The 70,924-nt window shown below is 31.8% G+C and overlaps 2 protein-coding genes across 2 annotated transcripts; one reads left to right on the top strand and one right to left on the bottom strand.

The window, feature by feature from the left end:
* The first annotated feature begins 17,340 nt into the window (after positions 1-17,340).
* LOC101493076 (chaperone protein dnaJ GFA2, mitochondrial) lies at positions 17,341-33,393 on the top strand. The gene is made up of 18 exons (XM_004514881.4): positions 17,341-17,535; positions 17,673-17,763; positions 17,964-18,050; positions 18,298-18,380; positions 18,962-19,045; positions 19,173-19,211; positions 21,560-21,649; positions 22,076-22,126; positions 22,207-22,294; positions 22,420-22,484; positions 22,591-22,665; positions 24,713-24,785; positions 25,418-25,509; positions 25,617-25,688; positions 31,511-31,567; positions 31,652-31,700; positions 31,868-31,934; positions 32,900-33,393. The coding sequence occupies exons 1-18, from the start codon at positions 17,464-17,466 to the stop codon at positions 32,997-32,999; spliced, it is 1,335 nt and encodes a 444-aa protein (XP_004514938.1). The 5' UTR covers positions 17,341-17,463; the 3' UTR covers positions 33,000-33,393.
* An 8,418-nt stretch (positions 33,394-41,811) lies between these two features.
* LOC101492746 (uncharacterized) lies at positions 41,812-43,111 on the bottom strand. The gene is made up of 2 exons (XM_004514878.3): positions 42,718-43,111; positions 41,812-41,978 (listed from the first exon to the last, which is right to left on the bottom strand). Exons 1-2 carry the CDS (start codon positions 43,025-43,027, stop codon positions 41,965-41,967), a joined length of 324 nt encoding a protein of 107 aa, XP_004514935.1. The 5' UTR covers positions 43,028-43,111; the 3' UTR covers positions 41,812-41,964.
* Positions 43,112-70,924: the final 27,813 nt, after the last annotated feature.

Genomic DNA, 70,924 nt, shown 5'->3' with positions numbered 1-70,924 from the left:
AAATAAACTTACATTATACATTGCATTCACATAAACTCATTTATCAAACATATGCACTAAATTCATTTGAAATCAAATATCACAATGATATCAAATATCACAATAACATCAAATATCACAATAATTTTAAATATCACAATAATATCAAATATCATAATAATGTTAAATATCACAATAATATCAAATATCACAATAATGTTAAATATCACAATAATATAAAATATCACACATTTAACGAAATTAAATCAATCAACACCTTATAAATATTTCTATTTCACATTTTAATCTCACAATTTTATTATTTGCAGATTAATTAATTTATCACTCAAATGGCTAGTGCCGTACGTAGCGAGCCCCAGATGAATCGTTGGGAAATACTGTTTTTCCGTTCATCTCACAATATATTATACTCATGAATTCAAACGCTCTCTCACCCCTTACCTTATTTCGACGCTTTCACCTATGAATATGATTCGACGCCCAAACAGTCTTTGCTCTTTGACTCTTTGTCCTTCAATCGATCTAACTCGACAGTTTATGGGTAAACGTCAAAAATAAATTATGAGGAGATATTCTAAAAACTAAATTTGAAAATCGGCCAAATAAAATTAACATAAATCAGAAAACCAATCACTGGATAATATAGCCACTTTTCACATGGTCGTTTTGGCGTTGGTTTCACTCAAATCGGACTTACGGTGAAGGAGAAAAATGCAAAATAACGAATTCTACAAACGGAGAAGTCGAGTATTTTAGAGAGAAATTAGGGTTGTTAAAAATCTGAAAAATTATGTTTAATTGATGAGTTAAATGAATGAAATAACATACTCAAATAGCGAAAATGAAGAAAGTTTTCTGGAACATCACCGGTGTCAAACGATAGGGTTATTGTTGTTTTTCCTCTTTGGCTTTACGGCTGCCCTTCAAACTCCCTTCCCTTCTTTTGTTTGTTTTATTTTATTAACAATTAGGGTTTATAGAGTCAAACCCATTGGTCTCTTTATTTATATTTTACTATTATTATTTTTATGTGCATACTTAATATCAGTCAAATGCACACAAAAATATTACATTAATTGGGTACACGTATATACACGTAAAATCGCATAAATTTTTTTTCTTTAAACTATATATTACACTAAAATACTATTATTTTTCAAAACAATAGATCAAAGAGTAAAATATAATATTTATTATTTATATCGCTCATGTAATCTAATATTTATAAAAATAGCACATCACAGAAATCATGCCTATAAGGAAAATTAATCATAAAACTAATCAACATATATTATAAAATAATTTTAACACCAAATTAATTATCTAAATTCCTTTTTAATTAATAAAATAGTTTATTATAAAATTTGGGGTGTTACATCTATCATGCTATGTTAGTTGGTTTTTACATGATGTGCTTAATTGGAGATTGAATTTCTTAAATATGTTTATCGACTAAGTTTGAATCTTGAGGGTGGCAAGTTAGATATTAGTTTACTCAACGTAAATTTCGAGGACGAAATTCTTTAACAAGGGGAGAATTGTAACACCCTAAATTTTATAATAAACTATTTTATTAGTTAAGTACCATTTTAAATAATAAATTTAATATTAAAATTATTTTAGTATATATGATGATAAATTTTCTAACAAATTTTTCTTATATAGGTGATTTCTATAATGTGCTAGTTTTATAAATATTAGATTACATGAGCGATATAAATAATAAATATTATATTTTATTATTTGATATATTTAAAAAAATAGTATTTTAGTGTAATACATATATTTTAAAGAAAAAGATTTTATGCGATTTTACGTGTATATACGCGTACCCAATTAATGTAATAATTTTATGTGCGCTTGACTAATGTTAAGTATGCATGTAGTTATATTTCAATTATTTATAACTATTTTCTATTTTTACATATGTTTTTTATAAATAATTATCTTGAGATAGTAGTGATATTGTGTTTGATTTCCTTTATTTTTATATATTTGTTATGATATTGTGATTTTATATTAATTTATTAAGATTTAGTAATTAATATAAAGTGTTGATGTTATATTTATTTATTTTAGAATTTCGATTATTCTCTAATGATGGTAATATCTTAATTTGAGTATTTGGAAAAGTAAGTATTATTATAGGGATTATTTTGAATATGAGAGTTTTGGTTACTAATGTATTTTAAAAGATTAATTATTTATATTTATAAATTATTAGTTTTAAAATATTAATAATGTTTTATTAATGAAATTGTGTTTTAAAAAAAATAAATAAAATAAAACTAGTAAAATTTAAAAGGAGACCAATGGGTTTGACCCATGTGTGAACCCTAATTGTTAATAAAATAAAACAAACATGAAAAAGGAAGGGAGTTGGACGGCGGCCGTAAAACCAAAGAGAAACACAACAACAGCCTATAGTTTGACACCGACGATCGATAATTGTTCTGGAAAAGTTTCTCTGTTCTCGTCCAAATGTTAGTATGTTGTTTTATTCATTTAGGTAGTCAAATAAACATACTTCCTCAGATTTTTAACCATCCAAATTTCTCTCTAAAATACTCGACTTCTTCATTTATAAAATTCCTTAGTTTGAACCGTTCTTCTTCACCGTAAGACCAATTTGAGTGAAACGAATGCCAAAATGATCGTGTTAAAAATGACTATTTTATTCACTGATTTGTTTTCTGATATATGGTAAGTTTCCTTGACCGAATTTCGAAATTAATTTTTAGAGTGTCTTTTCAAATTCTATTTTTGACGTTTACCCATAAACTGTCGAGTTAGATCGATTGAAGGACAAAGAGTCAAAAAGCAATGGTTGTTTGCTTGTGGAATCATATTCGTGTGTGAAAGCGTCGAAATAAGGTAAGGGGTAAGAGAGCGTTTGAATTCATGAGTATAATATAATGTGAGATGAACGGGAAAACTGTATTTCCCAACTATTCATCTGGGGCTCGCTACGAACAACAGTAGTCTTTTGAGTGATAAATTGATTAATGTGTAAATATGGAAATTGCAAGATTAAAATATGGAATAGAAATATTTATAAGGTGTTGATTGATTTAATTTTGTTAAATGCGTGGTATTTGATATTATTATGATATTTGATTTCAAATGAATTTGATGCATATGTTTGATTAGACAAATTTATGTGATGTGATAATAAAATATGGATTCATGGTATGATATATGTATGCGAGATGATAATGCTGATTTTTTATCGATGATAGTGATGTTATAAAATTGTGATGACTTAATATGATTATTACGATTATGTATAATTAGTGATGTTATAAAATTGTGGTGAGTTTATACGATGATTATGATTATGTATGATTAATGATGTTATAAAATTGTGATGAGAATATTGAAGTACCTCATATATGATGAAATAGTGATGATTTATAAAGATGATGCTCTTAATAGAGTAGTCTAAGCTAACGAGGGGAGAAAATAAATATTGAGAATTTGTGAAATGAAGATTATTTTGTCATCATATAGGTAGGGCCTGACAAGCCTAGTGATTCTAGGGAAGTACAACTGAATGAGCCTGATCGTGGCGGTCTGCTGTCGGGCCTTAAGGTAAGATTGTTAAACCTTGGAGGTATACGGGTGGGGAATTTCTAGGTGACTTGGAGGTAACACTCCAAATGTCGGGAGCTACCACGCAACACACGTTTACCTCGACTGTCACGTATATGTGTCTCGGCTTGAGTTGAGGGGATCTATGAAGACAAGGCCAATTTGAATTATCCGTCCACCGAGATGGTGGCGTAGTATCAAGCCTCCTAACCAAGTACTTCAGAGTTAGAATGGTATCACATTGTGAAGTAGAGTCTAAGCTCATGCATAGCATTGCATTTTATTGTGATTGTTTTGTTGTGATTAATATGTATCGTGTTTGGTGATAATTTCTTTTAGATAATTTGATGTTATAGTGAAATTTATTGATTTTCCTTTAGTGATTTTGACTTTTAATGTGATATTTTCTTGAGATGATACAGTTCTATTATGATTGTTTGTGTGTTCTTCTTATTTATATTATACTATTAACACGATTTCAACACTCACCTCCTTTGTTGTTTGTGTTTGACTGGCTTGGCCCTGCGTTTGCAAAATCGCAGTTGTTACAGGTTAATGAGTCTTGAAGTTCAAGTTTGGGAGGAACCCCGCTCTGATAGGTGATACCAGGAATAAGGGTTGTAATTTGTATCTTCTTATTTAATTTGAAACGAATTTTTGTATGAAAACCTTAGAAGTACTAGTTAGCTTTTAGAATTAAACCAAATAATTATACTTAAATCAAGCTCACCAAGATTGCACTATTTTAATGAAAAAATTAAGTTTAAAGTGTTTTATTTTATTTTTGAGAAAAGTGATATCATAAATTAAAAATAAAAGTTTTTACTTTCTTCGAAATAGATTTTTATTTATCCGTTGTAAATTTTATAGAAATATGATATAAATTATTATATATTATTTTGGAGTTTAGGGTGTCACATTAGTGGTATCAGAGCAGGTCTGTCCAATTAGGCCGAGTGGGTTGAGTGTCGGTTCAATGTGAGTCAAATGTCAGTTGTGTCAATTGGGTTTTCTTGTGTGTTAATTATTTTCACTATCATGTTTTTTGTCTGTTATACTATTGTGTATGTGATGTATGCTTTTGTATTATTGTACATATTTTTGAAATTACTAATTAACTATTTATTATTTTTTTTACTCTAATTATGTTGAGTTGTGGATTCTAAGTTCCTATTTAAGTGATTAAATATAATAGGAAATTATTTCTTAAAATTTAAGTTAATTTGAATTGTTGACATGATTGAGTTAATTACCTTTTGATTGGACTTGTGTTTATAACTTTGATTTTTTTTTTTGCTCTTTTGTTACAGTGGATAGCAGTGGATAGTTAGAAGAAAAAAAACTCTTTTGGTTGGCTACTATATGTTTGAAATTATGAATTTAATCGATGTGATACTAGTTATCGATTGATAGACTTTGTCTTTAGGGTCATTACATGATTATTAAAATTTTGAATTTGCTAATGAAGTCAATTTATAAAGTTAGCAGTAATTTTGAAATATTAGAAAACTCATATTAATAATAATTATTATTATTATTCTTGAATATTAGAGGTGGTAGAACTTAGAAGTTAAAAAAAAATATTATGTGAGTTAGAGTTGACTTATTTTGTAAAATGAAAAAAATAACTTTTGTTTGAATTACTCTTGATTGTTTAAAAAAAATTAAATCGAGTTGAATTTTTATTGTTTATAAAGTAACAATAATTTTATACTACTGATTTTATTTACTACCTAAAATAGCTGAAAATTTACACCATATTTTACTATGTGTTGTTTTTAAGAAAATCATAAAGTGTTGTTATTACGTTGGTTTAGAGGGGATGTGAATATTGAATCGTAATGGTGTTAGGATATTTGTTTGAAATTATTTATTTAGATAATATTAACTCATTAGAGTTTAACTTGATATTAGAGTCTTAGATTTTAAGAACTCGGTAGTGGTTTATAATGGTACAAAAAAGGTCACATGATAAAATGTCTACTATTTGAGAACGTGAAGGAAAACCAAAAAAACAAATTAATATTATTATTATTATTTTATTGAAACACAATTTAGAAAGAAAAAAAAAAGGATGTTTCTTTCTAAACTTTGAGTTGAATAGAAAATATATCTCTTATGTTTAAAGTTTTAATTTTGACTAGAAAATCCTTATTTTTGATTTTAAATTGACATATGTGAACAAAAGAACTTGTGATTGTCTTCATTACTATTGTTATTGGTTTTAAGATAATGTTGTAGATATTATTGTCAATTAAAAATCTTGTCTTGAAAAATAGTTATGAGATTTAAAAATTCAGTCTTTATATGGGCACTAAACTTGAAAAAATAGTTATGAAATTTAAAAATTTGGTCTTTATATGGGCACTAGACTTGATTTTATCAAAAGTGAAAATCACTTGAAAATGTGGATGGTTGTATCTAAATGATTAATATTTTGATATTGTTTTTGAAATCAATTTAGGACATTCATCATGATTTTACAATAGTATAAAATTCATATTATTAGCTATAGTAATTCTTGAATACTCAAGGTTGGTTGAAATTTTATAGTTAGACTTTTAGAAACAAAAATTGTGAAGGGATTAAATTTGATTTATTTATAAAAGGAAATATTTTATGAGTGAATTATTGTTGCCTTATTTTAGAGAATTAGACTGTGTTGGAGTTGTGTTGATTCTTAAAATAATAATAAAAATATATATTTATGATGACTTTATTTAAAATTTAGATTAGTCACACAAGAGAAAAATAATTTACGCCAATTTTACTATGTGCTATTTTTAAAAAATAATAATAATAATAATCTAGAAGATTTGTTGTAAAAAAGTTTTTAGAAATCAGGGAAAAAAAATATAACTAATTTAGAAGTCTTGATGAATTAGAAAATTTTGTATCTAATTTTATATACATGATTTTATTTGATTTCAAAATATAGCTTAAAAAAAATTATTTTAAGAGTGCTTAAATATCTTGAGAGGTACTTTGGTGAGAAAGATATTAGTGAAATTTTAGCAATCTTATTAATTTTAAAAATATTTTAAAAAAAATCGTAAGATTTACAAAGAAGTAATCCAAGGAAAAGTTTGAAATTATGAAGAAAAATTATTTTATGGTATTAAAAGATTAGTGATCCTTTTAAAATAATTTAAGTGTTTGAAATCAAATTTTAGAGTATTGATTAACCACTAAAATAATTTATGTACTACGAGATTTATTTTAATTTTATGATTGTTATATTAACTTGGAGTAAAAATAGTTGCATACTTTATCTACTAATTGAAAAATCTTTGTTTCAATCTTTGTTAAATGATAAAGATTGATTAAAAGAAAGGTTAATTAATAATTTATTTGTGATCAATTTGTAAATATTGGATTGGTATGAGCATATTCTACATCATGATGTCAATTGTTGAATTAGTTATATGCATGTATATGATTATGTAAATATGAAATTGTTTGTGTTTCAAGTGTTCTAATTTTTTAGAATTAGTGTATAGAGTTAGAGTAGTCGAGAGCATTTAAACGTGGAACAGTTCTATATTTCTTCAATCGAATTATTGATTATATATTGATGTTAGTGTCATTTCTTTTGTGGTTGTAACTAGTTGTAAATTACAAATAAATTATTGTGAATGTGTAATTAAATGAGTTTTTAACTTGAAGTAAGGAGTAGGAGTTGTGGCGCCGCTTTCGCACTCCTGAACCACGTTAAATATACTTTTAATTATCCATGTTTGAATTTGAATGACCCCAGTTATAGTTCCTTAAGTAGTTGACTACATGAGTAGGAGGGACTAGCTACCCCGATGACTCATCGTCAATAAAAGAGACAATGATAACTCATTATTTTTTTAGAAGAACCTTTTAATTTTATTTTTAAATAGTTAAAAAAATATGTTAATTGCTTATATCAATTGAATGAATTTAATTATTAAATATATGTTATTGGGAAATAGTATCTCTATCATTAGTTTTTTTTTCTTTCTCCTTGATTATATATAGAGTATGTTTTTATAGAGTAATTGACTGTAAATCTATTATAATATTATTAAGTTGTTAGATGTGTTTAATATTTTAAAAAGTTACACTCTTTGTTTGTGATTGACTGACTTGGCCTTGCGTTTGTGAAATCGCAGTTGTTACAGGTTAATGAGTCTTGAAGTTCATCTTTGGGAGGAACCCCGCTCTAATTGGTGATACCGGGAATAAGGGTTGTAATTTGTATTTTCTTATTTAATTTGGAACGAATTTTTGTATGAAAACCTTAGAAGTACTAGTTGGTTTTTAGAATTAAACAAAATAATTATACTTAAACCAAGCTCATCAAGATTGCACTATTTTAATGAAAAAATTAAGTTTAAAGTGTTTTATTTTATTTTTGAGAAACGTGATATCCAACAATCATGAATAGTTTTGTTATCACAAACAAGGCAAACAAGAGGACAAGTTAACTAAAGAATGCATCATAAGTGATAGAGTCCTCCCGGGATATAAAATTATCTCAAAGTGTTTGGGATACTGTTTACACTCAAAACACATCATGAAAGCTAGTACTACCATAGGCTTGACAAGCCTCTATAATCTATATTTGATACACATGCACATAATGATCAAAAGGTCTTTATTTAGGTTGTAACGCAAACAAGGTAAGGGTGAGAAAATCATAAGGAGACTAGGGCTGAAAATCAAACAAACAAGTTGAGCACCCCTATACTTATTTAAGGAAAGACTCCTTTATCCCTCAAGATTGGGTCAATTCATTGTTTTTCACTTTTAGGCTTGTAATGAGCTATATAACAAAGAATGAGGTATTTAGACTCAAAGGGGCTTAAACAAATGGATAATTGTAGGGTAGGTGATCATAGTATTTCGGCACATGTTTCTAGCTTTTTAGTTTGGTATTTTAAAAGCTCTTTATAGCTTAGATTAATATTTTTAGCTTGTTTCTAAACTTTAGGTCGAATTTGAATTATAATTTTATTATTTGCATTTTAATTTTTTGTATTTTGACTCTTTCTTGCTCTGTAGGTCATAACTTGAGCTCTGGATACCGGATTGCCGCATATGAGCAGGAGTTGGAAAGATAAAAATTCGAGCTACAACTTTTGTGTTGGAAGAAAAGACCAATTCCAAACTTTACTGGGCTTAAATAGCAGATTTCGTAATCTGGACTTTTGTAATAATTTTAATTAGCGGGTCACTTGTTTTTAAACTCTAAACCCTAAAGCCCAATATCAAGTACTATATATTGGCAGTTTTGTTTGTTTTCTAGAAACAGAAACATTAGGATTCAAATTGCTACAAGAAATAAATAGTTTTTATTTTAATTTCATGGAAGACTAATTTTATAAGATTAATCCACGAGTTCAGAGTTTCATCAACACATTGAGATTCAGGTTACATTGTCAATTTCGATTCATGATTTTATTCTTGTTTATTTGATTATATTGATATTTTGATTTCTTAAATTGATTTCAATAGGATTGATTAAATTTATTTGACAAAATTTGGTTTCGGTTTCTAATTTAATTGAATTATAATTTTGCGACGCTTGATCGTTAATTGTAATATTTTGATGATTGTGATGCTTAATCGAATCAAAGAAACCAAATTCACATAGGACTGGTTACGCTTGTTTGATCAATTCTATAGTCAAATAAGAATAGAGTCACACATTAGAAATTAAACTCATTGATAGAATCTGTGATAGGTCTGAAACTCGAATAAGTGGATTAATCGTTTTGCTCATTTGTTAAATAAAAAAAATCTAAAAAAACCCCTTTTTCATTTCAATTTTCAATTCGGTTATTATTATTATTATTATTATTATTATTTTTATTATTATTATTATTATTATTATTATTTTTATTATTATTATTATATCAGAAGTCATTGCGAAACGATTGAAGTTATTACCTCCATTTACATTTTATCAAATGTATTTGACCCGTGTGCGACAGTGAACAGTAGGCTTATTTGACTAGTAGCTTAATCAGAAACAAATGCCTAGATCATTTCAGTATATGCACACGGACAAGAGTTAAGTCAAGTTCTGACGTAACTAGCAATCATGAGTGAGATAAAACACAAGAAAGAAAAAAAGATGGAAAAATGTATTCCAATCATAATAAGGCTCAAAAATCTCACAAAGGTTAATAACTTATCACAAACGATACATAATTTATCATTTTAATCCAATTTATTTTACCAAGAAAGCAAAATTACTATCCAATCTTGTCAGTCCAAACAAACTTTCAACATTTACAACCATAAAATCTGATGAAAAAGCATGCAGTGCAATGTTCATTTTTATTTATTTATTTATTTATTTTTTATTTTTTTGAAATATAACAAATAAAATCCTAAATAATACCCCCGCACTTAAATTACACATTGTCCTCAATGAAAGTAACAAGTATAAAATAAGAGTAAAGAAAGGGAGCTCCCTATTTAAACTTCAGTGTAGGTGGGCTTTTCCAAGGAGAGTTCTTCAATGGTAACATCTTCATGCACAGAGCTCTCATGGAATAGCTTGAGGCGTTGTCCATTTACTTTGAACATTTTCTCGGTGTTTTCACTTTTTATTTCCACTGCACTATGAGAAAAAAATGTTAGTAACAACAAAAGGGTCAATCCACTTCAATCGAAGTTTCCCAGCCATAATTTTCAAACGAGAGTTGAACAATAAAAAATTTTGGCCAATGGAAAATTTCTTCCTATAAATCATCTTATCATGAAAGTACTTAGTTTTCTCCTTATAGATGCGAGAGTTCTCGTAAGCTTCAAGTCTAAGCTCTTCAAGTTGTTGCAATTGAAGCTTTCTCTCCAAACCTGCTTTCTCCATCTCAAGGTTACAACTCTTGAACCCCCAATAAGCACGGTGCTCTATTTCCACTGGGAGGTGGCATGCCTTACCAAACACAAGTCGATAAGGGGACATCCCCATTGGTGTTTTGTAGGCTGTTCTATGAGCCCAAAGAGCTTCTTCAAGTTGGTGGCTCCAGTTTTTCCTATTTGGTTGCACCATCTTTTCTAAGGTCTATTTGATTTCCCTATTTGAGACTTCAACTTGCCTATTAGTCTGGGGATGATAAGGTATAGAAACTCTATGAACAACCCCATACTTCCGAAGCAAAGCATCCATGGTGCGGTTGCAAAAATGAGTTCCTTGATCACTTATGATGGTCGGGGTATTCCAAACATGCAAAAAAATATTTGATCTGATAAAACCTGCAACAACTTTAGAATCATTAGTCCTAGTGGGTATTGCTTCCACCCACTTCGAAACATAATCAACAGCTAGTAAAATATAGACATAACCAAAAGATACAAGAAAAGGGCCCGTAAAGTCAATGCCCCACACATCAAATACTTCACATAAAAGCATAGGTTGTTGAGGTATCTCACTCATACGAGTGATTGTTGTTCCTGTTATTTGGCATTGTTCACAAGTTGTTTAGTCTCAAAAGCATCTTTAAACAAAGTGAGCCAAAAGAAACCCGAGTCTAAGACTTTTCTTGTTGTCTGTTGAGGACCAAAATGTCCTCCAGTTTGAGAGGCATGAAAAAAATGAAGAATGGATTGAGCCTCATGGTGGGAAACACTTCGTCTAATCATCTGGTCATTACAGAATTTCCATAGATTTGGATCATCCCACACATAGTATTTGGAATCACTTTTAAGTTTATGTATTTGTGTCTAGGATGCATCTGCAGGAAAGACTCCAACAACAAGATAATTAACTAAATCAGCAAACCAAGGAGTTACCTCACGCAACTGTAGTAGTTGCTCGTCAAGGAAGTCATCTTGAATGGGGATGGGGTCCTCATCCATTTCTATTCTGCTCAAATGATCTGCCACCAAATTTTCAGCTCCACTCTTATCTTTAATCTCTAAATCAAATTCTTGGAGTAACAACATCCACCAGATCAATCTCAGTTTTGCTTCTGGTTTCTTTAGCAAAAACTTCAAAGTTGCATGGTCCGTAAAAACAACTACCTTATAACCTATCAAATATGATCTAAACTTATCAAGTGCGAAAACAATAGCTAAAAGTTCTTTTTCAGTTGTAGTATAATTAGCCTGTGTAGAATCTAAAGTCCTAGAAGCATAATAAATAACATGGGCAACCGTACCAACCCTTTGTGCAAGGACTGCTCCCACTGCATAGTTGGATGCATCACACATAATTTCAAAAGGGAGGGTCCAATTGGGTGGCTGAATTATGGGAGTAGACGTCAGTGCCGCCTTTAAGAAATCAAACGCCTTCTTGCATTTGTCATCGAAGGCGAAACCGACATCTTTTTGTAGGAAATTTGACAACACGACCATCCAAACGCTATCACTCTTGTAAATAATTTTCACATAGTATTGATTATGGATAGCACATACAAGACATGTAGGTATCAAATACCATTACTTGAGATTGTTGATGTTACATCAACTAAAATGGCTGCACTGGTAAATTGTGTTTGTCTGTGAGAGACTGCACTGGTGTTTGTCCGTGAGAGACTACACCCTAGTAAATTGTGTTTGTCCGTGAGAGACTGCACTAGTGTTTGTCCGTGAGAGACTACACCCTAGTAAATTGTGTTTGTCTGTAAGAAACTGCACTGGTGTTTGTCCGTGAGAGACTACACCCTAGAAAATCGTGTTTGTTCGTGAGGAACTGTACGTTTAGGATTCACGCCTCTCATGGTGGGTTTTTGTTTGGAATTAAGGTGTAAGACATGTGATAGGCTACACTTTAATAAATCGTGCGGGCCTGTGATAGCTGGCTCCTTGGTAATTAGTATTGGTCTGTGAGAGATTGTACAATTACAATTTTTGACTCTCGGTGAGAGTTTCGATTTGAATTCGAAATTCATGCATTTTGGCATGTACGCATTGCATTAGGGTGCTTGGCACGCGAGTCATGTTTGATATATTGTAATGATTGTATATGTATGCTCAGTTGTGGTTGTGATTGTGCCCTAATTTGTAAGTGTGATTGTTTGGATTTGTGTGTAAGTGTTGATTGATTGCGAAACCATTTAAAAAATGATTTCTGCATTTTTCTAATGTGTATTCGAATACAAGAAGGTTGTATTCGAATACATATGTCCTAATTTGGCTACTAACTTTAGAAACAACACTGTATTCGACTACAAGAATGATGTATTCGAATACAGTGGTGCTATTTTTGCTATTGACATCCGGTCTCGTATTCGACTACATCTTGTCTCATAGTCGACTACAGATGTGCTGTTTTTGCTACTGACTTATGAAATAGCACTGTATTCGAATACGAGGATGCTGTATTCGAATACAACAGTGCAGTTTTGTTAAAAACTTCATTTTTCAACTTTGATTATGCATGTTTGGCATATGAAAACCCTTTCAAAGAGTATGCTAACTTGAAAGGTTATTTTGTGCATTTAAAATTTAAATGCTATGTGATATTTGTTAATTTCGGTTGGTGACCTTTACAATTATTGTGGAAATCAGGGATTTGCCCTCATATGAGAATTAGGATCATCCGACCGGTTAGTACCCTGGAGATGGGAAGGTAGTTAGGCATACTTGACCGATGTTGTGTCAGAAGGATCTTGCGGGGCGCGTGGAGATCACTCGGGTTTTATAGTTTTTGTAGCATGATCATATTAGAGGGTTGTATAAGGTTTAGTTGTCTTTCTTTTGTGGATGTATTTATTTCAATTTGGAAGACTATACCTATACATCATATTGTCAACTTGATTTTTATTTTGATGGGTCCTTGTACCACTTTTTGATGCGACATGGGGAAGTTTAAATTTTTGGGGTAGTACTTTCGCGCAGGTGTCTCCCGAGAATACCCCAGGAGTATGAACTATGTCTGATAGGTTTCATAGCCCCGATGTATTTTGTTGTTTAAATACTTTGGGTTTTTATTTCAAAAACTATTTTCGCTGCTTGTAAATAATTATTGGCTTTTGTCGTAATGTTACGACTTAAATATTTTATCCAAAAGTATTTCTTTCTTTGTTTATTTTCGAAATTCGATTTTTGTTTTGAAAAGAAAAATCGGGTTGTTACAATTGTGGTATCAGAGCTTTTGGTTATAGATTGTAGGTCAACCTGTAGGTTGGGAGTCGTTATCTGATCATGCGTCTGGGTAATTCGTCTGAGTTGTCGGGTTCGATGTAGTTTCATTGTGTTGATGTAGTTAGAAGTTATTTTTGGAATTATTTTAAGGGGTGTTGAGATTTCTTCTTGATGTTGGTTTTGAGGAAACAATGCATCCAAGAAGGGATGACGCTGCAAGAGTCAACGTCAATGGGGATGATTAAATGGCTGAAGCTATGAATAACATGGTTGCTTCTGTTGCTGCACAAACTGTTGCCAATACTCTGCGGGATCAAAGAGAGATTCGTGTTGTTGAGTCAAGAGGATTGGAAGAGTTTCGCCGTTACAATCCTCTCAAGTTTAAGGGCGATGAGAATTCAGAGAAAGCTGATCAGTGGATTAAAGAAGTGGAAAAGATCTTTGAAATGATTGATTGTCAAGAAGGGTTGAAGTGAATCATGACGGCATGTGATTTATGAAGTGGTTCCAAGGACATAGAGGCTATGTTGTTGGTGGTAACTCGAAGATGATGAGTATGGATGAATTAATGTTAGACGGATATGCGATTCCATGTAAGGATCTAAGTGGAAAGCTTTTTAAGAAGAGTATTAGATGTTCGCCTGGTAGATTTCGGGATGAGACTGGATGAATTTTGATAACTGTCAAAGAGGTGTGAACACCATGGAATTATTGAGAAGACAGAGATTCCATTTGGAATGGCATTTGATGCTTAGGTGTAACGAAAGATGCTTGTATTGAAGTTAAGGGGCGCTGCACATTAGGGGTAAATACTCCATTGGTTAGATAAAATATGCTTTGAGGAATAGTCGATACCTTGAGGGGTAAAGTCAAGCATTCAAGTTAAACTAGATTCGCAACTCAAATTATTAAGTATGAATCTCATGACGAGTATAGGAGTGAGAATAAATATTTTGTTGATAAGTGACAAATCTCTTTGTGGTTTAGGAGATAGTAAGTATGGATAGTGATTTTGAAGATTTACTATTTTCGCTGCTTGTAATAACCGGTGTATTTTGCTGTTTAAATAATTTGGGTTTGTATTTCAAAAACTATTTCCGCTGCTTGTAAATAATTGTTGGCTTTTGTCGTTATGTTATGACTTAAATATTTTATCCAAAGGTATTTATTTCTTTCTTTCTTTATTTCCGAAATTCGATTTTTGTTTTGGAAAAAAAAATCGGGCTGTTACAGAGACCTTGCTTTGATGAACGTAGTTCAATATGTTTTTCCAAAAGCAGTCAATTTATTATGCTTGTTTCATGTATGCAAAAATTTTAAAGCGAAGTGCAAGATGGTTGTGTTTCCAAAAAAGAAGTAGATGCAAATAATGGAGGCATGGGAAATTCTTGTTTACAGTTATGATGAGACTTAGTGCTACATGAAGTTGGAAAAAAAAATCGGGCTGTTACAGAGACCTTGCTTTGATGAACGTAGTTCAATATGTTTTTCCAAAAACAGTCAATTTATTATGCTTGTTTCATGTATGCAAAAATTTTAAAGCGAAGTGCAAGATGGTTGTGTTTCCAAAAAAGAAGCAGATGCAAATAATGGAGGCATGGGAAATTCTTGTTTACAGTTATGATGAGGCTTAGTGCTACATGAAGTTGGCTATTTTTGAAGGAATTTGTAGTAGCTGTTCTATTTTCCAAAAGCAGTCAATTTATTATGTTTGTTTCATGTATGCAAAAATGCAAAGCAAAGTGCAAGATGATTGTGTTTCCAAAAAAGAAGCAGGTGCACATAATGGAGGCATGAGAGACTCTTGTTTACAATTATGATGAGGCTTAATACTACATGAAGTTGACTATCTTTGAAGGAATTTGTAGTAGTTGTTCTATTTTTAATGATTATGTACATAATCAATGGTTAATTCCTCACAAGGAAAAATTTGTTGAGGCATGCACAAATAGAGTTATGCACTTTGGGAACACCACAACACAGAGGGTTGAGTCGGCGCATTGGAGTTTGAAAATGATATTACAAGACAATACTGGTGATATATGTAGTGTTAAGAAAACCATCAATAACATGATTGTATTACAACACAGTGAGATAATAACATCATTTAAAAAGAGCATAATTCAAAAGATCCATCAACATAGTAACAGATTGTACGCCAATTTGTGTGTTGTATCCAAAAATGCAATAGATCACATTGCGGCAGAGTTTGATTGCATGAAGTATGTAGGTATAGATAAGTTTGAATGTAATTGCACGATTAGGACAACACATGGTCTACCTTGTGCATGTGAAATAGTCAGGTGTAATATGATCTCACGTTCCATTACGTTAGACGTTATTCATGTTTGGTGTAGTAAATTAACTTTTCATGATGATGGATCGGGTAAACCTTCAGAATCATCTGTGAAACATGAAATAGATGTGATAGTGAAAAAGTTTGATGAACTTGATGTACTTGGAAAAATTTAACTTAAAGGTAAATTACGAGAGATTGCGTATCCATCTTCTACGCTGATGGTCCACCTTTGGACAAGGTTAAAACAAATGGTGCACCAAAAAAATGCAAAAGTAAAGTATTAAAAAGAGATAAATCAAGTGTGATCCATCTTACTAACACAAATGCATGTAGCCTAAGTCCCTTTATTTTTCCTACGATATAGTACTACGTTTGTCCAATCTCTACCACCACTCCTCTGAATCAAACAGTCGCTTCACTCAATGCTCCTCATATGGTGTCCAACATACCCGATCAACGTCAATCTCGTCAAGACTTTCCTAAATAGAAAAACCAAATCCTTATCCCTTTTTGACTTCCATCTAAGTGCTCTAGAGTAGTCCTCAACATAACTAGGAGATAGTCTACATCAATCTAAACACAATGTTGGGAAATGCTCATAAACCCACACTTGCCCATATATAATAACATTTCATTAGTTTATGATTGAAAATTTTCAAATTCTTACCTATACGCGAACTGAGTTCACGTATGTGTATGTGAATTCAATTCACATGTTTGCTACGTGAATTGAGTTCACGTACACCTACGTTATCTCAGTTCACGTAGCTCATATGAAATTTTAAAACTCCATTGATGTACGCAATCTTAATTCACGTACGTTTACGTAAATTTAATTCACGTAGAATCTGACTTTTCTTAATTTTATCAGATACGTGAATTCATTTCACGTAAACATACGTGAACTTAGTTCACGTACGAAACCCATATTTTGAAAAAAAATTTAAGCTACAAAACCCAACAAAATACATATCTAGTTGATTTGAGTCATTATAATGATAAAAATGATGAAAATGATGAAGATGTTAAAAATAATCAAAGATTATTGAAGATGAAATGTATCAAAATGATTGAAGAATATTGAAGAAGATTGAAAATGTTAGGTTAATGAAAATGAAGATGATTAAGATAGAAATGAGGGGTTAAGTGAATAAAGAGGGAATGATATTTTAAGTATTTTGGATTTAAAAAAAATTGAGGGATATGAGAAGCAAAATGAGGAGTGTGTGAAGCAAAAGTGTAAAATAAAAGGTGTGAGTAACAAAATTGTTAGATTTTTTATTTAAAATCCACGTAAGACACTAAAAATAAAGGACTCGGAGAGATTTGTTCCAGTAAAAAATAAAAAGTAATAATATTACTAAACTTTCTGCATCATCTCGTCACTGTTGAATTCAAGTCAAAACTAGAACCTTCCACTCGTTTGTTCACAATATTAGGGTTTTGCGAAAGGGGTTTTAGACCCATTGCTCGCGCAACCACAACAGACCCCTAATCATCATTCCCAAATGGTTCGCTCCAATGGCGTCAAGCTTCTTCGTTCCCTTTCCCCTAAACTCCTCCGTAACGCCGATAAATCCGTACACAATCTCTCTCTCTCTCTCTTACGCTTATTGATTTGGCACAACTTTTTGTGTGTAATGCAATTGAACAATTATGATGAATGTATTTGTTTTATTTTTTGATTGAGTTTTTTTTTTTTGTTGGTGAATTTCAGACATATGAAGGAGTGTTGCAAAGGGGGTACAGGACATTGAATTCCGGATTTCGCGATCCTTCCAAAGTTTTTGGAAATTATTTTTCCAATGGTATGTGTTTAAGAGGGCATGAAAATCTGTTGCGAATAATGTTAGTTTTATTTTTCTGCTGCTAAAATTGACTAGATTGTATTTTTGTAATTATAGTTTGCATTTGAATGTTGATTTGAGATTTTTCTTTCACTTTATAAAAAATTTTACATTGAGGTTGTGCTTTTTTGCTACTATTTTAACAACTTATACAATTGCAGTTGGAGATGGTGTTAATTTGAAGAACTGCGTGCTATTGGGAGCAATAAATACTTATTTTGGGGCATCTAGATCCATTCACGGCTCAGGTTTAAATTCATATAAACTATGTGTTCTGTTTTGTTATTCCTTGAGTCGCATGGAAAAGCTTTTTTAAATTTGGTTTTGTTATGCAGGGCTTGCATTTTATCTGTTATTATTATTTTTGCTTTGGTGACAAAATAGACGGCTTCATTTTTCATTCTTGGTCTTTATAATCTATGAATATATATGCATATTTGTTTATTGTCTGTTACATGTGAATAACTATTTTTTATCCCCTTAACTCTTTTTCAGCATCATTGGCAAGAGACTATTATGAAGTTCTTGGTGTCAGTAAGAATGCAAGTTCTTCTGAAATAAAGAAAGCATACTATGGGGTAGGTTTTACTTAACCAGTGTCAATATACATGTAATTTTATGTCGAACATTTTTTCAGGGTAAACAACAGACTTATTTCCTGGTAAAACTATGCAATTTCTTATTTTTCATACATTTCCTTGTTAAAATCAATCACGTTGCATATTTATTTTTTAATTTAATTCTTTTCCATATGCTATATTCTAGAGAAACTGTTAGTTTTTCGTTTTAGTTTGTGATACTTTTATCATTTCACAAGTGGATGCTTACAAATAATAGTTTGAATTTCCTGAGGAAGAGTTTCTATATCATGTTCCTGTCATAATATTGAAACATGTTTTTAATTTGCATTCAAATTCTGCACGTGATACCATTTGTACGATTCTCTTAGTCAGAATATATGTCCTCTTGTATTATTTTAACGTGTGCAGTTTGTTCCTATATTATATGCCTGATAATTGTGAATATACTTCGGTTACCCTATTTTTCCTTCTTTATTTATTTACATATGGTCTTCAATCATAATTGACAAGCATATGACTTATTTGCACGAAATGATTCTGTATTTTTTATTTTTCTAAGTATCATTTTTTATGTTCAGCTTGCAAAAAAGCTCCATCCTGACACAAACAAAGATGATCCTGAAGCTGAAAAGAAATTTCAAGAAGTTTCAATGGCTTATGAGGTGACCAATATTGCTGTTGTTGTTCTTGATACTATTTAGTGGTTTACTTTAAATCGTTGTATGATTTGCAAACCAACTTTTGATCTCTTGACCTTTCTTCCCCATGCTTTCTGTAATTGCATTGTAGACTTTGAAGGATGAGGAAAAGCGTCAACAGTATGATCAGGTCTCATATCTTTCCAGATATTTTCTATTTGGTTCCTTTTATGAACATTTTATTTGTTACTATATTGAGTGAGTATGCATACGAGACTGTAAATTGTAATTAATAGTATTGAAGCAGAATATAGTTACATAATAGTGAAATATAACATACATAGTGGACAATTGTTTCATAGAGATTGGCTATGCTGTCGATCCTGGAATCCCAGTGCGGCGGACTGCTTTACTATGTGACGCCTCTAGGCGTGGAAAGCCCGTCAACGGGTGTGGCGCTCACGGCTGCGAATCGCGCATCACTGTCATGGCCCGACTCGCAGTTGGACCCGCGTTTTTGTTTTCCAAAAAACACAGGTTTTTTTTGAATTTTTTTATTTCATTAAGGGTATTTGGATCTTTTTGCACCCAGTGAAGACCTAATTATTTTATTAATATAAACCCACTAACTCTTTTTCACACCTCAGCCTGCATCGTACATATCAGTTTTTCAGAAAAAAAACCGTTTGCCTTCTTCTTCCTCTGTTTCGCAGACGAAACTGTTTCTTCCTCAGTCAGCAACAGTTTCGTTTCTTGTTCATCTGTTTTGTTTTCCTCCATCGTTTTCTTCCTCTGTTACATTTTTCATTTTCTGTTACATTTGTCGTTTTCTTCCTCTGTTCCAGTAGAACTTGATTACTTTTATAACTTGATTACTATTACAATTACTTTTAGAACTTATTGATTACTACTATGTAGTCAGAAGCGGCTGACACGGCTGCAATTGCTATGGTGCATCGCATTGCGGTGGTCCGTCGCTTATTATGATTGCGGCTGTCCTGACCTTGTTTGTGGCTGATTTGCGGAGAAGACAAAGTGCCTTTTTTGAGAAAAACATGCAACAGTAAATGCAAAGGAAAATGTCTTAAATGCCCTCAACCATGGTTGTTAGGGGCACACGACAGATTGTGAGATCACACGATTTCACACGACATCCGTCGTTCACTGCGGAGGCGTGGTGCTAAAATCATTGGAAGAGGCGGCGCGACCAGAGCGACGAGGAAGATTGTGAAGTCGTAGTAGCAGCGCTCTTCTCATGCCGCCACCGGCTGGTTATTTTCATTAATTCATGGTGTTAGTTCTCTTATAACTAAATATTATAAGAGGAGGGTCAAGAGTTAAAATTTTAAGTGGGAATTGAATTTGTATGACAATTATCATTTTATGTAAGCAGTTTATTGTGTCAATTTAGGTTGTAAGTAGAGCTGTCAATTTCACAAGCCTACTAATTATTGGCCCCAAACCATATGTTGGAGGGGCAAAACAATTTCATAGTTTAAACGGCCCAAAAAAGAGAGCCCCAAAGCTAGAAAGCCCCTAAAATTTTGTGGGCTTAGTGGGGCCTATGGACCCACTTTTTAAAAAAAATCGATATTCTTTTGAAAAAATATTTCGAAAATTTTTCCTATAAAAAAGATTTACGAATTTTTTTTTGAGTCGAAATCAATTTTTTCACGAAAAATAATTTTTTGATTTTGCTCACAATTTTTGAGAAAAAAATGATTTAAAAATTTTTCTGAAAAAATATATTTTAGAGAATTTTTCGAGAAAAATGAATTTAGAAAATTTTTCAAAAAAAAAAATTTTCAATTAACAAAACATTGTGCCTTCAAGCCCCCTCACTTAAGCCTACAAAAAATAATGAAATAACGGGCCGAGGCTTTAAAAACTTTATTTCAATAGGGGGCCTAATATTAAGGGCTTAGTATGAGATTTTTGAGAGGGGGCTTTAGACTTTGAGGCTTTTTTTGACAGCTCTAGTTGTAAGTCAGTGTAGTAACTGCTTTAGAGCAGTTATGGGGCAAATTAAAGTAGGAAATTAGAAGAAAAAAAACAAGGCAGAAATTACTGAGTGGTTATTGGGAAGGGAAAGACCAAACTCTCAAATTCTTGGAGTGGGTATTCTTGTAACACGTTTATCAATTCTGTCCTTGCAGAATTGTAAACTTGCATTCTGTTTCATTCAATAAAAAATTCAGTTTCCGCATTTCAATGTTGGATTTTGATTATGAAGTATGATTACCCCTTTATTTTTGTGTATTTTTCTATTCTTTTAGTATTTTTGTCTACTGTTTTTATTTTATGTTTAGCTTATATATTGTTTTTTGGCCTTTGCAATAGCGGTCATGCCGACCGCTATCCCGTTTTCGGGGTTCGGCACTCCGCGCCGCTATCTGAGACTGACAACGTAGGAGATTGGGGAACTGAACCTAAATTTTATAGATATTTTGGAGAGAAAAGGAGTTGGGGAAGAATGGTACATTTCGTTTGAGTCTATTGGTATTATTATCTTATATCTTCTTTATCTTCATTATGTAGGTTGGCCATGATGCTTTTGTAAACCAAGAAAGCAATGGTTTTGGAGGCAGCGGTGGCTTTAATCCCTTTGAGCAGATATTCCGTGATCATGTAATGACTTGCTGGTCTTTTCATTTTTTTATTAGTAATGTCTTTTAGTGGGTCTGTCTTTCCTTTTTATTAGGCTGGTCTGCATTGTAGTATAAAATTTCGTCGGGATTTCTGTTTCATAGCAATAATAAATAGTCCAACTGCATCAGTTACTAGTTCAATCTAAAGGCAGAAGACAGAATGATCAATTGTGTTTTGAAAAAGTTGTGCAAATATGCATGCTTATGACTCAAGTAATGGCGCAAGCATCTTAATTTGTATGATGTGTTTGGTTATGCATCTATTCTTTTTTATTGTTGTAGAAATTTTGTAAATTATTTCTCTCAATAAATAGAAATGTCAGATAAATTTGCTTGAGTTATATGTTCCACAATTGAAGGCTAATATGTATATTACTTCTCTGGTTATTCACTCAATGGCGATCAGGATTTTGTCAACAGCTTCTTTCATCAGAACATTGGCGGACAGGATGTCAAGGTTCTCTTTTATTTGTATTTGGACATCTATTAGTATGTTAAGGATTAATTTATGACTATACATCAAAATCTATTTTTCAGACTTTCGTTGAACTTTCCTTTATGGAAGCTGTCCGAGGATGCACCAAAACCATTACATTTCAAACAGATATGCTTTGTAACACTTGTGGTATGGTCATATCTTAATTAACATATATATGCTGTGAATTTAGGTGCCACCATATATTCAGTTCAATTTGTAAGGACTATGCACCTCGAAGATTACAAATTCTTTCTTTTGCTGAACTATTGCAGGTGGGAGCGGGGTTCCTCCTGGTACAAGACCTGAAACCTGTAAGCGCTGTAAAGGGTCTGGAGTGGTGAGTATTATGTTTGTCTTGAAATTAAAATTTAACCTTCTTTCCAATATTAATGTATGTTCATTTTAATTTTTTTGATAATTTGATGACTTCGTTATATATCCAGACATCTGTACAAGCTGGCATATTTAAAATGGAAACTACATGTGGTGCGTGTAAGGGAACTGGCAAAATTGTATCGGTATGGTGCAAAAATTGCTTTCTGATAAGTTCTATCAATATTTAGTTTATTGTATTCTGATATCTGGACTTATTTGTGATTCAGTTAACTTGCTTATTGTTGATCAATTTTTCTTCTTAATTGGAAGTAATCAATCATTGGAGCTGTTTATCCCCAAGATGTGCCAGTGTCAAGTTCTTTTAGTTTATGAAGACAGGGATACTAAACATATCCAAGAAATGGTGTTGTAGTAAAGACTTTTTGTTGATCATATAGTCTTGGAGAGTTGATAGATGAATCGTATAAAATTTAGAGATATGGTGACTAGTTTGGAAACACATGTTTCATTTCATCCAATGTAGAAGTAGAATAGAGTTTGTTTTTGGAATTCAACTTGGCCAGAACAAAAAAATTATAATGTAAGGTGAAAATTGGACAGCATACAATACTACAAATCACATGTTGTTAAGTATCTTAGTTCCATAATGCCAAATGACAGAGATAGAGGGAATTTCAACTATAGGATTCAAGTAGAGTTGATGCTATGGAGGAATGTTTTGATGGTAACATGTGACAGGAAAATATCACTCATGCTTATAAGAAATTTTTATTGCACAGTTGTAAGACTTGCAATGTGTTAAGCCTCTCTTATTAAAAATATTTATAAGAGGGGAACAAGAAACTAACTTGTGGTCAGTTTGGGTAGTAACTTCCATGCGCAGTTTATGTGTATAGAGTAGGTATTTTATGTATAAAATAAGGCAAAGTCATAGGGGGTTGGTTCTCTTGGAATTTGGTAGTTATTTGGGAAAAGGAGAGAACCAAGGCTCTCGAACCCTTGGAGAATTACTTCTGTTTATGATAGGGTATCGAAGAAATGGCGACGTAGTACAGACTTTTTGTTGATCATATAGTCTTGGAGAGTCAAGAAATGATATTGATTAAAATTTAAGATATGGTGACAAGTTTGGAAACACATTGTTTCATCCAATACAAAAGTAGAATAGAGTTTAAAGAATTCAACTTAGCAATAACAAAACCTTCTAATGTAAGGTGAAACTTGGAGAAGATACATTACTACAAGTCACATGTTTTTAAGTATCTTAGATCCATAATGCCGAATGACAGAGATAGAGGGGATTTCTACTAGAGTATTCAAGTAGGGTTGATGCTATGAAAGAATGATTTAACGGTAACATGTGAAGAAAATATACTCAAGCTTATAAGAAATTTTTATTGAACAATTGTAAGACTTGCAATGTTGTAAGGAACTGATTCTTGGACGGTAAAAAAACAATAAGAAAGTGAACTTAGTATCACAAGAATGAAAATGTATTGAATTTGATTAATGATAATGATTGGTGAGTGGTTATGCAAGAAACAACAGCATTACAAATATTATATAACCATTTAATAAAAAATTGGTTTAGAAATAGTTGTTGATAAGATAGTTAAATCTCCTCTTAGGAACTATAGTAGCACTGATAAGAAGAGTAGACTAGATGGAGGGTAGTTCAATAGTTTGAGGTAGAGGGAGACCGAGGAAAGCCATAGCTAAACTATCCATGTTTGCTGATTCTAAGGTCTCTCCTTATTGAAGGGGTACACCAGTGTTCCTAGTACAGTAATACAAAATTGGCAATAGTAATCTCTACCATTCATTCGGTTCTAAGTAATAAATCAACGATCGATAAAAGTAGATCACTGATGTATCTTTTTGAATGCAATACATCTCAGTCTGAACTAGGAACTGACTCCTGAGTCCTGACTCCAATGAATGTTATATATTAATCTCTACTATTTTTTAATGTTATATATTCCATGAATGTATGACATGATTGAACCAATGTAACTGACTCCTGAGTCCTGACTCCACTTAGACTTGGTGGTTGTAGCTTTTTTTCCCTCTTCACATTCATTTCTATAGATATTGATAAATCATAATAATTAATAATGCTAGATTCAACTTGAAGCATATCGATATGGCTATGCTTGGTCTATCATACCAATAGCTAATACTGTTTGCAAATATTATTTAATTTGATTTTTTTTTTCTGGTTGAAAACAGAGTTTCTGCAAGTCATGCAGGGGTGCAAAGGTTAACAAAGGAACCAAGTCGGTCAAATTGGATATTATGCCTGGTAATCATTAGTTTTTGAATTTTGGGATGCGTTGTTATTATGCGAATCATGTTCATATGGCTTATAATGAGAGTCTCATTGACCAATTTTCCTAGCGATTTTCTGTGCATTCTGCTAATCGTGATTTATTATTTAGGTACTTCTTACCCACTAATGTAAGCCAATTCGCCTTCTATTTTAATTTTTTTCAATATTGTTTTAAAAAAATATATATGCCTGATAGTCAACTCTTTTGTTCAAACAAGAAAGAAGGATTATAATAGATACTCCACTTACTATAAGATCCTGCTTTTTAGACTAAATTTGATTGGTATGAACTAGGAAGAGAGTCCAGACACTCCCAATTTTGTCATTATATGTTAGTATCAATATGATCAAAAGGACAAGCAGAAAGGAGCTAGAAAATTCTAGTCTATGGTTCTCGATAGTTCAGAATTCTGATTTTTGAATAATTTGATGCGACAGTGACTATCTTTCTGATGATAAATTTGACTATTAGTTATGGTGCCAAACAAGACAATTATTAATAATTTCCTTTTCATGTTCCACATGCATTGTGTTCAATAAGGTGTTCAATAAGGAGTTACAACTTTTAGAAAAATTCACTGATTCATATATTTATACATTTGAAGGGATTGACAACAATGAAACCATTAAGGTTTACAGAAGTGGTGGTGCAGATCCTGATGGAGATCATCCTGGTGATCTCTATGTTACTATCAAGGTAAAAACTTCAATCTCTTCATCTTTTTGAGGTCATTTCCCTCGTTCTTTTATATCTCCCTTCTCCATGCATCCGCAATCATTTTTTTGTCCTTTACTTCCTTGCAGGTCAGGGAAGATCCTGTCTTCCGTAGGGAAGGATCTGATATTCATGTAGATACTGTTTTAAGTATCACTCAGGTAATGTTCCTTCGTGAAGAAAATCGTGATTCTTTAGCTTGTGCCTAATTTTCATAATTTTTTGTTTCAACTTTCTTTTTTCTCTTATCGGGTCCTAGAATGCTACACCACTGAATTACCTAATGCTTTACCGTTAGAGTGTTTCCCTGGGCTATGTTTAGATATTTCAGTGATAGCGGAATATCATTGGAATTGAAAGTGATGGGATAGGGAAAAGAAAAGGCCAGGATGGGATGAGAAAGGGTCACCTTCTGTGTTTGTGCTAGGAACTGGATTAGAAATCAAGTTGAAGTGTGATTTTTTTCAAGAACCCTATTCCCAATCATGCTCCAATGTAAGAGCAGCACTTAGAATAGTAAGAATGTACAGAAAGAATGTAAATTCCCTGCATATTCGAGAGATCTAGGCCTAATGTTTTAGTCTGATATAGCAAATGAACATTTTTTTAAGTGTAAATGAAAAGTTCAAGAAAATAAGTTTGTGAGGAGAAAGGGAAAATTTTTCTTCTCATTACATCTTCCACCAAAAATGTTTTAATTTTAACTTATAATTCCCCTTTCTCATTATCCTTCCAAGAAAACTCTTTGAAGAGTACATTTTATTTATTTTATGGTGGAATGAGGGTTCCGTTTCTGCCTCTCTTCCATAGGAATGCCTATTACTTTGTTCGGTATAAAAATACACAATGGGACCATTCCACTCTAAACCAATTCCCATATAAAGAAACCCAAATCCAAATAGGATTCTTATCAGCCAAGAATGAGATACTTTTAATTCTTGACCAATAACCTTCATTTATTTCCATAAATGATCGAGATTAGTTCTTTATTTAATTTCTTTGAAATTATAATTGGTGTTGAATACAAAGGGAGTTCCCACCCTTCCAACAAAGCACATGACACAATCCATCTCGCAACAAGCCCCACTAGCAGGAAGCTAACGAGAACTGGTGCAACTTATATGCTTTAAAAATTCTTTTATATTGATTTTGCTGATGACTCAATATTGGAAAATGCTTTGCTACTGAGTTCACAAACTTACCCTCTTTTTATATGCTTTAAAAACTCTTATTATATTTGATTTCATTGATGTCTCAATATTGTAAAATGCTTTGATACAGAATTTACATACTTAGACCCTATTCTCACTATTAAATGTCATGTCTCCATCCCCACTATTTTTGTGCATATCCTATCCTCTTAGAGTCTAACCCACTTACTCAACCATGGTGGAAGGTGCTGGTATAGTAGCGGTGGATATGAAGGGTGGTTCGGTGACAATGGGCTGAGGGTTGTTGGCAATGGTGGTAGTGGAGGGCGTCTGGCGTGATGGTGGCAATAATGGTGGTGGAGGGTGTCTGCTGTGATGGTGGCGATAGTGTTGGGGAGGGTGCCAGGTTGAGGCAGTGGTGACTATGGTTGTGGAGTGTGTTGGATGTTGATCTTGATGGAGTGTGACACATGACGTGGTGGGTCCCACACGATGATGGTTTTAAAGGGTGCTAGGAGGTGGAGGGTGACAAGCGGCAGCGACATCACATTGGGGAAGTGTCAGCCACATTGTGACGACAATTGTGGTGGAGTAGGGTGCTGTCTGGACTGGTGGTGGGTGTCGATTGATCTGTCAGTTTCACAAGCCCACTAGTTATTGGCCTTAGTCCACATGTTAGAGGGGCCAAAAAGTTTCATAGTTTAAACGGCCCAAAAAAAGAGAGTCCCCAAAATCAGAAAGCCCCTAAAATTTTGTGGGCTTAGTGGGGCCTATGGGCCCACTTTTAAAAAAATCAATATTTTTTTGAAAAAACATTTCAAAATTTTTTTTCTCAAAATTTATCGAAAAAAAAATATTTACATTCTTTTTTATTTTTTCTCGAAATTGTGTTTGATTCAAGATCAATTTTTTCACGAAAAATAATTTTTTGATTTTGCTCACAAATTTTCAAGAAAAAAGTGATTTAAAATTATTTTAGAGAAATTTTTTTGAGAAAAATATTTCAATTAACATTGGACCTTCAAGCCCCATCACTTAACCTCACAAAAAATAATGAAATAACGGGTCGGCACTTTAAAAAATTTATTTCAATAAGGGGCCTAATATTAGGGTTTTAGTAGAAGATTTTGAGAGGGGTCTTTAGACTTTGGGGCTTTTTTGACAGCTCTAGGTGTCGAGCATCATTTGGAGAAATCAAAGTAGTCAAATCAAAGTGTGGTAAAATTTTCTGGTTGTCTGGGAGTAACACCTGTATCCTTTTTGGTGAGGTGAGTTGGCAAGAAAAATATATTTGATAGATTTTGGGTCAAGTTTGCCGCAGAGAGGGTTTAGATTGTGAACAAAGGTTGAACATCCAAAGATTTTAAATGGGATTGATGTGAGAACTCAACTGGTTGGAAAATAGTTTGGAGAGGAATAGGGTGTGTCAAAATTGAGGATGTGGGAAGGCATCCTATTTATGAGATAGGAGGTTGAAAGGACAACTTCTCCCCAAAATATTTTGGTACATTTGTGGCTAACATCAGAGATCTTGTTACTTCCAGTAGATGCCTATTTTTCCTTTCTGCGATCCCATTTCGTTGGGAGTATCTACACGTGAACTCTGGTGGACAATTCCATGGATCTTAAGATAGGACACTATTGTTGAACTAAAATATTCACGGCCATTGTCAGTCCATTGTCAGTTCCGAGCACCTTAATTTTTGTTTGGAATTGTGTTTGCACGACGGTATGGAAAAACTCAAATAATTTTTCAACTTCTAATTTTTCTTTCATGAGAAATATCCATGTGAATCTTGTGTGATCATCGATGAATGATACAAACCATTTATCTCTAGTAATGTTGCTAACCCGAGATGACACTTGTACATCATTGTGAATTAAGAAGAAGGGTTAAGAGGGTTTATATGGTTTAGGTGAGTATGTTTCGGGTATGCTTGGATGATTGACATACTTCACATTGAAAGTTGATTAGGTTTTTACTGAATTATGAGAGAAACAATTTCTCTAAGTATCTGAGATTTGGGTGACCTAATTGATAGTGCCAAAACATTAGACTCGTCACAATTTGGAGAAACCACTGCACAAGAATTGGCTTTGAGTTCTTTGGAGGAAGCTTCAATTTGCAAGTAGTGAAGTCCAGCACACTCTTTAGCACTACCAATTGTCTTTTCCGACTCCAAAGTTTGAAATTCACACAGGGGAAAAAATGTAGCGACACATCTCAAGTCTTTGGTATGTTTGTTAATAAATAGCAAGTTGCAATCAAGTTTGGGCACATATAGTACAGAAGTCAGAGTAATATGTTTTGAAATAATAACAGAACATCTACTAGTAACCTTTGACAAGGTACCATCAGCAATCCGAATAGCAGAGTTATCATGACGGGGAAAATAATTGTCAAATATTGTTATATCTTCAATCATGTGATCCGAGGCTCCTGAATCTATGATCGATGATTTTGGTTTTCCTAGTGTGTTAAACATGTAGAAAATTATCTTTTTGTGCTACTGAAGCCATACCACATTTTTTTGCAGTAAGAACTATCTGCCAGAGCATTTTTTGTAGAGCCTCTATTTGTTCTTTGGTGAATGGAGATGGATCCTGATTCTCTTCCATTTCTTGTGGGTTGTGTGTTGCATTGCCTCTGATGTCCCTATTGTAGGTGGTTTTGACAATTTCCATTGAAGGTGGTTTTGGTCATTCAACTTGTAGCCAATGATGAGATGCTCAGTCCCTTCGATTGAGCCGACAAGATTTATGCCAGTCTCTGTGAGTGAGACTTCTGTTTTGTCTTCTTCCATGGTTGGGTCGATGAAAGAGACTATGGATGGTTCAGATCTAGCTCTGATACCATGCGTAAAAGTGATTGTTTATTCACTTGATAATGAAATTGATTACATAAGGAGTATAAATAGTACAAGTAATTAAGTGATGTATAATCATAAATAGTACAAGTAATTAGGAAACTGATTTCCTATAAATGCTATCCTCAAAGGAAATAAAAATAAAACTGAAATTCTAATTAATATATACTAAACTATACAGATCAAAATCTTATGATTCTGATTTTTGATAAAAACTTCAAATCACTCCCAAAATACTTAAAGAAACTCTAGTTTGGGATCATTAGATTCATAAAACAACTAAAACACTCAGAAAATGAGCAAATCACAACTAAAAAACTTCAAAATAGTAGCAAATCCATATGATGCTGAAACACACAAAATCATGCAAGATCAACGATTCCACCGATTCCACGACAAATACCACTGTCTCCCATCATTTTTGGGTTTCTGCTCATCAATGAACTGGGAAAGGGGTTCGCGATCGTAAAATCGTGGGATCCTACGTGCTGGATTAGGATTTTCACTACCATGGGCAAAATAGTGAAGTTCACAAACTTCTGAAACTGTAATTCATAAAAAACTGAAAATGTTCTATTTTTATTTGTCAGAACATATTTAGTTATGTTCTTGACAGGTTTTCATCTTAATTTGTTAGGCATAACATAATTTTTAAGGAAGATATTTGACCAAATAAACTAGTTTTTTTTTTGTCATATTTAAATTAAACTTGAATTAAAGAAAAATCACTTTTTAGCCTAGGTAGTTAATCCCAGCATTTTCTGGCAAGATCCCGCTGTCCCGATGCAGTATGGTGCCTGACCGCGACGGCGTGGTCCGCGACAGCATGAAACAAGATCCCGACGAGATCTGGGCGAGATCCCGCTATCCTGGAGTAGTTAATCCCAATGTTTCCCAGCGAGATCCCGCTATTATTTCTTTGTTCTTTGTTTTAATCTTTCTACTTTCACCTAAGAAGAAGAAGTAGAATATGCTAATAAAGATGATGCTTATCTTTGATTCCTATGCTAGAACATGCATTTTAATTTTAATATTTAATTATTTTATTGCTTTATTTCCTTGACTTTTGTTGGTATTTTGTTATATGTTTTGACTAAGAGTAAGACTTGTAGATTCTTATTACTAATTATAAATGTTTCAGAGTTTGAGTCATTCGTTAATTTTGCATTAAATATAGGTTTATGTAATATTATTCACGTAATTTGTTAAAAAAAATAGCAATTATCCCGCCTATCTCGGAACGCGCTATCTCGCTATCCCACTTTTGGGGTTGGCTGCTACTCACCGCTATCTGGGATTAACTACCTAGTTTTTAGCAACTATAACAATTTAGTGGATATTTTTTAGCAACTATAACTACCTTGTTTCAATCCATCCATAACCATCCAATCCATCTATTTTGACACTTCTAGTAGTTACAACAAAGTTCTTGTTATATCTCTTGGCGATTTGAGGTACCAAATAGAAGAATTGAATGACGTTATGAGTTATAATGCTACCTTCACTTCTTTTTACCTTTAACAATTCCACATATATGATTGACTATCGTGCTCATGTGGACTTCAGGATTTAAATCTAGAGACAATAGAACTGGTGAAATCAAAGTAGCTCTGCCAGTTATAAATCTTGACGTGTGACAAATAAAAATTGGTGAACTTGAGAGTTTTGTAGTTTGAAATTTCCTGATTGGGTTGGAGTCTATGGATATTTAATAGGATTTGGGGGCAGTAATCAATTTGTCTGCTGGATGTTCCATTTAGTAAGATTGATGTTTGCCAGTTTGTGTTTATTTATTTTGAATTGGCAGTGTTGGTTGGGGACTTGTGGTTAGTGCTTGATGTTCCATTATCATACATATTTTGGATCTCAAACATGTCTTTAGCTGTCTATGTTGCCTTATAGTTGTACTAAAAGCATCACTTAAAATTAATCAATAAACCAGATATTTTTTTATTTCCTTTTCAGGCAATTTTGGGTGGAACCATTCAGGTCCCAACTCTTACAGGAGATGTTGTTCTTAAGGTTTGTATTGTTATTGCAGTATAAATTTTATGATATTTTGGTTTTATAAGTGATGAAAGTTTGGATGGTTGGTCCTGTTGGCAGGTACGTCCTGGAACCCAACATGGTCAGAAGGTGGTTCTGAAAAAGAAAGGTGAGCAAGTTGATATTGTTTATGGATAATATGTGAGCCATTTTAAAGAAATTGTTGCGGGAAAATACACCCGAAAACTTCAATGAATCTTTTGCATGAATTTTTATTAGAGTTTAGTTTGAGATCATCTTTTTACTATCATTAACTTGTTTGCCATCTCTTCACAGGGATCAAGACCAAAAATTCTTATACATTAGGCGATCAATATGTTCATTTTAACATCACCATCCCAACGTGAGTGTTAGATTTATTATCATTCTTCAATGTCTGTTAATTTTTTTAATTTATATTAAATATTTTTTAATTATAAAATAATTTTATACAGGCTGAGGCAAGTTCTTTTATACTTGGGTCGACCACTATGCTTTCTTTTTCTGGGTTTTCCAACCTGTTCAGCCAATCCCGTCATCTTTATTCTCTGTCGAATCTCAACCTCTGTGGTTTCCTCAATTTTTTAGAGTTGATTTAAATGGCTCTGGTTTTGCCATGCCGCTATACCCCATCAGGTTCTGGCGACTTGTCAGAGACCATTTCAAGATGGTCAGCAAGGCAGGTCTTGGATTGTTTAATTGGTGATGGGAAGTGAAGGATCTGGTGGTGTAGATGAATTCATGAGTTGAACGCAGTGAAGGTCAGAGGTGGAAACACTGAGATGACTGGATTGGTGTATCAGAGAGTTGAGAGTGAGATGGGGATGGCTGTGTGGGTGGCCAGAAGAGAGTGTGGATATTTAGAGTGATAATAGTGAGAGATAAGAGAGAATAAGAAACGAAAGAAAGTAGAGGCTGTTTGGCCTAGTAATAAAAACATTTTCGACAGCCTTTTACGTCGTTAATTTAGAATCTTGCATTTTTGACAGTAGAGTACGTTGGTATTTGAATTTCAAATAATATCCGTTGTAATTTCCCACTGCTTTGTCTGTCCGTACAAAATGTCTTCTGCACGCCTATTTAACGCAGCGTGTTCTGATGGACGGGCTCTTAGGAAACAACAAAAAATGCTTTTCACTTTTCTATGGTTTAGTCTGTCAAAAGTGGGTTCTTAAGTTTCATTCACAGGTTCTGAAGGAAATTCCCATCGTAATGCATTAAATTTCAAGCGGGATCAACGGAATAGTTGTTTTTATTGTAGTGCTAACATGCAGTGTGATACTTTTGTTTGATCGATATGTAAATGCCCTTTTTTGTAATCTTCTGCAGAGACCTGACAGAGAGACAGCGTGAATTGATTGAAGAATTTCAGAAGGAAGAGCAAGATGATTCTGATAAAGAGAAGAAAACTGCTTCGGCTTCTGGTTGAAAACATTGACAGAGTATGCAATCATTTAACCATCAAATTGTGCTCAACTGGGTGGGAAGTTCCCACCGCGTGCTATTGAAGTTTTGTAGGAGTATTAATTATTATTATTTTTTTTTCTTTTTACCCCTCCACTATTGAGTATATGTAATATGTATCGTTATAAGAGATAATCACAAATTATCATCAATTCATTTTTAAAGTTAGAAGACAGTCCCTTTATGCACCTGTAGACTCCTTTAGTCTGTGTTGTATATATATTTGGATATCACTTTTAACATAAAGGGGTGCAAATGACTGAATTGTCATTCTTTTTTAGCTTCATGACAAATAATTGGGGCATGGCCAAACTTATTGATAATTTCTGCATCAATACAAAAATATATATTTATTTATATTTTCTAGATCGGTGAAATGATTGTCTTGTGAAGTGATAATGAATATTGATAAATTCTCATTTGTATTGATTTTAAATATAGAAAAGAAAGCTGACATCTGTATTGTCATTTATTTGTATTGTCTTGTGAACGAGGAATTTGATATTATTATATGAAATCACATTTCGACTAAATTTTGTTTTGGAATTGTTGCTCAAAGTAATTAAAGTAAAAAACTTTCATGGGATGTTAGTATAAACTTAATTAACATATGTTGAAAATAAAATATTGGTACGTAAATAAATAGAAAATATGAAAGTATTTCTATCGTCTATAAGTACTCTTGTTATTATGTTTATTTATCACATAAAGTTTATATAAAGAACTTTTGTTGTGTAGTTGAAATATATAGGTTATACAACATGTCATGGAAAAAGCTGACCAAAAAATCTATAATGTTAAATGTATGTGCAAGATTTCAAGTTTACTATATGGTTTCATGTTGACTATATGGAATCACATTTAACTGTTGTTAAGAGAATCTTTAGATACTTAACAGACACTGCCAGCCTTACCTTGTTCTACAAGAAATCTTTTAAGTACAAACTTAGTGGATAGTGTGATTCTGATTATGTTAGAGATAAACTTGAGAGAAAGAACACTAGTGGCAACTACACTTTTTTAGGTGACAACTTAATATTTTGGTCAAGTAAGAGACAAAACATCATTGCAATGTCAATAACAGAGACAAAACATAAACCTTACCTTTATACCTGACTAATGTTATGATAACTTTCAAGTAGTTTAGTTTTACATTAGTTTTTATATTTTCATAAAATATGTTATGTTCATGTTATTCAAAAAAATAAGAAAAATAAAACAAAACAAAAAAACAACAACAAAAAAGTTCCACTTTTAAGTCTTTTTATCTGATAACAAAAAGGGGAGAAAAATATCTGATAAAGTGAGGAGAAAATGATACTTAGACTTAGGGGAGTCAAAGAAATACACAAAAAAATTGTTATAAAAAATACAAGTTTTGTCATCATAAAAAAGGGGAGATTGTTGAAATCAAGTTCATTTTATACTTAGAGTTTTCATGATAACAAAAATATTTAATGAGAATAATATATTTGACTTCAAAGAGTATGAAAGAAGATATTGTCAAAATTTGTACAAGATTTTATCAAGATTTATCCACAACAAAATATAAACAAAATCAATCTGAGGAATTTACAAACACAATTTGAACAAAATACAAACTAAATCAATCTAAAGAATTTACAATCTCAATCTAAACAAAAAAAGGACATAATCAATTTGAAGAATTTACAAACGCAATATGAACAAAATACAATTCATAATTAAACAAGGACTATATTGAAGCCCAAATTTTAACTATAAATAGAAATTCAAGGCTGAAGAATAAAATCATCGAAAAACATAAAAGAGTAGTCTTAGAGTTCAAAGAGAGAAACATTTGTTCAAGTTAGAAATATTTTTTGAGTGTTATTTTCTTAGAGTGTGATAGTTATTATTATCATTATCAGCTTTATTAGATGCAACTACTCAAGTTCTACTCTTTTGTATCGAACCCGATAGTAGTTTAGTTCCTTCTTCAATTTGGGGTTGTTAGGATTTTATGAGAAAACTTGGCTTGTACGGCCAAGATGGTTAGTTCCTCAAAAGTATGGGGTTGTCCGACTGTTTAGAAAGAATGACTTGGAGGGTCAGGTGCTTTGTAATTCAAGGTATTTGAATTAGTGGATTAAAGCATTCTGAATGAGGGGACTGGATATAGCCAAGTTAATGGTGAACCAGGATAAAGCTATGCTTTCATTGTTTGTTGTCGCTGAATTCGATTGCTTCTACTCCAAGTAATTCACAAAAGTAAACCAGCCTTCATCAAATTAGCTAAAAGTTATCAACTTTGTCAAACAAAATTCAACCCCCTTCTCGTGTTTGCACCTTCAACATTTGTTTTGTGAATCTGCTTTATGACTATTTTGCATGTTTTGTTCCTTTATGCATAGTGAATCTATTATGTTTAAGGTTAATCTATTTTATGTTTTAAGTTGAATTAGAAAATGACGAAATAATATGCCATTGTAAACGTCGTGGTTTCAAAAAACCGCAGAGTATAAGTGTAATGTACGATCACTTAGTGAAAACCATTTCCAAAGGGATAAATCCTTTGGGTACATCATGGGGAGTCCATAGGAGAAACTAATACTATCGTCACCTAGTAGTGTTTCAAATATAGTTCAAGACACAATTGTCTTTGATGATCATATGCAGAACATGATCAACGATGATTTTGATTATTATTATTATTATTATTATTATTATTATTATTATTATTATTATTATTATTATTATTATTATTATTATTATTATTATTATTATTATTATTATTATTATCATCATCATCTTTGTTAAAAACAACTACTCAAGTTCCAATCTTTTGTATCTAATCCAGTGGTTTAATCCCTTCTTCAATTTGGAGTTGTCAGGTTGTTAGGAGAAAACTTAGCTTGTAGGGTCAAGGTGGTTAGTTCTTCAAAAGTCTAGGGTTGTCAGGCTATTTGGGAAGAATGACTTGGAGGGTCGGGTGCTTTGTAATTCAAGGTAATTGAATTAGTGGACTAAAGCCTTCTTAATGAGAGGACTAGATGTAGTCAAGTTGGTGGTGAACCAGGATAAATATATGTGTCAAATTATTTATGCTTTCATTGTTTGCTACCTTTGAATCTGATTGCTTCTACTCTAAGTCACCAAAACCGAACTAGTTGTTTATTTATTTATCAATTATAAAAAAGTTATCAACTTTGTCAAACATAATTCAACCCCATTATCGTGTTTGCACCTTCAACATGGTAAGCTTTCTCCTTCGATAAATGCAACTCAACTCGATCCTTTTGTCGCTATTCAAACTACACCATCTCCACAGGGCTCCCCGACACATTATGAAGATTTCCTATAATGGGTTTAGAGTCATCCAAACTCTAGTTCTACTACTTCAATTGCACATACTGGTAATTCATTTGTTTACTTCTCTCACTCATCTTCTTTCGGCCCTTGGACTCTTGATTCTGGTGCGTCGGATCATGTTATTGGTAATAAAGGTCTCTTTTCTTCTCTCTCTACATCTTTTTTTTTTTTTTTTTATCAATTATAACTTATGCCAATGGCTATCAAACCTGGTCTCAAGGGGTTGACACTGTCCAAATTCTCCCTTGCATTTTAGTTGCATCTGTTCTCTATGTACCTAAATGCCCTTTTAATTTACTTTCAGTTAGTCGATTGAATCGGTCCCCTGATTGTATTATTACTTTCACTAATGATAATGTTACCCTGCAGGACCAGAGTTCGGGACGGACGATTGGCATCGGATGTGACTCTCAAGGCCTCTATTACCTTTCTACATCATCCAAAATGTGCTATGCCACAGATTCCCCTTACAAGTCTTACCAATCTTCAAAAACTGGTGCCTAGTTTGTCTAAGTTGTCCACTTTACATTGTGAGTCTTGTTAGTTAGGGAAACACACTCGTATTCATTTTCCTGATCGAGTCAATAAAAAAGTTTTGTCCCCCTTTTCTTTAGTTCACTCTAACGTTTGGGGTCCTTCTCGTATTATGTCTATTTAGAGTATAAGTATTTTGTTATTTTTATTGATGATTTCTATCGTTGTATGTGGTTATTTTTAATGAAAAATATATCTGAATTATTTTCCATTTTTGAGCAATTTTATCAAGAAAGTAAATCTCAACTTGGTGTTTCCATTTGTACTTTAAGAAGTGATAATGCTCAGGAATATTTATCCAATCAATTTTAAAATTTTATGGCTTTAATGGTATTTTACACCAAACTTCATGTCTTCACACACCCATACAAAATGGGGTAGCCGAACTCAAAAATCGGCATATCATTGAAGCCACATGAACCTTACTTCTCTATGGTAATGTTCCATTCAGTTTTTGGGGGGATGTAGTCTTAACGACATGTAACCTTATCAATCTTATGTCGTCTTATGTCCTTGATGACAATATCCCTCATTCGATCCTTTTTCCCCATACCGACCTTATTAATCGTATGTTGTCTTTTGTTCTTCATCGCAATATCCCTCATTCGGTCCTCTTTCCCCATACCCCTCTTCACCCACTACCACCTTGTGTCTTTGGGTCCACGTGTTTTGTTCATAATTTATCTCCTGGTTTGGACAAACTGTCAGCTCAATCACTCAAGTGTGTCTTTCTCGGATATCATCCATCCCAACAAGGCTATTGATGTTATTCTCCTACCCGATGTTCCCTTTTTCGAGTCTGTACCATATTTTGAACCAACCCATATAGCTATTGAGCCCCATTAGGATATTAATCCTGAACCTCCTCAGATAGTTATCCCTATTTCGTCCACTCTTATTCCTTTCGAACTTGTCGAGCCTGCCCCTTAACCTGCCTGACCACTACAAACATATCATCGTCGTCGCCCACCCTCTATTGTTCCTATTCATGCTCCCCATTATAGACTCTCATTTGACGCCACCACCAAATCCAACCCTACCACATGAGCTTGACCTTCCCATTGCTCTTTGTAAGGATATTTGCACAACATGTAATCCATCTCCTCATTATATTGATTTGTGTTATCATTGTCTTTCTCTCTTGCTTTACACTTTCTAGTCTTCTTTGTCTTTTGTTTCTATTTCTAAATCTTCAGGTGAAGCATTATCCCACCCTTAGTGGAAGCAAGCAATGCTTGATGAGATGTATGCTCTATAAAGAAGTGGTACTTGGGAAATGGTCCTTTTACCTCATGGGAAGTCTTTAGTTGGTTGTCATTGGCTCTATATGGTGAAGGTTGGTGTTGATGGTAAGATTGATCGATTTAAGGCGCACTTGGTATCCAAGGAATATACTCATATTTTGGGATTGGATTACTTCGATACCTTCTCACCTGTTTCCAAAATGGCATTTGTCATACTTTTTTTTCTCCATTGCAGCAATTCGACATTGGTCTCTCCATAAACTTGACATTAAAAATGTTTTTCTGCACGGTAATCTTGAAGTTTATATGGAGCAACCACCAGGATTTTTTGCTCGAGGGAGTTTTCCACCATAGTTTGTCGGCTAAACAAGTTCCTTTATGGTCTTAAACAGTCTCCTAGAGCTTGGTTTGACAGATTCAACTCGATAGTACAACAATCTGGTATGATTCGTAGTGAAGCCGATCACTTTGTATTTTATCGTCACCTAGCCCAATGGTGCATCTATCTTATTGTTTATGTGGATGACACTGTCATAACTGGAAGTGATCAGCAAGGAATGCTCCAATTGAAAAAATTCTTTCAAATCAGTTTCAAATTAAAGACCTCGGTAAACTCCGTTATTTTTTGGGCATTGAGGTAGCCCAATCCAAGGATGGCCTTGTAATTTCACAAATAAAATATGCTATGGATATTCTTAACGAAACATGTCTATTAAATGCCAAGCCAGTTGATACTCATAAGGATCCAAATGTCAAACTCCTACCTAATTAGGGGGATCCTCTATCAGATTTAGGAAGATATTGGAGATTGGTTGGAAAATTAAACTATAACACAGTCACCCGTCTTGACACTTCCTTTGTTGTTAGTGTGGTAAGCCAGTTCTTAAATTCCCCTTGCCAGTGACATATGGATTCTGTAATCCAAATTCTTACATACATCAAAAGTGCACCTGAAAAAAGTCTTATTTATGAAGATAGATGACATACTCATGTAGTTGGTTTCTTATATGCTGATTGGGCAGACTCACCCATCGATAATGTGTACTTGTCGGAGGAAATTTTATATCTTGGAAGATCAAGAAACAAAATGTTGTTGCAAGATCCAACACTGAGGCAGAATACACGACCATGACACTAGTAACATGTGAACTCATCTAGTTGAAACAATTACTAAAAGAACTTCAATTCGAAGAGGTTAGCCCAATGACACTAATATGTGATAATCAAGTTGCATTGAAAATTGCCTCAAATCATGCTTTTCATGAGAGGACCAAGTATATTAAGATAGATTGCCATTTTGTTAGAGAAAAGATTGAATCGCGAAATCATCACTAGCTTTATCAATTTTAATGATCAGTTGGCAGATGTTTTTACAAAGTAATTGCGAGATCCTATAATTAATTATATATATAACAAATTGGGTACATTTGATTTATATGATGCAGTTTGAGTTATCCATTAGTCCATAATTTTAAATGCCCCCCACCCCATTAGACCAGAAGCAATAAGTCCATAATAAAATTTTGTGAATACTCTTTTAGCTCTTTATATTTTATCTTTTTTGCTTTAATAGATTTTAGTTTTTTATAACGTAAAATTCACTATCGAATTTTTGTTGTTGTCTAATTAATTCATATTAAGACCAATTCCAACATTTAAATGTACTTTTTGAAAAAAATAGTAAAAACTTTGTGAATACTCTTTTAGCTCTTTATATTTTATCTTTTTTGCTTTAATAGGTTTTAGTTTTTTATAACGTAAAATTCACTATCGAATTTTTGCTGTTGTCTAATTAATTCATATTAAGACCAATTCCAACATTTAAATGTACTTTTTGACAAAAATAGTAAAAACTTTGACAATTATTTTTTAACTTTATATTTTTAATAAAATTATATTTAAATATGTTAACTTAATAAAATAAGAATCATTTAGCAAAAACTTTTAAAATTTAATCTTTTATATATATTAAATTATTAATTTGGTTCATTTGAATGAATAACTTTTTGTTTAATTGATATTTAGTGTTATAATATAAAGAAAAAAAATAACACATGCATCAAATCATGTTTAATCAAAAAGGTAATTTTAAAAAAGTACTACTTCATCCCAAAGTATAAGTAAACTTACATATTAAAACAAAATTATTAGGACCAAATTTTGAATTACATATGTTAATTTTATTTGACCAACTTTTGCTTATATTTTGAAATAGATAGAGTAACATTTTTCAAGAAGTATTAGTTCAAGGATAAGAATTTGACATTACAATCTCAAAGGAGGAAGCTAAAATTTTACTTAAGATTATTGTAAAATAACCACAATTATTAATAATAATTGTTCACTCTTATAATTGTTCAATATATCAATATATCAAATATATTTACAACTACCTTATAATTGTTCAAGGATAGGAATTTGACATTACAATCTCACATAAAGCATGATATAACAACTTATGTGCCTATAAATACAACTTATATGGTAGTTGTAAATATATTTGATATATTGGTATGTGAGTTTGAATATGAGATATTCATGTTTCTCCACTCTTTGGAAAAAAAAAAAAACTATTCTTATATAAAATCAAATGTAAAAAATATAGACATTTAAAATTTGAAATCAATATTATAAAGACATTGTTTGTTAATTTATACCAACTAATTCTTTAGTAGTGTAAATTAGTAAGTTAAATCTATGGATTAATTTGATAAATATTTAGTTATAACTTGTTAATTTATATCTACAAAAATTCTACTATTTCAGAAATTGAATTTAAGTATTTCTAATCACAATTCAAGTTTATTATTCACTTGAGTTTAACCATCCGATAATATTAACTCTCTTAGTTACAAGTGAGTTATACTTGAGTATAAAGTGTATTTAACAAATTTATAGTTTGATCTTGCTATTTACATTTTTTAAAATTATAGTGGAAATTTCCTTTAAGTATTTTCATTTTTCAATAAAAATATTATGCTAATTTCGTTACTTATAATTGTTGTTTTATATTAAAAAATTAAATATGTTTTTAGTTTTTACAAAGTTACGATCTTTTAAGTTTAAATTCTATTTTTTTTATTAATTTATTTGTCTTATTTTAATTTTTTTTTACAAAAAAGTTGATATTTTAGTATCTCAAAATAGTGACTAAAAGTAATTATATATTTTTTCAAATACAAAATACATATCTAATCTTATATTTAAAGTTTAGTTTGTATGCTTTGATTGTGATAATATAAAATGATTTTATGTAAGATATTATAATTAAGATATCATAATGTCGCTTTTTAATTTTTAATTGAGTAAAAGAAAATTATGACGTCTTGAAAATCTTCAAAAATTAATTGAATTATGTTTGCATTTAATTTTACATTATCTAATATCTAATCGATAAGTAGTTACATATATGACTTGTCCTATTTAAGTATAGTGGAAACTCATATTTTTATAATTTATTTTTCAACAGTTAAATTTTACAATAAAGCATGCAAATATCTTTCTTAATTTATTTTTTTACTAGTAACTCATATTTTTTTAATAGAAATATGTTACATAATTTAATATAATATTGTAAGATTTTATTATGTTGGTGGTGTTAAAAAAAATAAAATTTGTGTTTAGTATAAAATATATTTTCTTACATTTCATTATTTCAAAATTTAACTATTGAAAATCGAATATAATCAATAAAATATAACTCACAATATTACATAATAAATTTCATGCAACTGTTGTTTTGGAAAGTACTACATTTATTATTCTTAAATAAACATTTATTTCAAATGGCATATTCCAGTTTGATGATCTGAGTTCACTTCTTCATATGATTTCACCTGCATAAATATATAAAGAAGATTAATCCTACTTTCACATGCTAATAATAATTACAAATGTAACATATCTAAATTAGGAGTTTTTTATTCACGCAAACAATAACATTGCGGTTTATTTTTGTCAACTCTCTTCAATTTGTAAATTGTAATGTATTTTAGGCCACACGTGATCAATATTATAAAAAAAAATATTAAATTAGTACCTAAAGTTTTTTTTCACGGAAATTAGTCCGTAAAGTTGAATTTTTAACTACAACTAAATTGATTCCTTAAAATTCCAAATTAATCCTCGTAACTATTGGTTAAAACTCATAATGATATCAAAATGTAACATGGCAAAAACGATTTACAATACATAGTTTCAAAAATATTTATGTCAATCTATTAATTTTAAAAATTAACTTAACAACACTACTATTTCAAAAACAAAATGAACATCAATTTCTTTCTAACTACTACTAACTACTAATTTTCTTTTTCGAAGTCTATTCGTTTTTAATGCTCACCACAATAGATATAACATCAGCACAGTAAATATAACGATGCAAATATGAATAAAAGCTTTTTGAATTATTTACACACCTAATCAATTAAGTCCTCAAATATGATTCATATCAATAATATTTTTTTAAAAATAGTGGTTCACCTCAAAATAAAATTTATTCACATATCACAATTTAGTGTTAAAATCTAAAAGAACCATTCAAAAAAAAAAAAAAGAAAGGGAAAAGGCACATACAAGGTTCAAAGTTTGTGGTGCACTTGTCTGGTAGTTGTGAGGCCATACTACGATCAACACCAGAAATTGGAGGCCCATTAACAAGAACACACAGACATGGTTGGCCCAAACCCTTAAGGGCATTGCAACATGCATCATTTGGTGGAATTGGGCTAAACGGTGCAACTGCTGCCCTACATGGAATAAGCTGCACAAGTGCTGAGAAAAAAGTGCTTGTGCAAGGCGTGCTTTGAACTTGTGTCACCAATGCTACCATGATTAAGAAAAACCACAACAAGGACACAGTCCTATAGCTAATAAAAAACTTCATCTTAATTTCAAGTGTTTAATTTATGTTTTCCAATATTTCTAATTAATTAAGTAAACACTTTTATTTACTATACTACTTAGAGTTGCTACGGCTATTTTTGTAATTTATAATAGATGCATATGCTCATGTTATAAGGCATGCATACTATGTTTTAACCAAAAGGGTTATTCTGATCATGCTTACTATATGTTAATATCGTCTTCAAGAGATAACACTATCAATGCAATTGGTGTTGTGTGACGACAGTTAGAAGATTCGAATGACATGATTTCTCTTAGTATTAATTTGTGAATTTTCTTTTTCGTATAATTTTAATACATATTAGATAGATATGATTAACCACGGCCGGTGTCTTGTTGGATTACATATATAAAATGTTTTTGTATTTATTTTAAATTTTAAATTTAAGTATTTTGTATTATAAAAATTTCATATTATTTATTGGCTTGAATATAATTAAACTTTACTGTTTTAATATATTCTTTGTAAGTTTTATTTTTATCGTTGTAAATATGTTATTGTTTGTTTGTTTTAGTCTATTTAAATTTGGTTTTTATTTAGTAGAGATAAAAGAACAAAAACAAAATTCAAAATAAATTTTTTACATACTAGAGATAAAAGAATAAAAACAAAAAGCAAAATATATATTTTTACAAAATATAAATCAAATAAAAAATTTATATGAATAAAATTAAAAGTGCTCATATTCGAGAAACCAACCATATATTTAAATCTTATTTATTTGGTTAATATTGAATATAAGACAATTGAATTAAAAATATAAATAAATAAATATATTTTTAATAAAGTTAAATAAAAAATCTAATTAATATAGTTCTTGTCTTGTTCTAGATTCTTTTGAATAAAACCAAAATTAAAATTAAAATAATTACAGGAAATATAATCACTCACTGAAATATCGCGTAAAATTAACAGCTAGGTATTTATTTGCATCATATCAAAAGCTTCACGCTAATTCATATTAAATATGAATTTGAAAAAATTTAGTATGTTTTTTTCTTTGCAATATAAATAACTTAAACTTGTTTTGCAAAAACTTAATTTTCTCTGGAAACAATTTCTCATATTTCTCGAGAGGTATTATTTATCTTCAGTCTTTTTTTATTCAGATTTATAATTATTATTATTAGAACTATGTTTTCTTCCTTTAACAATATCGTATTTTAAGTATATATAATGTTGGATCTTTTGTTGGGTGTATGATGCAAATCTTGAAGAAAATGAAATTAATGATAGTGACGGTTGCACAAATAAATTAAAAAGTGACGTGTGTATCACACTAAACTTTAGGTTCGATTCGCCCCAACCAATCTATATATTGGATGCAAACGGGTTACCCGACGAATGAATCCTTAAAGTGAATTGCACATTCACATCAAGTTTATCGATCAATGATAGTTTACAGAATAAATTTTGTTCATTTACTCTAGTGCACTAGAGAAAGGAGAAATGACTCAGAAATATTTTTGATAAAAATTTGATTCATGTAATATGAAAATTCATGTTCTTCTTTTTTGCTTCTAAATTGTGTCTCTATTTATAGAGAAGCTTATACCAATTGATGAAAGAAAACAACTCTTGAAAAATATTATAACATTTGGTAAATTAAAATATAAATTGGTTTGAATTAAACTCAAGCATTGCAACAACTTGACCTGGTACATTAAGTTATTTAATTTTGCTACATTAGTCTAGCTATTAGAGAATTCCAAATATATTTTGGAAATCTGCCTCATAAACCCACCATTTTCAAAATATATCTAAATCTGTTATTATAGAAATCTCATGGTTTTAGATAAAGGTATCTTACGATTTGAACAATTACTTAGTATTTTATGTTTTCATTCATCCCTGAATAGATTCATATACAAGCTTTGAACCAACCATTCATTAGAACAAGTGTGCATAACTCACACATGAAATCTCGGTACCATTGATCAAATTATAAAAATGACACATTTGATAAGGCCCCGTGTCTCATATCTTTTTCGCGAGAAATTAAGAGTCAAACTCTTGAACTCTATGAAGCAGCCCACTTCATTCTCATATAGGTGGACTATACCAGAAATGTACCCATAATTATACATTCCAACAAATATATACTATATGTCCATTAAGAGAAGACCTCATCCTACCAATTTTATTTTATGGTCCAAGTATTTTTACCTTTTGGGATGTATTTATTGTCAAGTACTTCAATCACTCTAATAGTGTACTTTCATCATTGAACTCAAGACTTGATGCAACTCAAGTGTGAATTGATCGTTTCCACCATTGGTAATTATTTAGATATGAGCTTGTATCACATCCCTAATGATGTCTTCAACATCATGTCATTTGTCAGACCTTTCGTCAAAGGATCTGCAAGATTCTTTTTAGTTCTTACAAACACTATGGATATCACTCCATTAAATCATTTACATAGCTATGTCTTAAACCATTATGTATTGATATTATATTATATTATATACTTGGCTATATGTTTTTGATAGTGTCTATTAACTATCACAATATATGGATACTGATGCCATTCACTTTGGCCAAATTGGTAACTCATACAACAAATTTCTTAATCATTCAACCTCTTTACTACCTGTAGCTAGAACAATAAATTATGCAGCCATGGTGATGTCGACAATGCAAGTTTTTTTTTTTTGAACCCCAAGATACTGCACATCCACCAAGTTTGAAGATTCATCCACTTGTGGAGGCATGATCCTCAACATGATTTACCCAACTGACAGCTGTATATCCTTCCAAAACTGAAAGATATCCACTATAGATTAAAATATAGTTAATTGTTCCTTTTAAATATTTTAATACTTTATTAATAGCGTGTCAATGTTCTTTATTTGGATTGCTTGCATACCGACTTAACCTTCCAACAACATACGCTATATCAGGTCTGATATAAGTCACGACCTACATCAAGCATCCGAGTACCTTTTATATTATTGACAGTGTTGACAAACTAGCGCCAAACCATGACCCTTTTGCCATTTAATCTCTTCACATTGTATTACATACAATTAATAAGCATCTCAACTATCATATACACAAACTTTTATGTCATTCTGTCTTTTACTATATTTAATAAACATCTCAATTTAAAATTCTAATTTTCTTTTCAATATATCCAAGTCCAAGATATAATACATTGAATATATTAAATATACATTGCCACAAGCTAACAAAACATGATCATAAATTTTTTTCATAATTAAATATCATAAGATGAGTCCAAACATGTAAGTCATGTACTCCTTAACAAATAAGAATTCATTTCATTTCTATTAAATAAACCATTTCTTGATAGTTATATTACATGCATCATGAATTCTATTTGTTAAATCAAGTTTCTTATTTAAATAAGTATCACAATAGAAATTAAACAATGAATAAAATCATTAAAATTTTCTATTAGTTCCCTCCATAAACATTTGTCAACTTACAATAATTTTAAAATATATATCCAAATCATTTTTAATATCAAAATAAGCAAGAAACTGTCAGATACTTTTATACTATCACACACATATAATATGAGTTAATCAATTTTATATTTAATAAATTCTCACATGAAGCGTTGCTATCATTGAAATATACACTTGATACTTATGACAATTTATTTACACTACTTTAAATAAATTAATGTATTAAATATGCATATTAAACCATACATATTCATACTTGTCAAGATTTAAAAGATCAAAATTATAAATAAACTTTCTTCCACCGGTCAGTCATAAATTCTTGTTCTTAGTCTAAAAACATCAACCATAGATAAACAAATTTTTTATCAAAACATATTATCTCTAATTTCATATTATTAATTTAACACATCCAATCTTCATATTATTATATATGCATCCGAAAAGGAAAATTTATTATATATGCATTTCAAACGTGAATGTAATATATAAATTTATTTATTATATATGCATTTCAAACTTCTGGTGTCCAACCATGAATTTTCATGTGATTATTTCCAATACTTTAATTAATTTTTAAAATTCATGGATAAACCATATTAAATTCACATACTTGAATATATGCTAAATCATACATATCAATCTAACCACATGTTAAATTTAACATAAACAAATCTAATTACTTTGGAGAACCACATATGAATTTAGAACTTCAAACATATCATATATATTCATATAAATTAAATGTGTATCTTTCACCATGATCAAGAAAATCCATCTCCTTTAAAAGTTGCAGTCATAAATAAATTTGAAAATCGAAAATCGAACCTAAAGATTGTTGGATCTTTTGTTGTGGGTATGCTGCAAATCTTGAACAAGAAGAAGATGAAATTGATGATAATAAATGTTGTACAAATAAATCACAAAGCATGTGTATCACACTAAGTTTTAGGTTCAATTTGCCCCCACCAATCTATATATATTAGCTGCAAATGGGTTAACCGACAAATTCCCTTCAAGATACTTTAGAATCCTATAAATAAATTGCACATTCACATCAAGCTTATCGATCAATGATAGTTTACAAAATAAAGTTCATTCATTTACTCTCGTGCACTAGAGAAAGGTAGAAAAGACTCATAAATATTTTTGACAGAAATTTGATTCATGTATCATGAAAATTCATGTTCTTTTTTTCTGCCTCTAAAATGTCTATATTTATATAGAAACTCATACCAATTGGTGAAAGAAAACAACTCTTGAAAAAAATTGTAACATTTGGTAACTTAAAAGATGCATTGATTTGAATTAAACTCAAGCATTGCAACCACTCGACCAAGTGGTACATTAAATTATTTAAATTTGCTACATTAATATAGCTATTAGAGAATTTCAAATATATTTTGAAAATTCCCCTCATATATAATGCGTCCGTAACACTCAGATTTAAAAATTAAATTTAAAAAAAATGTATTTGTTGACAATTTATCCATGTAATTCGAATTAGTGTCATTGTACTTTACTGTAATTATCTATACAACAACACAATATCGCAAAAATAATAAGGTAATTTGTTTATCCTTAGTTGTAATTTGAATTTAAGAAAAACAATATGTCCCAACACACATATCTTATTTTCTAATTCAAATTGATTTGACCCGTATTATGTTTACTAGAAAAAATGATTCTAATTCAAATTTTTTTTAGGCTAAATACCACCTATAGTCTCTTAACTTAATTTCAGTTAACGATTTAGTCCTTTATCTTTTTTTTTTCTTCCCGATTTAGTCCTTTCTGTTAAGAAAACGTTAAAAAATCCCTCCTCCGTTTTCTCTTCATTTAGGTTTTCTCTCCCATTTCTCTTTATGTTGTTTGGTTTCTGTTGTCATCTCCCTTCTCCAAATTCCCAAATTCATGAACCCTAACTTTTCCATATGTCTTCACCCTCCTAAATTCAGGATTCATTTGCAATTTCTCTCCATTTGTCCAGTTCGCAATTTCCTTCAGAGAAAGCGAAGATGAAGTCGTTAGCATTCTCAGTAGCAAGTAAGTTCCATTATGTTCCCAAATTGTCTCAGTTTGTAGGAGGTTGAGTTTGACCCATTTGTGAAAGAGGCAACCATGAACTCGAGAATTGAAATTGCAAATGAATCGTGAATTTGGGAAAGTTAGGATTCATGAATTTGGGAATTTGGAGAAGGGAGATGGGAAAGTTAGGGTTTATGAATTTGAGAATTTGGAGAAGGGAGATGACAACAGAAACCAAACAACATAAAAAGAAATGAGAGAGAAAACCTAAATGAAGAGAAAACGGAGAAGGGATTTTTTAACGTTTTTTTAATACAACCTCACTTAAAGGGTAACCCTGAAATTATTTAAAAACATAAATGACCAAAACGGGAAAAAAAAAAAAAAAAGATAAAAGACTAAATCGTTAAGTTAAGGGACTATAGGTGGTTTACCTTTATGTTTATAAGAAATAGAAAGAAAAAAAACACAGATTTCAAGTCACATTCTCTAGGCCACCTTGACTTCAAATAAATAAGTGGTGATACAGCTATCACCATCAATCACTTTGTCTTTGATACTTAGGATGGTGACATAGTAATGACTCATTGAACACATATATTCTATTGTTCATTTTCCCAAACAAAATTTTCATAAATTTAATTTGGTCCCTAATAAAAGATAGATGAATGTCAATGTGCTTTGTCCATTTGCAATATATCTTCACATATTATTCCGATGTAAATACAATAATGACAAGTTGTCCACATTTTCTGTATCCTATCAAACTTATTTTTCTTGCGTTGTTCTTATATATTTTAACCGCATTTCAATGACCCATTCGAAAACCCACCTGTGAATGCTCCTGATTCCAAATTTTCCTTAAACTGATATACAAATATCTAAAATCCCACTTCGTGAATGCTCCTGACCCAAATTTTCCATAAACTAATTCACTACACTAATCACATATGATAAGTCTGGATTTATTTTTTTGTAAAATAAAAATAACAAGTGAAAAGTGTACTCCAATAGAGTACTAGTTCTTTGAAAGGAGAAGGGAAAGTTTTCAAAATTCTTTTTGATAAAATTCAAATATTAATACAAATAATATGCACAACTTATTTCAGACAACGATTAAATAGTTTTAATCAAAGGCTTACAAATTGAAAATTTTCAATACATTTAAATATCTTAAAATTACAATTTTACTTGGAATAAATAAAGTGGTACATCCTATAAAAAAAATTTATAATCCACAAATCATCAAAAACACTAATTTTATTTGGAGAGTACTCCCATCACATCATTATTAATTGGAGATTCTCCTCTTATAACTCTACCACAAAAACTAGGCTCCTAATAAACAAGATTGGTCTTCACAATAATGTCTTCTATAACGCGACTTCTCTCCTAGTAAAATCCAACTTGAGGTCCATTGTTAACTCATATAAATGTTATCATGCATCTAACTATTGCAAGGGTGAAATATTCATACACAAGTTTACCATCGTAATAATGTCACAAGGTTACACATAATATTATTCAATCTCATGCAATATATAATATATATTATATAATAATCACATAAGATCAATTAATCAGGAATACGCAATCATCACTCATAAAAAATTAGTCAAATAAAAATAATAACACTTTGTCACAATTATCAACAAAAGTTAGTTTTCTAATTTAATTATAATATCTTTATTAAACCTATTCCATGGAGACTTCTATTTCAACATCAGCGTAATGTCGTTTTGGCATCAGTAACATGATTGTTTGCAATGAGCAGATATTCATTTTGGCATGAGTGTTGCACCTTATTCTAGTAAACAAAAAGTTGTCTATCACTGATTATTTGTTGCTACTTTACTACGTGAATCACAATGGAATATATTAATGCTACATTACCGAAGCATCAATTATTTGTAGGTTTTGTGAATTTTTACTTAGAATTAATAGTGAGTATAAATAATATATTTCATTTCCAATATACATGGTAACGAAAAAAAATGCCTAAAAAAATTTATTGTAGTTATAATGATGATAATAGAAACTTGACATAAAGTATTAAAATGTGTTTGAAAATGTATTTGTAATTTCAACACATTAAGGGATTATAATGATATCATACCATGCATTCTACAACCAAAATAGTTGTTCACTTCATGATATTTAGTGTCGTTTGTTATAGATTAAAAAAAGTGACTTTAACTTTATATTTATACAAATTATTTTTATGAGAAAAAAAATATAATTTTGACATTCAGTAATTTAGATATTCAGTGTTAAGAGATTTAAATATAATTAAAATCATTTCTAAAAAAAATGTGTCACAAAACTGGTTTTTATGAGAAATTACTTTTAAGCATCTTTTAAAATTTCGCTATCCAAAAATATATGTAACACAAAATTGAAATACCTCAAATGATTTTTTTATAATAAACTATTTAAACTAATTTTACATTTAAAAATTTATTATTAAAATTTCCTTTTTAAAAAGTTATAACAAAAAGATAGAATACTTTAAAAATTATTTTTTTATTAAAAAAAAAAACTATAACTAAGGAACCCATTATTTTTTTAGTCAAGCATACTTTTTATATGGTGTAGTATATATTAAGTAATGTAAATTTAAAAATTATTTTATATTAATTGATTCCCCAATAGTTATTGTTTCTTTGTCATATACCTTGTAGACTTTAGAAGTTTTAGAGTATCCCAAGAAGATGCATTTTTGATATCGTGAGTCAAATTTGCCAAGATTTTTTTTTGCTGTTTAAAATATAGCATATGAAACCAAATTGATGAAAGTATGAAATGTTGGCTTCACTACGCGAAAAAACGCATTTTACAGCGCTTTTTTTAAGTCATTTACAGCGCTTTTTCAAAAAAATAAGCGTTGTGGAATCGAGCGATGTAAATGATACAACAGCGCTTTTAAAAAAGCGCTATAAAACATGTAAATACAACGCGCGCATGTTATGCACATTTTACAACGCTTCTTCACAAAAAAGCGCTGTAATATGCACCCCATTATATGAGTTATGGGTCTGCTTTTAGAGCGCTTTTTAACACAAGCACTGTAAAATGCACACCCATAATTTCATATATGGGTGGGCATATTACAGCGCTTTCTCAAAAAAGCGCTGTAATATGCCCACCCATATATGAAATTATGGGTGTGCATTTTACAGCGCTTTGTTGAGAAAGCGCTGTAAAATGCCCACCCATAATTTCATATATGGGTGTGCATATTACAACGCTTTCTCAAAAAAGCGCTGTAAAATGCCCACGCATAATTTCATATTATGGGTCTGCATTTTACAGCGCTTTTCTTGTACATTTTACAGCGCTTTCTCACGAAAGCGCTGTAAAATGTGCACCATTAAAGCGCTTTAGAACAACATTTTACAGCGCTTTTTAAAAAAAGCGCAGTAAAATGTGTTTTTTTTTTAAACGCTGTAAATTAATTATTTGAAATGAAAAGCGCTTTTTAGCTTTTTATGGCTTTTTTTTTAAAAGCGCTGTCTTTTTGTAGGGCACATTGGGTGCTATTTGCAATCAATGCGGTCTCTGAAGTGATATACTATTTGGATCCCGTGCACGGCGATTACACCAATCACCCCGGAATAAAGAATATGCTCGACACGTAAGTAATATTCATTTATTTCTTACATATATATATTTATATATATATATATATAAATATATATATGTAAGAAATAAATGAATATTACTTACGTGTCGAGCATATTCTTTATTCCGGGGTGATTGGTGTAATCGCCGTGCACGGGATCCAAATAGTATATCACTTCAGAGACCGCATTGATTGCAAATAGCACCCAATGTGCCCTACAACAACAAAAAATTGGTTAAGCAATTTTGTTTATAGACAACTAATAAATTAAATTCTCATCAATTAAAAAAGATAAAATTACGTACCCTGAATTATATGGTGCCAAGAACAATTTATCACTTTCTTTATTTCTTAAAAACATATCTACAATGTAGTGTTTTACATTGTCTGGATCGAGTTTGAACATCGACATCTTATGCGGAGACAAGAATGAGTATTTATTTGACAGTTTCCTCGTGCACACGACCTTCTCGTACAAAAACCTTCAATGAAAATTTTAAACTAGATTAATTACCAATACATTTAATTAATTACAAATAAATGCAATTAAAAGTATTTTTTACCTTATGTACAAGCTGATTACAGTAACACTCAGCTCCTTATGTTCGAGAAGATCGTACATTTGCTCCTTTTCGAGGTATTCAATATACTCATCTCCAAAGATGTCTTGATTCATTTGTACAATGGGCGAATCGTTGCTGCTGCCCATGTTCCTTTTTATTTGGATGTCAAGACACGCCCCGTATTTACCAAGGCGTGGCTGACTTTTATTAGGAGCAGCAGCAGCAGCGACCGATTTTCCCCGATCCAGATTTTTTGTTGCTGCAAGTTTTGCAGCTTTATTACCCTCCAGCCTTTGTAGTTTGGCAGCCCTATTAACCTCCAATTTTTGAGGTCTGCTGCCTTTTTTTGGCTGTAGGGGTGGTTTATTTATTTGGACCTACAAAAATGAGGTAAAATGTTAGTTTATTGAATCTGAAAAAATAAAAAACCTTAGGCAATAAATGTGACAAACCTTTTCGGGAGATGTAACTGATTTGTCCTTGGGAATCTTTTTTTCGAGGGCAACAAGGTGTGTGGGCCATGCCACGTAACTGCCAATAGCGTCGCTTAAGAACTTCATATCTCCATCGTTGTCCGGTATGGGCAACGGTGCAGTTGGTTCGAAAGCAACCGTAGGCGATACTTTGACATGGCCCGCGGGGATCGGAATATTGTGCAATACTTCTCCCGAAGTATTGTGCAATATTCCTTTTCCCACCTTCCGTTGAGTCGGCGAGGACAAGTATAGGACACATGTAGTGACACCCTACATCAATAGTTAAAACATAAGTACAGTTAATATATAAGTTTGTTTAATACATAAGTAATTACATAAGCAAGTAAGTAGTAAGTAATTAATTACCTCGGGAATACTCTTCAAACCGACGTTGCAACTCCCGGTTTCACTCTCCATTTGTATTTCAGGTTGGAGCTGAACCGGAAGTTGCTTGTCTTTATTCGTATTCACCAAGAGTGCCACTTGCTCCGATAAGATTCTGAGCTTCTCTAATACTTCCTCGTTGGAAGGTTTTTGGCGCTTCTCTTGAGGAAAAAAGCTTTTGGGAGTTACGCCAAATCCTTTCCCCCTCACTCGACCGGAATACTCAGGGACATTAAACACTTTCCCAAGAATGTCCCTGCACGTATCCTTGTTGCCCTCTTGAGTTTCAGAACTTTGTTCAATAGTTTCCTAAAATACATGTAACATTAAAAAGATAAGTTCAATAGCATTTTTAAAATACAATATTAAAAAATATTAAAGTGATAATATACTTACACAAAGTTCTACAACTTTCTTGACATTTTCATTATCAACCACTCCTTCTTTGTTAACACGCGCTTCCTTCCATAAGATATGACGACCCAAGGGTTGATCGGCTTGGGTGTCTTTTCTCTATTCGTTAAAATCATAAACAAAATAATACAAATTAGTTACACACTATAGTTTATAATACAAATTACAAGTGATGTTTAATTACTTACAATTTTTTGTTCAAGGCGTGCATATCCCATACGTGATTTCTTGTATGGGTGTTTTGGGTTGCTTGCCCGTTCGCGATTTGCCTTACTAATATTCTATATAAAAAAAAAATAGCAATTGTGTAAAAATTTAAAATACGCTACGAATATGAATAATAAAACACAAATGCTAATAAATTAATCACTTACGACAAACGCCGGGTCAGAACGTTTGGAAACAAATGCACTCCATTCATCCTTTGATATATAATGTTGATATATCTTTGGAGGTTCAGCATTTGTGTTTCCTTCTCTATCTTTTAGATAGAAATTTGAGAGATGGGATCTAAATCCACGATGGATTTTCCCAGCAACTCTCAAAACATATGACTTTCGTTCCTCATCAAGAACAAAAGTGGTCTGCAATGAAAACAATTATAAGTAATGTATTTTACAGAAAAAAAATTATAAATGACAAAAGAGTAGATCAAAATATTTACTTGAATGTCATTCCAGATGATATCTTTGGCATCCTTCAACGCCTTATCTCTCCAGTTGTCTATTGTTATTGGGACATTTTGACGAACAACAGCCCCAATGTAGCTTACAAACATGGAGCTGTTGGGGTCAACTGGCTGACCACTCTCGTTCCAGCCAACCTAATAAACTCATATAGTAAGTACATGCCCTAAACCCTAAAAAAAGATAAAAAAACACACAGCAAACAGAGTATATATAGTATACCTCAAATTTAATGCCACTGCTCCGTGCTTTAATCACCCTTTGCATGATAGTTGCACCACGTTTGACTTCTTTTTCGTAAGTCTTAGAGGTGCCAACTTCTTCATTTTGAACTTCTAAATCTTTGTTTGTATCCATTTAACTACAACAAGTTCAACATGCACTTTAGTATAACATCAACAAGCTCAACATGGATCATGCATTATTATAAACAAACTCAACATGTATCAGTATATCTTAAAAAAGCTCAACATGCATTCTAATGATTACAAAAATTTAATAACATCAATACCTGAATAATGATGGTTCGAAGAAAGACGAAATGCAAAGAAAAGAGGGTTTGCAGAAAGTTCACAGAAATATGGTTCACAGAAATACGGTTTGAAGAAATACGTAATGAGGGTTACGTATTTCAATGAAAATATATTGTGTGAAATGGGAGAGATGATCTTGGATGGAAATAAGGTTCGAAATGAAGGAGATGATCGTGGAAATAAGGTTCGTAAAGGACGGGATGATAGGGTTTGCAAAAGAAGAGAAGAAATGAAGGTTGAGATGAAGGTTACGTAATGAAGAGGAAACTGAAGAGGTAACTGTTATATATACGTAACACTTTTACAGCGCTTTTTATAAGCCTTTTACAGCGCTTATTTTGTAAAGCGCTCTAAAAGGCTTCTTTAGTTAAATTTTTAAAAGGCTCTTTTACAGCGCTTTTTTCAAATAAGCGCTGTAAAAGACCTCCGTGTGTTATTATGTTATTTGAATGCCTTTTACAGCGCTTTTTTCAAATAAGCGCTGTAAAAGACCTCCGTGTGTTATTATGTTATTTGAATGCCTTTTACAGCGCTTTTTTCAAATAAGCGCTGTAAAAGACCTCCGTGTGTTATTATGTTATATGAATGCCTTTTACAGCGCTTTCACACATAAGCGCTCTAAAAGGCTTCTTTAGTTAAATTTTTAAAAGGCTCTTTTACAGCGCTTTTTTCAAATAAGCGCTGTAAAAGACCTCCGTGTGTTATTATGTTATATGAATGCCTTTTACAGCGCTTTCACACATAAGCGCTCTAAAAGGCTTCTTTAGTTAAATTTTTAAAAGGCTCTTTTACAGCGCTTTTTTCAAATAAGCGCTGTAAAAGACCTCCGTGTGTTATTATGTTATTTGAATGCCTTTTACAGCGCTTTTACACATAAGCGCTCTAAAATGTCTCTTTATGTTAATTTTAAGAGGCTCTTTTACAGCGCTTTTCCCAAATAAGCGCTGTAAAAGACCTCCGTGTGTTATTATGTTATATGAATGTTTTTTAAAGCCTTTTACAGCGCTTTTCCACATAAGCGCTCTAAAATGTCTCTTTATGTTAATTTTAAAAGGCTCTTTTACAGCGCTTTTTCCAAATAAGCGCTGTAAAAGGCCTTATTGTTTTTGTGTTTTGTTATGTTATGTTATTTTTTAAACAAGCTCAACATGCATGCAAAACCCACATAGTAGTAACTGGTCACCACAAAAATCCCTTCCTCTTCACCAAACTCTTCTCCTTTTATGCATCTTCTTCACAAACATCAAAGCTTACTCTTTCACAATTCAATCTCCACCTCAACACCCTTTTTATCTCTTTACATTCTCTTTCCTTCTTAAATCGAAACTTAATTGGTATTCAGGATCATTGCCATGTTGCGAAAAATGGGTTTGTGTCTGGTGTTTTTGGGGATTCCCATGATGCGTACAAGGTGTTTGAAGAAATGGGTTTGTGTCTGATGTTTTTTGGATTCCCATGATGCGTACAAGGTGTTTGAAGAAATGGGTTTGTGTCTGATGTTTTTTGGATTCCCATGATGCGTACAAGGTGTTTGAAGAAATTAGGTGTCTGATGAATATTATTTTTAAAGCTTTTTTACAGCGCTTTGTCAAATAAGCGCTGTAAAATGTCTTTTTTACTCACTTTCAAAAGAGTCGTTTACAGCGCTTTGTGTGAAAAGCGCTGTAAAAGGTATAAAACACTCATTATTTTATTTTTAAAAGGATCTTTTACAGCGCTTTTTAAGATAAGCGCTGTAAAATGTCTCTTTATTTTATTTTTGTGTTTGGTTTATTTGGGTTGGGATGACATTAAAAACATTTTTATCATTGTTTATTGGATTAAAAATATTGTTATCATTGTCTTTATCACAATACTTTAGGAGATGATGAATTATTAGAAATGAGTATTCTGAAGAATCTATATATATATATGCACTGAGCAAAAGAGAATCTCTCTATTCAGTTCAGTTCAGTTCATGTAAATTACTAATTTATATTCAGTTCAGTTCATGTAAATCAAGCTAAATATAAAACACTCATTGTTACATGAACTTGGTATAAAACACTCAAATCAAGCTAAATATAAGCAGAAAATAAATTAATCAGAAAATAAATTAATCAGAACTTAGTATAAAACACTCAATTCAGATTACATGCATATTTACAATAACACAGTTCAGATTACATGCATAGCTTATATAAAACAATTAAACATATATATACATTAAGATGCCCTTCTTCTTTTCCTGGTGACATTCACATTTGTTTGTCCATTTACAATACGAAACGATGGATTAATCCAAATTCCCTCATCATGATCATCTCTAAGATATAAACCATCATCAGTTGAATCAATTTCATGTGGTTGTTGTGATGTTGCAAATAAAAGATCATTACCAACATCTTCATCATTATTGTTATCATCACTTATTTTATTGGTCGATAGGACAACAGACCATTTATCATTAGAAGGATCAGTGACATAAAACACTTGTTGAGCTTGCGACGCTAAAATAAAAGGCTCGTCTTTGTATCCCACCCTATTAAAATCGACAAGCAAGAATCCTGACTCATCAATCCGAACGCCATTATTATTATCGACCCACTTGCAACCAAATATGGGAACACGAAACATTGTGTAGTCTAACTCCCATATGCGCTCGATAACCCCAAAATATGATAGATTTGCATATATTGGGTTTTTGTCTTTTGCACTTGAGACATGCATCGCTTCAGCTACGAGAGTGACTCCACTATTTTGCATAGTGGTCTGATCATCTTGTTCTTTGGTATAAAATGTGTAGCCGTTAATAACATAACCAGTGTAAGAAAAGACATGTAAGCTCGGACCATTTGCTAGCCACCTCAATCTATTTGAAATTGATCCGGGGTCTATATCAAATTTTGACATTATGTGATTTTTTAACCATGTTACAAAACTTCGATTGTGCTCTCGAGTTATCCAATTTTGATTCCTATTCATGTTCAAACGAGATAACTGATCAATGTGTATTGTAACATACGGTTGAACCTCATCATCATTGTGCAGAACATACAATTGTGCCTGCTCCCATTCTGTCCTTGATATAGTCAGTAGTCTCCTTCCAGTTATCCCTTCTCCTGATAGTCTTCCCGAATGACGAGACATGGGAAGCCCTATGGATTCAACATTGGACAGATATTCAGTACAAAATTCAGCAGCCTCTTCAACAATGTATCGTTCAGCAATACAACCTTCTGGTCGACTTCTACTTTTTACGTACCCTTTTAATATTTTCATATATCGTTCTATCGGATACATCCATCTCATATAAGCTGGCCCACAAAGTTGTGTCTCCTTAACCAGATGAACAGTAAGGTGAACCATTATATCAAAAAACGATGGTGGGAAATACATTTCAAGCTCACACAAAGTAACAACAATTTCCCTCTGCAATGTCGGTAATTTCTGAGGGTCGATCACTTTACTACAAATTTCCCTGAAGAAGAAACATAATCTAGTTAAGGCTAGTCGAACTTTTTCAGGTAAAATGGAACGTATACCTATTGGTAGCAAATGCTCCATTATAATATGACAATCATGGGTCTTCAAACCTTTTAACTTGAGGTCTTTCATACAAACCAAATTTTTAATGTTCGAAGAGTATCCTTCTGGAACTTTAACTTCGTGTAGAAATTTACATAAAACAATTTTTTCCTTTCTAGATAGAGTATGAGCGGCTGGAGGTAGATATGTGCGATTTCCTTTCTTTACTGGAGCCAGTTCATTTCTTATTCCCATATCGACCAAGTCCAATCTTGCATTGACGCCATCTTTAGACTTTCCTGGAACATTGAGTAACGTACCAATAACACTTTCAAATACATTTTTTTCAATATGCATCACATCGAGGAAATGTCTTACATACAATGACTTCCAATATGGCAATTCAAAGAAAATTGACTTTTTCTTCCACCCAGTTTTCACCAGCTCTCCCGCAAAAGGTTTGCCAAATTTATTGGTCAAACCTTGTACTTTTTCAAGTATTTGATATCCAGTCGGTGCTAAAGGAGCTTTACCTTCCTCTGATTTTCCATTGAATGCATTTCTCCACCCACGATACTGATGACTATAAGGTAAAAATCTACGATGTCCAAGAAACACATTCTTCTTACAATGTTTCAACCGCATCCAATTTGTACTCTCTTCACATATAGGACATGCACACTGACCTTTAATGCTATATCCTGATAAATTACCATATGCTGGAAAATCATTAATTATGCCGAACAACATAACCCTTAAATTGAAACATTCTTTCTTATACCCATCATAAACTTCCACACCTGTCTCCCACATACTTTTTAAATTTTCGATTAGAGGAGTCAAGTATACGTCGATATCATTCCCCGGTTGTTTGGGTCCAGAAATTAACAGAGACAACATCATAAACTTACGCTTCATACATAACCATGGAGGTAGGTTATATATTACCAAAATCACAGGCCACGTGCTATGTGAGATGCTTTGAAGACCATGTGGATTCATTCCATCAGTAGAAAGTGCAAGTCTTAGATTTCTTGACTCTATCCCGAATTCAGGATACTCGTGATCAATTTTTGCCCATTGTGGGGAATCTGCAGGGTGTCGAAACATTCCATCTCTAATTCTTTCATCTGCATGCCATGTCAAGTGTTTTGAATCTTCTTCACTGCGATACATGCGCCTAAATCTTGGTATTATAGGAAAATACCACACGACTTTTGCTGGAGTAGATTCTTTCTTCTTATATCGAGAGACATTGCATTTCGGACACGCCTTAAGTAGTTCATATTCGTTTCGAAATAAAATGCAATCGTTAGGACACGCATGAATCCTTTCGTAACTCATTCCAATAGAACACAAAATCCGTTTAGCCTCGTAGGTTCGACTGGGAAGTTCATTATCATCTGGCAACATATCTTTTATGAGTGTTAATAATTCCGTAAAGCTTTTATCAGACCATCCATTACTCGCTTTTAAGTTGTACAACTTTAATATCGCTGACAGTCTTGTGAATTTAGTACAACCATTATATAATTCTTTCTCTGCATCACTCAACAAACTTTCAAACATTTTAGGACAATCTCGAAGATCTTCTTCAACTGCTTTTGCAATCTCATCAACTCGGTCCGGCTCATATGTATCTGTATCGAAATCAGTTGAAGCATATGTAGAACTATTCTCAAAATTAATGTTTCCTTTTTTTTTCTCACCATGTCTTATCCAACATGTGTAGCTTTGATCAATTCCATTACATACTAGATGTCCTTCTAATTCATCTTCTCTAACACGTTTTCCAAAACAACATTTTAAACAAGGACAAACTACTCTATTTGGATCTTTTGCATTCTTCACTGCAAACTCAACAAACTCCTTCACTCCAATTTCATACTCTTTTGACAATCGATTGGCTGAAATCCATTTCCTATCCATATTATACCACCTATATAAATGCAGTAACAAAAATAATAAGCTTTCAAAACATATCAACAAGTTTCAAAAAGAAACCAATATCAACTAACAATTTCAAAACAGAACAGATCATGTGGTATGAGTTTTTGACAATTTTTGACAATTTCAAAACAGAACAGATCATGTGGTATGAGTTTTTGACAATTTTTGACAATTTCAAAACAGAACAGATCATGTGGTATGAGTTTTTGACAATTTTTGACAATTTCAAAACATAACAGATCATGTGTAAAAAATACCTTAGACAACGTAGATGGCCGCACAGTACGTAGAGGCTATGAGGGTTTCCAACGTATATAATTATTTGAAAGATGCAGTTTACAGCGCTTGTGAAAAAAGCGCTGTAATAGGTAGTTAAATTCAATGAAAGCGCATGTGTTTTACAGCGCTTGTGAAAAAAGCGTTGTAACTGATACGCGAAAGCGCTTCCTTTTACAGCACTTTTTTGACAAGCGCTGTAAAAGCCTTATGACGTGATGCGCAAACGTTATATGACCTACTACAGCGCTTGTTTTACAGTGCTTGGCATCAAAAGCGCTGAAAAAGGTTCCGTTATTTTTAAAATATAATTACAACAGCGCTTGTGTTTAGTAAGCGCTGTAAAATGGGCGCTGTTAAATGTCATTTTTGGCGTAGTGCTTTTATTTATTTGTACAGTTCATAAGGAGTCTGATTAAGAATATGTCTAATATAGATTATATTAGGAATATAACATAAAGTGTTCGCTGCTTTTGCCTAAAAGTGTTTAGCAACATTCATTTCGTGAATTATGGTACATGCAATTTCATGAAGATATTTTTTTTTTCTTTCTATAACACTGTTCTATTGAGGTTTTTATGGAGAGGAAAATATATGTAAAATTTCATTCTCTTCACATAAATTTTCAAAAAGTTTATTTTCAAAGTCACCCCAATGATCACTACAAATCATTGTTATACAAATTTTTTATTTCATTTTGCACTTGTTTGCATAAAGTAGTGAAACCTTTGTGTGGATCATCCTTGTATTTTAGAAGAAAAATGAAGATTTTGTTTGTTTCCCATTCTATCATGCCTCTCAATGAATCAAGTCTTTTGAATTTTGAGATTTTCATAATCTTTTGTGCTTAACCAAATGTTCCTCACTTATTGACATTAGACATTTTACTTCTTGTTTATCCAAGTTAGATAAATTTATTTTGTAAATGTTGTTTTTTCTTTGGTCAGTATATAATATTGATCCTTCTATTTGACTTATTTCCTTACATGACTTTTGATTAAAGACAACTCTATAACCACTATCACTTTATTGACTCATGCTCAGTAGGTTATGCATTAGTCCTTTTACATGTAAGATATTTTTAATAGAGGGAATGCAACTTACCCTTCTGATCACCTCCAAAACCTACAAATCATCTGTTCTTGAGGTTCAAGTCTTGGAACATAGATTTTTCTCCCGTCATATGTCGTGAACATCCATTGTCCAACTACCATGATTGGTGTTTTAACTTTTTTTTTCTAAGGATATCTCCAAGATGAATTATTTTATTCTTTGGTACCCAAATTTGGTTGGTTCCTGGTTCGTTAGTTCTGAAAGGTGTCTTGTCTTTCCATGTTTTTGTAAATGACACATTCTTTTATTGTGATCTTTCTTTAGGTAGTATACGCAAGCACTATCAGATAGGTTAACCTAAGGAGTTTCCTCTGGTTTTTCAAAACCAATGCCACCTTTATTGTTTTGGCTAACCCACAGACCATAAAAACTTTTTTGCTTCTTTCTATGCCATTTGCAAAAAAACTCTTCAAAGGCTTTTTTCTTTTAGATTATGATTTTCCTTTTTTTTCTTTTTAAACTTCTTTTCAAGGGAACTGCATTTATTTGTTAAGATGTCATGAAATTTTCTAAGAGACTAAAGTTTTGACGAAACCTTATAGTTTTTGTTGAGAAACTCATTTAGCATATCTATAAGTTCTTTAGGATATAAGTAAGAAAATACCTTAATTTCTTTATAAACAAATTCATCGTTAGAGTTAGAGTAAGTATTTGTGATTAGAGCCATGTTTGCATGTTCTTCATCTTCATCATATGATTCATTAGAGTCATCCAAAGTAGCCATAAGACCTTTCTTATTTGCCTTGAAGTCTTTTCTTTGGGATTTTCCTTTCTCAAGTTTAGGACATTCTAATTTGAAATAACCCCATTCTTTGCACGCATAACATATGGGTCTTTTCTTGTCTAATTTTTCACTCCCATTTCTGCTATTTTGGGATTGTCTAAAATCTCTTATGGAAAAAATTTCTTCATGTTGTTCCACATGTGTTGGATACTTCTTGAGATAAAGGACAATTCTTCATAATCTGAGTGTTCATTCTAGTTATCCAATTCGCTTTCCTCTAAGTCTTTAGTAGCTTGTAGGGCCTTAGAATTCGTCTTGTTTCCTTGGGATTTGAGGACAAAGGACTTTAACTTAGTTTTGGGCTCATCTTGAACCAGTTCAATCTCATGGGAATTGAGTGATCTCATTAGCTCTTCTATAGGTAGTTTTTTTAGATCCTTAGCCTCTTGAGTAACTATTACCTTTTGTCTCCACTTGTTGGGAAAACTTTCAGAGGTAGTGTAACCCTTTTAGAGAATTTTCAACGTAGAAACCAGAGTTTTGAATCTAGAGAACATTGTCTCAGTGTCTTCATCTTTTTCCATGTGAAAGAGTTCGTACTTTATGACGAGTAGACTTGCTTTAGCTTCTTGTACCTGCTTATTTCCTTCGTAGCTGAGAACCAAATCATTCATCATGAAAGTTCTGACTTCATGATGCATTTAGTATTATTTCTTTTGACCAACATTAAGATTATTTATGGATATTTCAGCACCGTCAGTGTCTTTTGGAGCCTCATAGACATCTTCAACTATGTCCCAGAGTTCAGGATAATGAGAGATGTAGATACTTTTGAGCCTATTTTTCTAGTATTCGTATCTTTCTCCATCAAACAAAGGAGGTTTGTTAACGTTTCCACCTATAACTTTGTCATAAGAGTTAGTCATAATAACTCAGATCTTTACTCAAACATGGTTAAGTGCTCAACTTTGACACTGAACTCTGATGCCAATTGTAGAACAATATACACAAGAAAATGGGAAAGGGTTTACATTGTGTTTTATTTTAAAATCATTTATAAAAGGACTAAACTAAAGTAATGAAAACATAGCAGATAAACAGAAAAACAGAAAGAAAGAAAAAAACAATTTATCCTTGTTCACCCCCAACACGGTAGCTATGTCCAATCCTTTCAACATGAAGGATTTAATCAACTAATTCACCACTAAATCACACTTCCTTTGAACATCTACTAGTCAAACTGACAGTATTCGAGTCTTCTCAACCTTCTAGCTTAGTACAATTAAGCTGTTGAGGAAGGCATCAACTAATGGGCTAGGTTACAAAAGAATAGGTTTAGGTTTAATGGAAAATAGGCTCTCACAAAAGGGTGTTTAAAAATTTGTACTCTTAGAAACTTTTCTCAGCACTAGGTAAAACAAAATTTAAGAGCAAGAGTGCAGAGGCAATTGTATTATGCTTATTGCAGTGCGTTGTTTCATGTATTTTCCAAGTAAGGATTGCATGTCCTTTTATAGAGATATTTAGGGTTTCTAGTCGATGTCCTGATTTCAAGAAATCAACATGTATCATGAATTTATGTATCAAATCTTCATAGATTGATTCGCCATTAAACACAAAACCCGACAAGGATTTCCTACTATCCACATTTCCTACATAGTTTGCATATACATATCCCTCCAAAGCATTTTTCTCTTAAGTTGCTCATGTGTATTTGACAAAGTCTTTCAGTGACCCATTCAAATATCTCAAAACCCATTTCAAAGCTTCCTAATGCTCTTGGCCTAGACTTTCCATAAACCAAAAAAACTACGCTAATCACATATTCTAAGTCTGGTATGCTACAAACCATGGCATACATGATGCTTCCTACCCCACTAACATACGGGGTAGTTTTCATCTTCCTCTTATTTTATGCCAAAGAATGAGAAAGGTTGTTGTCAAGAAGGAAGTAGGTTGTTGCATAAAATTAAGATATTCTTACTATCATAAAAATAAGAAATCAAAAAGGGGAGAACAAATTAGAGAGAGAGAAAATAGACAAACCCTTTGGAAACTTAAGAGTGCTTGAAGTTAGAGTAAAGTGTCTCAAATTTTGGAGCAACAGGTCATACTCTTTGAGGGTTTTATTTATTTTCGTTTAGTTGATGAACACTTCTATTATGTGCTTTGTTTTTTTATATGTCAATGAGTAACTAAGCTCTCTTCTAAGGTCTTTGGGGATATCATTGTTAATAGTTTTAAAGAAGGATTGAAAATTGAGAAAATAAATAAGAATTTATATAAAACAAGGACTTGAGGTATCAATATTACAAGTGAAACTATGACCCTATGTTTACTTTTCATTAATTCAAAGTCGTGTTGTTATATACTCTTATTATAATTTTATGCTATCTTTACCTTTTCATTATCGCAAACCAACAATAATTTTCATTAGTCCAAATAATATAAAATATTGATTAATTTGTTAGTTGTTAAATTAATATATGTGGATACGATAATCTTATGTACTACTACTTGGCAAACCTGTACACTTGCAAAATTTTGTTATTATATTTAGTTTAATTTTGTTATTATATTTAGTTTAATTTTTGTTATTATATTCAAAAACAAAAAATTAATCTATTTGTTTTAATTTTCGTTGTTACTATTTTTAATATATTCAATTTTCTTTGTTATTATTATCATTTCAATTTTGTTTTGCACTTTAGTTTAATAAAAAAAAATTTAGTTGTTATTAATTTTGTTAGAGTTTTTTTTTTTACTATTTGTGCATGCTCACTCGCTCCTATTAGTCTATTTTGTTATTTGATCCAGAAATTGAAAGAACTGCTCGTTGGCAAAGAGGACAAATAAGAGCAATAGGTGAAAGAGAGTACCAAGAATGCTGGAAGATTATTTCACTTTGTAGATTTTACTGACAGCATAGCTAACCCATTGGTGGAGGCAAACAATTTCGAGCTTAAGCCAGGCTTAATATATGTGGTCTAAACATCTACCCTTTTCAGAGAACTACGAACTGAAGACCCCAACGTTCATCTAAAATGGTTCAATAGGATGGCAGACACCGTAAATTATAATGGTGTTTCTATAAATGCTATAAGATTGAGGCTATTTACATGGTTTTTGATGGATATGGTTTCAATTTGGTTGTCGTCCCAACCTGTTAGGTCTATTACTACTTGGGATCAACTGACCAAAAGCTTTTTGAAAAAAAATACTTTCCTTCATCCTGGTCCGCTAAACTTCGAACTGACATCACCGATTTTGTTCAATTTGAGGAAGAGTTCTTATATAAGGCATGGAAGTTGTCCACATCATGCCTACCATATATGCCAACTTTTTCAAATTTTGCACAATGGACTTTCAGTTCAAAGTAGAAGTAGTATTAACGCTACTTGTGGAGGCTCTATTCTAAAAAAAGAACTTGAAGAAGTATATGTCTTAGTGGAAGAAATAGCTACAAATAGTTGTCAATGGATTTCAAATGATAGACATGTTAAAAAGAAATTTAGGATGTTCAAAGTGGAGGCTAATACCACTATGGAGATGAAGGTAGATAGATTCGCTGAGTAGCTTGATACTCTGATGTCTGCACAAACTCAACAAACTTTTTCAGGCACTCCTCTTGGTGATAATGGGGAACTTTTTGGACGTGATGATGAAATTAATTTGGACAAGACCGTTGGGAAAAATATCTTATTTTGCATGACCCTAACATCAAGGTGGGTGAAGATGAAATTAGAATTTTACCATCTTCTGAAACCCATTCACCACAAGGGAAAAGGAAAAATAATATGAACCACATGATTAGAAAGTTAAGAAGGAGCAATCCTATAAAGGTGAAAGTTTCAATATGAGAGCCGCTTTATTCATTCTTAGGTTATCGTCAGGCTCGAGACGTGAAATAAGTGTTTCACATGAGGCAAATTGTATTTACTTTTTATTTTATTCTAGTTTGAATTTATTATTTTTGTTGATTATTTTTTATTTTATGAAGTAAAAGCTCTAGCTACAAGCTCTTTCAAGGAAGTCACTTTTACTTTCTCTCATTTATTTATTCATTTAGTCTACTCTAATATTTTGTCTTGAGGACCATGCTTATTGCTAGTGTGGGGGAGAAAATAAATTTTGATGTATTTGAAGTTTATTGTAATGATAAGCAGGTTGTTATGGCTAAATTGAAACTTTGAAATTATGTGTTCGAGTAGGGGTTGGAATAGGTCAGGCTAGGCTTTGAAATGTTTGAGTCTGGCCTACGATTAATTTTTTAAGCCTGAGTCTGGCCTACAGGCTATCATAGTATTTTTTCGGCCTGACCTTTTTGAAAAGTTTGGCCTTGCCTAAAAGCCTATTTAAAAGTATATTTCACATTAAAACATTTAAATAGTATATTTTACATTTTTTTTAAATAGGCTAAATTAGGCCTTTACATATAAGGAAAACTAATAAAATAATAAACATAAGGAAAACTAGTAAAATTATAAATAGCAAGTCTGAAACAACTTTATGAAAAAATAAAGAAACAAAATGAACGCATACTTAACAAATTTAAAATAACATATACTAATATTAATAAAATAGTAATAAAAAATAACAATATTAATAATATATATATTTAGACCTAATAGGTTTTTTTTATAAGTTTGAGCCTAATCTATTTAAATTAATAGGCTTTAAAAAAAGTTAAAGCCTAATATTTTTTAGGCTAAATTACATATGTGGTCTCTTAACTTAATTTCAGGTAACATTTTAGTCCTTTATCTTTTTTTTCCCGATTTAGTCCTTTATTCCTAAAAATATCAAATAAAGTATGAAAATATGAGTTTATTTGAAGATTTGCGTTACGAATTTGATGAAATTTGTATTATATTGAAGAATATAATTAATTTTATGAGTTTTGATTGAATTTTTTTTTGAATTTTTGTATAAAAAAGGATATCATTGTTGAAATTTTAAAACATAAAATATTAAATTGTCACTTAAAATTAAAATAAAGGACCAAGTCGGGAAAAAAAACAGATAAAGGACTAAAACGTTACCTGAAATTAAGTTAAAGGACCACAAATGTAATTTAGCCTATTTTTTATTAAAAAAGTCAGGTCAGATCAGGCCATAAGTAGGTCAGACCAAAGGCGTCTGATAAACGACCTAGCTTACTCTCATCCATATGTGCTAGATAAAGAGGTTTCTTAGTTTTGACACAAGAATTTAATGTTGTGGGTGAGTTGAGGTGTATTGAGATGGACCAAAACTAAAACAGTTAGTCCTAATTTGAAGTAAACTAAATCATTAACATAGGACAACTGAAGAGTAAAAACTTCATGAACTAAGGGGCAAGAAAAAGAATGATTGACAGCTTAGTCTTAAGAATTAAAAAACAAAATAAAACACCATCTCACTTATTAGTTTGAGGGTTACTCACGCTAGCAGTCAGGTGAAAAGTGTGGTGAAGTGTTATCTCATTGAGTAGCTTGGAGATTACTTGTACTAATAGTCAAGTCAAAGGAGGAATGGTATCAAATTAAAGAAAAATGAAGTGTTGTTTCACTGAATAACTTGGAGATTACTTGCACTAATAGTCAAATCAAAGGTGGAATGATATTAAATTAAAAAGAAAAGAAAAAATGTCATGAATAAAAGGTTGAGTTGTCTAGTTAAATCAAAGAAAAATGTATCTAGTATTTGAGAAAAATAAACCTCAGTGTTGTATGATAAGGATCGAACTTTATGAATGAGAGAATTAAATGAGTTGATTGAAGAAAGTCTCAAGGCATTGAATGCTAAGAAACAATGAGGTTAACCACATACACACTTTGAACTATGGGAATTCATTTTACTTAGTTGACATAGTGTAGAAGAATCTAAACAATATAGAAGAATTCTGCTCAAATTAAAAAATTCAATTATGATGTTCTTTATTATTAAAACTTTGTCTTAGAATAACAATTTGCTTGAGGATAAACAAAGGTTGAGTGATGGGGGTTGATAAACCTATTTTTATAGGATTTTAAAAAGGTATTTACCCTCTATTTTATCTTATTTTATAGTTTTGATTTCAATGTTTATTTATTTATTTATTTATTTATTTAACGTATTTGTAAAATTGATCATGAGATAATAAAATAATTCAAATTGGTCAAATCTACTAAGCTTTTTAGTGCAAAAGTATCAAAATTAACATATCAACTTATGAGTACAAGAAGGAGGTTTGTTGCATACTTCAAGGAGAATGAATTTTATGATAAAAAAAAAAAGATGTTGCCAAAGAATGAGGAAGGTTGTTGCATAAACATAGGATGTTCATACTATTATAAAAAGGAGAAATCGTAATCAGAATTGGGGGAGAAAAAATTATAGAGAGAATAAGAACAAACACTTTGGAAACTTAACAATGTTTGTAGTTGGAGTAAATTGTCTCAAATTTTAGAGCAACAAATCATACTCTTTGAAAATTTTATTTTTTTTTCCTTTAACCGATAAACACTTCTATTACGTGCTTCATTTTTTATATGCCAATGAGTAACTAAAGTCTGTTCTACGGTTTTTGGTGAATCATGTGATTAAGATACATTTTTACTATGTCTTTAAATTCTAGTTTTATTTTAGATTTTTGTTTATCTCAATTAAGTTATTATATTGTTTTATTTACATGTTTAGAATGATGGACCTTTGCATGCCTCAATCAATCAATTGACTAGTGACCAACTACAACTAATTGGTAGATCTATAGGATAATTGAGATTAGGATTCTTGTATGTTGAAACTCAAATACTAATCTTTCAATCACTCAACCTCTTGGTTCTTTATGCTTTCTTTTAATTATATTTTTTGTATGATCAATCAAAGAATTAATTTAGGAAAAATAATATTACAATGAATGATGAATCTTTGTTAATAGTTTTAAAGAAGGATTGACAATTGAGAAAATAAATAAGAATTCATATAAAACTAGGATTTGAGATATTGATATTACAAGTGAAATCATTACCCTATGATTACTTTTCATTAAATCAAAGTTGTGTTGTTATATATTTCTGTTATAATTTTTATGTTATCTTTATGTTTTCGTTATCGGGAACCAATAATAATTTTCATTAGTCTAAATAATATAAAATCTTGATTAATTTGGTAGTTGTTAAATTAATCTATGTAAATACGATAATCTTATATAGTACTATATGGCAAAGGTACACTTGTAAAATTTTGCGCAACTCGTGGAGTGAACACATCCTTGCCCCTACAGAAGTTTTGACTATTGAAAACTTCAATTTTGGAAACATTGTGGAATTATTTTGCAAAATTGATGGTCGGCATAATAACATTCTATTGAATTTTAAAACCGTTAGTAGCCTTCTTTTGCGTATCATTTGGACTGGTTTCAATAGCCATATTAAATCCTTTAAATTGTTGGAGATAATTTCACTTTCTTTATAACGAACGTTGATCCAATATGTTGTTTTGTAACTATGTTGTCGCTGCTAGTACGGGAAGGAAAGGTTGTTGTTTATAATGAGACATCATTGATGCTGCACTTGAATTTCTACAATGTGGATGTATTGATTTTGTCAACGACTCAATCTTGCTACTGCCACTTCTGAGACAAATGTATGTATTGTTGTTGTTTGTGACTAAAATGCGGTGTTGTTGTTTCTCTATGGTTTGCTCCATTGATAGTTGCACACAAAAAACTAATACCTGTTGGATTTTGAGTTTCAAAACCTATTTAAAAATCACAATTTATGCCACCGAGAGTATTATTGGGTTGAGTCACGGACTAGGTCGCTCTCTTTAAGACGTTTCGAGGCACTGCCCAAAATTGTGCAAGGCAGACTATCAACCACAAAGTCTCCAGGATAAAACAGCTCAGATACTCTGTATCGGAGTTCTACTGCACTGTAGAAAACCGTTCTAGAATTACACCCTCCATATGGCAGTTAAAGCCACTCTCAATATGACAATTAAAGTCACTCTCAAAGTGGCTACGACATAGCAACCGCTCTAAAAACAAAAGGACTACGGCATAACAACCGCTCAAAAAACCGAAAGAACTACAGCATAACAACCGCTCTAAAACCAAAGGGACTGCGGCATTATAACCGCTCTAAAAAACCGAAGGGACTGCGACATAATAACCGCTCTAAAAAACCGAAGGGACTGCGGCATAAT

This window comes from Cicer arietinum, chromosome 5 (genome assembly GCF_000331145.2).
Source record: "Cicer arietinum cultivar CDC Frontier isolate Library 1 chromosome 5, Cicar.CDCFrontier_v2.0, whole genome shotgun sequence".
Lineage (NCBI taxonomy): Eukaryota > Viridiplantae > Streptophyta > Magnoliopsida > Fabales > Fabaceae > Cicer > Cicer arietinum.
The sequence above is the reverse complement of the archived record's forward strand: the minus strand, read 5'-3'. Positions and strand labels throughout refer to the sequence as shown.

Coding starts and splice junctions, on each gene's coding strand:
- LOC101492746 (XM_004514878.3), bottom strand. CDS start 43,027: ATGAAGTTTTTTATTAGCTATAGGACTGTGTCCTTGTTGTGGTTTTTC.
- LOC101493076 (XM_004514881.4), top strand. CDS start 17,464: ATGGTTCGCTCCAATGGCGTCAAGCTTCTTCGTTCCCTTTCCCCTAAA. Junction 18,381..18,961: donor TAAAGAAAGCATACTATGGG/GTAGGTTTTACT, acceptor TTTTATGTTCAG/CTTGCAAAAAAGCTCCATCC. Junction 22,295..22,419: donor TATGCTTTGTAACACTTGTG/GTATGGTCATAT, acceptor GAACTATTGCAG/GTGGGAGCGGGGTTCCTCCT.